This window comes from Balaenoptera borealis (genome assembly GCF_965194805.1).
Source record: "Balaenoptera borealis genome assembly, chromosome: 6".
NCBI lineage: Eukaryota > Metazoa > Chordata > Mammalia > Artiodactyla > Balaenopteridae > Balaenoptera > Balaenoptera borealis.
Window position 1 is genome coordinate 10540552 of NC_138863.1, and position 72089 is coordinate 10612640.

The following is a 72089-nucleotide window of genomic DNA, read 5'->3' on the forward strand; positions in this document are numbered from 1 at the left end:
TTATGTGTGCTATTTTATATGTCTACATTGTTAGCTTAATGACGTCGAAACCAAATTATCTGTAAATGGTAATTTCACCACCTTAAGGAGTGGCTGTGTTCTTTTATTATTTGAGAGTCTTAATTTTAAAAAATACTTTTGAATAATTCAGTGTTTAATTCTTATAGTACTATGTGGAAAAGTATAATTGGATAATAAATGATAAGCTTGCTTGCTTCCTACCTCCCTCTCTGACTTACAGATATTACCTTTAAAATTGACTAGAAAAAATTTCTATAAACGATTCATTTATGAAAACAAGGCAGAAATTTGAAAGTAAACAGTGGCATTCTTCATCCAATACACAAGACGAGTTAGCATGTAATAGGGGGTTTAGCCATTATGTTTGAAAAGTAACTGAAAGGTATGGCCAACATCCAGTAGCATTGTTTCATCAAAATAATAAAATAAATATACAATCAAATCTACATAAGTAATTATGCAAATATCACCCCACCTACACCAGTGAATTCTTTTTGATGCGGTCATGGTCAGTGAAAATAAAATGAGATGTAAACATTGCCTTACTTACTTCTGCATATTGTCATCCCTACATAGCAGGAAAAGTGACAAAATTCTTTCTCTTTATGTATTTTGTGGCATAGCTTAGCATGTCAATCACTTTTTCCTTCTTCTCAAATTAATTCTCTGCCCTTCCCCTGCTTTTATCTGTATCCTAAGGACCTATATTCCCAGGTTTTTTGCCCTCTGGTTTCTAGGTACGTTCAACCAATGAGAAGCATTTGAAGAAGATATGAAGGTGGCGAAAGGGGAGAAGGCAAGTTTTTTCTCCCTTCTTCTTTCTTTTTTTTAATTAATTTTTTATTGGAGTATAGTTGTTTTACAGTGTTGTCCTTCTTCTTTCTGCTGTCTTTGGCATCTCCTTTCCAGCTCTGGAAGTCATCAGATAGACTTTCAACAGGTGGTCCTGGTTCCTGGGCTCTGGCATCATCTTCTTTCTTTCTCCCTCTTTCCATACTTAAGATAATGAAACAAACTGTAAGAAAGGTACTAAAATATTCATTTAAAGATAGGCAAAGGGTTTTAACCAAAGCTAAAAATTGTCATTGGTGCCTGTTTCCACTCCATAATTATTTAAATTGTGTTGCCATGAGTAATAAAAAAGATGACACATCCTGTGGTTTAGAATGTTTTTGATGTCTAGTTTTAGATATTTAATGCCTGGCTTATGGGTTCTCAGTAAGATGGCATAAAAAGATATAAAAAGTTAGCACACAACTTTAGTCTATTACCATTTCAAATGTTCATACCTTGGCCCAATGCATACCACCGGAGCATAAGTCTTTTATCTGCTTCCCTATAAATAACTAGACTTTATTTAAAGTCACTTCTATTCACGCAGTCTGTTCAACACAGGAAAGAATCTATGCAGCTGTTGATGAGATTTTATTTCAGGGTATCCTACAGAAGAAAATAATTGCCAATTAAAAAAAATCAATGTGTTCATCTCTATTTGATCCCATGGTTTAGCAATATCTGTGATGGACTAACAAAAGGCATGTTGGAAGTCAGTAGAACATCAAACACCTTTCTTTTCAGTGTGCATTAATTTTTTTCCCAACAAAATGTAGTTTAAATTGTCTAGTCTGGAAATTGTTGTTTGGATACTTAGCAAATTTTTATGAAAATTCACATTTATTTAGGAAGAGCATGTAGTATAGAATATGGTATGGTTTGTTTAAAAATATTACCTATAGAGCTGTGTTTACAGTGAAATATTTTTATATCACTTCAGATGTACTGAGCCTCAAAGGATTTTTGAGCTCAAGAGTATTGGGAATAATGCAAATATAGTGTTCCAGTTTGGGAATGTGTGTACTCACCTTTTAAGATAAACTCCAAAAGTTTCATTGAGTTTATAAGTGACCCTGAAGTAAATACACACACACACAAACACATATTTATTACAAAAATGGATGTATTGTTTTCCTTTGGCTGCTATAGTAAGTCACCTAAACTTAGTGGCTTAAAGCAATACAAATTTATTATTTTAGAGTTCTGGAGGTCAGAAGTCTGAAATGAGTCTCACTTGGGCTAAAATAAATGTGTAGGCAGGACTGTGTATTTTTCTGGAGGCTCTAGGGGAGAATATATTTTCTTGCTCTTTCTAGCTTCTAGAGCCTGCCAGCATTCCTTGGCTTATGCTGTTTCATCTCAAAGCCAGCAATGGCCATTCATGTTTTTATCACATTGCATCACTCTGACACTTTCTCTTCTGCTTCTCTCTTTCATCTTTCAAGGACACTTACGATTTCTTTGGGCCCAAGGGATAATCTAGGATAATCTCTCCAGAGTTAACTGACTAGCAACTTTAATTTCACCTATAACATTAATTACCCTTTGCCATGTAACGTGACATATTCACGGGATCCAGGAATTAGAACGTGGACATATTTGGGGGCCGTCATTCTGCCTACCTCAATGGGCAACTATCAGTTATCCCCAAATTATCATAATATATACATATGTGTATGTATATATAATATATATTTCAAGATAAAGAAGACTATTTTAGACAAAAATATTTTTCAAATGGTTATAGACATACACTGTCACCTTACTAAATCCTGCCTAAAAACAATTACAAATGTTTACCATATGTATATGTATTGATCTCTAATCTGCTATTTGTTTCTTAAGTAAGGATCATCTTAGGTAAATTTAAATGAATGAGGTTAAATTGTATAACCTTGATATAGATTTCAGGCTTTAATATTCTTACTTACTGTTTAATTATATTGCAAGACCCAGTTATTATTTTAAAATAAACTCAATGTATGCTTTCTGCCTCAGTAAATTGAAGGATGCAAATACTATTTCGTGTTTACAATATTGTTCTATAATCGTTTTCTAAAACTAAATGTGAGAAGTAAAGGAGAATAATATAAATAATTAGAAAACAACACACAAAACAAATTATAACTGAGTAGTTTTGTACCAAAAATGTTTTTTAAAGCTATCAAAATGCAATATCATAAAAATATAGTAGAAACATCACCAAACATATCTATAATAGCAATCAATGGAAATACACTACACTCACTTATTAAAAGACTTTCAAATTAGAGCAAAAGTCAAAATTCAATTAAAAACTGAATGCAAGAGACAATACAAAACAATTCATGATGATGGAAAGCAAACGGAAGAGCAAAGTTATACAATGTGAAAGCCTGTGGCTATGATTGCAACATCTGACAAGGCATAATTCAAGGGAAAAAAATCATTAAGCAAGGCAGAAAAGGCTTATGTAACGCATGTAGTTTGAAATGAAGACCAAAAGCCATGAAAATCTAGATGTCAAATAATAAAGCACTGATAGCCAAACTATTGAAGAACAAGGGAAAAGAATGGAAAGTGCTTCTAATTTGAGCATTCTCTTCTGTGTCAGTGTTTGCTCTTTCACTCTCTCTGTTTTGCTCTCTGCGTTTGCTTTCCAAAACTTGGTTCTGCCAACTGGTGGTATAGGAGACATTTTAAGCTTCTTTTGGGCCAAGTTTCTGAAAATGGGTCTACCACTGTGACTAAATTTAATGTTTCTTCAATACTGCTGTTCTGCTGTTAAATACTTCATCCTCAGACTCTACTGTATCAGGTCATGGAATATATTCCTCATAAATGAGTAGACTACAGAATAAGCAGAAGGTGATAGAATATCATGGAAGACTTCAGTTATATGTTCAGTTTGCTTTGATTTGTATTAAGCTCTAAGTCAGCCTATTCACACTTTTAATACTGATTATGCATTTTGCTAAGGGAGAAGAAAGTAATTTTGTCCTAAAGAGAGGTTAAAAAAGAGAGAGAGAGAAAAAAAGGAAAGTATGGGACAAATCCTGAAGGTAAAAACAGAAGTTATATAGGGTTTGTAGAAAAGAAACCTTGAGAAAAGGGTTTTGTGCATGGTCAGAATTGGCTAAGATTAGAATAAATTTAATTGAGAAGTACATTTTAGTATAAAAAGTGAGCTGTTACAAAATTAGAATTTGGTTTTCTCTCCCTTTTAAGAAGATAATGTCTTCTTGGATTATTCATCTGCTTTTAATAGCAGATTGTAAAGTTTCTTTACTCTGTAAGTGATCTCTTGTAACTTTTTGTATTTGCCTTTGAAATATCTTATTTTTACTTTGGTTAAGTGAATAAGTATTGTTTCACAGTGACCTATCATCCTATTTGACCAAGTGTTTTAAAACCTTTTGATATCTTTGACAAACTTTCCCAAATCGGATTTTAAATGGAGGTCTTTTGACCTCTAGCTAACTTTGGGACATTTCAGAAGGCCCCTGAAAAACCCCAAAGAGAGTTATTAAACTAATTAGGCCTTTTGGTATATTAAATTACATGGGAAGCACTGTCAAATGAGTGATGATAAACCTTCCAAGGTTGTATTGTATGGATAAATTTTATTAATATAAATGTTCTAGAAATTATATAAAATTTCTGAAATTCAAATATGTCCTGATATAATGTTATCAGTCATAATTTTAGCTATTATTTGTAAATATCATATGACACAAAATTAACCAAATTTCTTTAACAATTACATTGTAATCAGGTCTTTAACCATGTTGTTTTAAGTCTTTGTCATTTATAGACAGTTATTATTTTACTCTGATGATTTTACAAAAATACTTCATCTTGAACAATATTCATAGAAAGGACTTTTTGACAAGTACGGGTTTCTGATAGCTTTCAGATGATACTACTGAACTGGGTCAGAAATTAAATAATTCTAGTGGAAACCCTGATGGCTTCATAAAACTGTAAACAGAAAATTAAGACCAAAAATTAGTACATAGAGCTGAACAATAATTTTTATAACTTTTTTTCTGAAATATTACTGGCTTTTAATCTTTGTTCTCCAGATCTAAGTAAACCTTTCCCCTTGGTATCTTTACGATATCTCAAGGAGGCACTTGCACCATAATTCAAACTGAAGGTTGTCTTTATACCAGATGAATCCTTTAATATAACACGTTTAATGACCAATATGAAAAAATCAGATTTCTGCCTTAAATGATCCACTCCCTAGTCTTGGAGATCTTTTAAAGAACTGGCATGGTGCTGGAAGTTTTTGGCTTAAATATGTACTTGTGATCTTATTAATGCTTCTAGCTATATTACTTGTATTGTGCCTATTTTACAGGATTGTTGTTTCTTGTATTGCCCAATGTGTGACTGAGCCACAACAAAAATAATGACGACTAAGTGACTTGAAATGGTTGATCAAATATATAGCTCTATATAAGATTAAAAATGATCATAATGGGCTTCCCTGGTGGCGCAGTGGTTGAGAATCTGCCTGCTAATGCAGAGGACACGGGTTCAGGCCCTGGTCTGGGAAGATCCCACATGCCGCGGAGCAACTGGGACCGTGAGCCACGACTACTGAGCCTGCGCGTCTGGAGCCTGTGCTCCGCAACAAGAGAGGCCGCGATAGTGAGAGGCCCGCGCACCGCGATGAAGAAGAGTGGCCCCCACTTGCCACAACTAGAGAAAGCCCTCGCACAGAAATGAAGACCCAACGTAGCCAAATAAATAAATTAATTAATTTTAAAAAAAATGGCAGAATCTACCTCAACACAGAGGTGTTAGGTGTCAAATTATAGGTATCGCACAATTTAAAAAAAAAAAAAAAAAAAGATGATCATAATAGTGTAACTCTAGATATGGGAAGAAGCAACAAGGGAGAATCATTTCCTGGACCCGAACAGACGAGAAAGACAGGTGGTCCAGAGACTTTTACGGCTACAATTAACAGGCTCTGGTCCAGTAATAGCGCATTGAATGGCCTATCAGCAAAATCCTCCCATGACCTAGGAAGGAACCTTCTTAGCAACATGGGACAAATTGATCATGACATGCTTCCCAAACCTTGGTCCAATTTATAAGCAAAAATGGGGACTTATAAAACAAAGAATGTTGTCCACCATCCAGTTCTACAAGTATCCAGCCATTAGCCACTGTAGTTGCCGACCTATAGCACACCGTGAGAGGAGTTCAGGATGAAGAACAGGATGAGACACTCTGTGCTCTGGGAAAGCCGTAAAAACAGGCCCCTTAGATAGCTATATATATTACAGAAAAAAAATTTTATGGACACAGATTCTTGCATCTTCTCTTACATAGAAAAACACTAAAATTATTGACTGAGATACCTGTTTCTCATTATCTATCTATCTATCTATCTATCTATCCACACTGGCCTCTCCCCCTACTTCTTTGGAGCAGTCCCTCAGAGCTGAGAGGCTGTTTCCCAGGATATAGTCCTCAGTAAGGTCCCCACATAAAACTGAAATTCACAGCTCTCAGGTTGTGTGTTTATTTCCGTTGACACACACTTTCTCAGTAGCCTCCCAGCTGCATTTTTGAGAACTCTCTTAACAATTCTGACTCCATTTTGATTTTCCTTTCACAGCTGGAACTTGGATTTCCTCAGTTAACTGCATCAAAGCCAGCAAACTATATACCATCCAAAGGGAAGAAGTTGATGTTTTTCTGAAGAAAGGTCTATACATATTATCCTTTCTGGCTGTATCATAACACTTTCATTCTTTCATAAAAACATCACCTTATTTTTAGGCAGAAAAGCAAATTTAAAATAGAGAATAGGTTCAAACACATAATTTTTTTTGAAACAAATAAGGCTTTGTTTGTAGAATACAAGTGGAGAAATGAGCACACCATTTAAATGTTAAATTCCTTACATTGGACACATTCTAGTTGACATGTTGGTAGGTTTCACAGGCTTCAGATTGCACAATATTTTAGAGCAGGTGAAGGCTACAAGGAGAAAGAACAAGTTTTTCTCACTGGATGACAATTTTAGTTACCAGATAGTATGTGCTATGCATACTGAATATTTTTGTTTTTGTTTAAGCTAATGAGTAGGAAAACAAGAGTCAGTATTCATTTTTAAATCTATCTTCTAATGAAGGTGAATAGTTTCCAATTAGTTTCATGGTAGAATGAGAAAGTGTATTTTAAAAATTATTTTAATTATAAAACACTGTTTATTCATGGTATGTATTAACTTAATATCTTTATTTAATTGCTAAATCACTATGTCCCTCAGCTTCAAATGCAGAGACCAGACCTTGTTGGATGTTTGTTAATTATTATTAGAGCTCTATTAAACTTTTAATATATTTTATCTGGTGGTGATTATGGAGCCAAGGTGAAGGAGGTCAAAATGCCTGTCATCAAAGTGGATTAGAAGGTGTTATGAGTTAGCAGCTCTGGATAGAACTTGATAATGGCCTTGGAATTTTGTCAGCCTGAAAGCATCTAAGCACCAATGCCACGGGACAGGACAGCATGGTGACACGAGACAGCACGGTGGCCCTCTGGCAGCTTCCAGAAAGTCTAATTGCACTGAGGTAGCTTCGCATGAAAATAATGGAGAAAAACATGGGGAAGTGGGTGTCTAGAAATACTACAAAGGAATTTGCACAGCACAGCAAAGTGAATCACACACATCTCTGCATGGTTTGCATTTGCTTAAGAAGATAAACAGGAATGCTTTAAAATCAAGCCTCAGTGATTAGTTAAGCAACATGTTCTGTGGCTTGCTATCTGATTAAAAAGTAATACCTGTCTCTTATTGGAAATTTGGAATATACCCCAAATGTGTATATTTATATATTTTTTTAATTAAAAAATCAAAACACCACTAAGGCCAGAAACACTGTTAAGGTTTGAGAATTTATGTCAATTTCTTTTTTTCTCAGTTCATCTCTCTTTACATCAAATCTCATATAAATGTTTCTATATGATGGGGATACAGAAAACACCAGGTTTCTTTATATTTTTATAGAAATTGCAAATACCTGAGGTCTCGTCCCCCAAATTGGGAAGAAGTCCTAAAGGAAAACCCCAAAGACATGGCTGTGAAGGGACTTTGTGCCCCTACATTCTCTCTGTGCCACATGGTCACTTCCAAACCATACCGTCTTCATCCTTAACGCTCTTCTTAACAGGCACCTTTCCTCCTTATAACAATCTCTACTGATCCTAGATCACGTTCCCTCCTTCTCTGCAGATTTTAGCTCCTGTTTGAGTGTCATGATTCTTGGTGATTCCTGTATTTACACAATATGCCCTCCTCTCGGTTCCTTTACCTCCTCTCCTCAAAGAAATATGGACCCTTTTGCTTCTCAGTCTCTCATTTCCACAATCATTCCCTGGAAACCTTGCCACTACCCATAACTGCATCTGCTCTATGATCTCACCCTCCTTCTTTCCCCATTCAATCTTTCTGGTACCTCAAAGTCAACAAGTCTTAGCTCCTCACAACACCACACACACACACACACAAACACACACACACACACACTACACCCCGTATTTGTGCCACGTGCCACATACAAACACACATACATACCATACACTGCACACAAACATCCAACGATCCTCCCACACCCACACCCCACACATATCACATGCCACACCACACAAACACACGTAAATATACCAACACACACACACACACACACAATGTCCTTAGTCCATTTACTCTCCCAAGCTCAGAGGCTATTCAATACCTTCTCTCTCCTTAAACCAAACATCTCCTCTCAAAAGTAAAAGAGAATGTTGGGTTCAAGTGCATGTGGGCAGGTAGATGTGGTGATTGGTGCCTGTGGAATTTTTCTTCTGGTTTCTTTCACTTTTTTCAATCAACTAAAAAACAAGATTGTCATCTGAGAATAAACATGGGGGAGGAGAAGAGGGACGGAGAGTGACCTACACCAGTAGCTGTGTTGCTATAATTTATAAATTCCTGAGAGGGGAAAAAAGAAGATTATCCTTCTCTTTTCTACAGGAAAAGAGGGTGATTGCTTACCAGAAAGCACCCAGCTGTTAGTAACAGAGTGCTCTTTAGCCCCTGGAGTAGTAGGGGAGGAAGTAAACACCTCCCACAAATTCCAGATGAGTCAACTCCCCAAGAAGAGGCAGCATGATGAGGGAGCATGTGTGGAGGTTTTGCACAGGGAAGAAGTACACAGACTTTGATTCAGTCCTGCCTGGGTTGTGTAATTTTGGCCCTCTCACTTCAAACTGAGATTTTGGGCAAATAATATAACCCCTCGGAGACTCAGGAGTCTCATATAAGAAATGGGAATAATCTTGTGCTGCTTTTTGTAAGGATTAAGTGAGATAACATATGCAAATATGCTATCATCGTACAGGGCACACAGGAAGACTTCGATAAATGGGGCTCAACAGGAACACGTTTCTCAAAGTACAGACTCCACGTGGCAATTAAAAAGATGTCAACTGAGTTTTCTACAACTCAACTTCTGTTTCAAGGCTCCATTTGCCTGATGACAGAAAATGTATCCATTTTGAGTTCAATGGACTTTTCCTCACTCTTCTCCCTGGAGTGATGGCTTCATTCTGTAGACATAGCATCACAGCATAGGGAAGATTCTGGCCTTTTCAAGCTGGCAATATCTGAAATGTCCCAGGTCTGTTCTAGCCCCTACATACAGCCATTTCTCTATACTCACATCCCTGGGCTCCCTGACAGTCTGTCTGTTCTCCGGTCAACTGGTCCACTCTCTCCCCAAAGGAATTCTCCAGCCAAAAATCTAGGTGTTTTCTTTTTTTCCCTATAAATCGATTAGCATGTCCAGTCAATGCACCTCCAAAATGATACTCCTAGTACATCTACTTTTACGTGATTCTCTTGCCACCACCCTAAGTCCAGTTCCTGGATTTCTGCAGCAGCCAACTGATTGGTGGTGCTTTTATTCTTCCCTTACCACTTTCCAATACACTACAGTGCAGCCACAGAAATCTTCAAAATACATAAATTACGCCTGTTATACCCCTATTTAAAACCTCCCGTTTTCTGCGTATCTCATCTAATATAAAATATCTTCTTTCCCTATTGTACCAAGCCCTACATGACCTGGATCCTGCTTATCTCTCTGACTTCATTATGTACCAGTCAACCTATCATGCACATTATGAGTCTTATTCTTTTTTATAAAACCACTTTATTGAGACATAATTGACATGTAAAAGGCAGTACGTAAAAAATTTATACAACTCAATGCGTTTGCAGATAAGTATACAATTGTGACACCATTGCTACCAACAAGACTGTAGATATATCCATCATTTCCCAGTTTCCTGTCACCCCCCTTATCATTATATTTCTGTACTGTGTATGTGTGTTAATAACACTTAGCATGAGACCAACCCTCTTGTCAAATTTTAACTATACAGTACAGTACTGTCAGTTATAGGCACTATCCTGTTATTTATCTTGTATAACTGAAACTTTGTACCTTTTGACTATCACTTATTCTCCTCTGCCTCCAGCCCCTGGTAACCACTATTCTACTCTCTGCTTCTGTGAGTTTCACTATTTAAAATCTACCCGTAAGTGAGATCATACATTATTTATCTTTTAGTGTCTGAATTATTTCACTAAGCATGATAACCTTCAGGTCCATCCATGTTGTCACAAATGTCAGGATTTTCTTCTTTTGTAAGGCTGAATAATATTCCATTGTATATATATACCACATTTTCTTTATCCATTCATCCATCCATGAGCATTTAGGCTGTTTTCATATCTTGGTTACTGTGAATAATGCTGCAGTGAACATAGGAGTGTAGATATCTTTTTGAGATCCTGATTTCAATTCTTTTGAATAAATACCAAGAAGTGGGATTGCTAGCTCATGTGGTAGTTCTATATTTAATTTTTTTGAGAAATCTCAATATTGTTTTCCATAAAGGCTGCACCAATTTACATTCCCACCAACAGTGTACAAGGGTTCATTTTTCTACACATTCTCAACAACACTTGTTATCTTTTTTTTTAATAATATTCATCCTAACAGGAGTGAGATGATATCTCATTGTGGTTTTGATTTGCATTTCCTTCTTGGTTTATAGTGTTGAGTACCTTTTCATATACCTGTTTGCCATGTGTATGTCCTCTTTGGAGAAATGTCTATTTATTGTTCTTACTACACTGAGCTTATCTGTAACTTAAGACCTCTGTATGAGCAGAGCCCTCTAAGAGGGAGACTCTCACTTCAATCTTTGCAAATTTGTGCTTTCAGCCAGATTTCTATGCAGGGATGTTCATGCAGCTTTCAGCCTAAGGGTCACTTCTTTATAAAGGTTTTTCCTTCCTATCCAGTCTAAGGTAGCCAGTCACATCACCTTCTATCACACTCCAAGATTTAATTCTCTGTATACATATTTTCTAGTTTATTTATGTCCATCTCTTCAGTGTTAGTCTTACTTAACTACAATGTATGCTACAGTTAAGTGCTGGGACATTTTCAATTCTCTTCATTATGAAGTTACCATTACATAAAAAGTGCCTCTCAGACATCTAGGTGTTTAATGAACATGTGGAAGTTGTACAAATAAATGGGCTGCCCCTCCAGATAGGCAGTGTGAAATTAACCAACCACAGATAATATATATGTGAAGCATTTGACTGCCTATAATTGATAAAATAATTTATTAGAGCTGTCAATTTGACAAAGAGTAGTATTTTCTTGTTTTAATATGCATTTCTTTTATTCATAGCTTAATTTTACCTGTGCTTTAATAGTTATTCATCTTTACTCTTTTGTGAATTACCTATTTTTCCCTTTGACAATTATTTCACCATGAAGTTAATCTTCATTTGAGTTGAGAACGAGGAGATAAGAATAAGCCAGCCTTGTGTGTTGGCTTTGCATTCCAGGAAGACAGAAAAGAAAATACAGGAGGAACAAGGTTGGCACATCTGAGGAATAAGTAGGCCAGTGTGTGTGGAGGAGAGAAGAGGTGAGTAGCGTTGGGGGTTTGGATAAGCAGGGATGGGATCATGCAGGACTTTGTAGGTTATGCTACAATTTTTATATGGTATCCTAGTTGTATTTGGAAGCCATTAGGGGTGTTTTTTTTATTTGGCTGCGCCTGATTTTAGTTACCGCATGCAGGAATTTTAGTTGTGGCATGCGGGTTCTTAGTTGCAGCATGTGGGATCTATTTCCCTGACCAGGGATGGAACCCAGGTTCCCTGCATTGGGAGCGGATTCTTAACCACTGGACCACCAGGGGAAGCCTCCATTAGGGGTGTTTTAAACAGAAGAGTAACATCTCTGGTTCAAAGGAAAAAATCCCTATTAAGGGGTTGTGAAAGCTCAAATGTATGATGAGTACGGTGGAAGATGGAAAACAAGTCAGAGATTATTGCAGAGACCCACGAAAGAGGCAATAACAACTTAGTCTAGAAAAGTAGCAGTGGAAATGGTGGAGAAAAGTCAGATCTGAGATATATTTTGAAGGTAGAACCAACAAGATACAAGATTTTGGGTGGAGTTGGAGGAAAGTGAGAAATATTACCAAATGGATGGCAACTAAAAAGAAGATTGGAAAATAAGTGGGTTTTGTGGGATGTGGAGGTGAAGCAGTGGTTTGGTGACATTATTTAGAGATTGCTCAGGCAGCCAACTGGATCTGATGAGTAGGCAGTGAATTTTGGACTGCAAGTCTCAGAGGAGAGATGCATTTGGGAGATACGCATTAGGGAATCACCAGGATATAAACGCTGGTGGAAGTGCCTGTACTCAGCATAGGAAACTGTAGATAAGGAAGAGGTGTCCCAGAGCTGAGTCCTAGGTCAAGTAGTGAAGGGCGGAGCATCAAAGATAGCACAGCAGTGACTGTCACTTACTGACTGCTTCCTTTGCTTGTGGTTTAGAAAGGCCCTGCCCATCCATCCTGAAATAAGATATTTACCTGTATTTCCTTCAATTCTTTGTGTGGCTATTCATGTAACTCTTTAAAATATTTTATTTAAGATAATTTTGAGAGATAGATTTCTAACTTCATGTATTTTTCCAACTATGTATCCAGTTGTTCAAGGGTTCTACTAAGTAATTCACCACTTTCTCACTCATTTAAATTGGCAACTTGATTATAAATTGAATTGCTATATGTACTTGAGTTCACTTTTGGCCTTTCTCTTCTGTTCCATTGTTTCTTCTGTTCAAATACCAATAATAAACTTTTATTTGTGGTAAAATTTTAATACTTTTTATTGTTTGATCATGCAAATCCTCAATTATTGATCTTTCACAAAATGTTCTTGGTTATTTGTCTCCATTTATTTTCAAGTTAAATATTCAAATCATCTTGTAGTTTGTCAAAAAAGTTCTCCATTGTATTTTTAAATAGTGTTAAATTATATGCACACATTAATTTTGAAAAGGTCACATATTTGCAATATATTTTTTCCCATAAGGAATCTGGTTTATCTCATTTATTCAAGTCTTGCTTAAATCCCTCCAAAATTTTTTTTTAGTTTGAGTCCCACATTTAATCTGTATTCATTATTTGATTCCTATTCCTAACTTTTTGAGGTTAGTACCATGGAATAAAAAACAGTTTTGCACAAAACAATTCTTGGGAATAGAGAAAGAGCAAAAGAGGTCTTATTATTATGACATTTTATAAAGTCTTGGGATACGAGGCAGCTCCAAGGCAAAGTAAGTTTGTATAATTATAAAACATTACCATTAAAAAGAAAGCCACCCTGTAGATCTGTGTACAGGTTTTACACAGATTCCTTAAGATGTTCTTCAGGAAATGTCACCAACAACTGTGTGACCAGGCCAATGTATTTACCCTGGTTCAAAGCTGGTTCCCTCCCAAGGAAAATGGGCATAATTATATGCCTATAGTGTTGCTGTGAATTAAGCCAGGTAACATGTGCTAAGCAAGTTTTATGGGGACTAGCACACAGTACGCTCCCAACAAATGTTAGTTCTTAATTTGAGAAAGTTTCTCTGGTACATAATTAAGACAAAGAAGAACTACAATGTTGGAAAACAAGATTTTTCTTGGATAGTAATCTTTTCCCCTTCTCTTCTACTTTATATCTCCAAATGCCTACATTTTAAACATGACTCTTTTTAAAATGGTATTTTATTATTGTGTTAGTTTCCCATGGCTGCCATAACAAATTACAATAAACTTGGTGGCTTAAAGCAGCAGAATTAAAATCAGCATCCCTGAGCTGAATTAAGGAGGCAGCAGGACCATGCTCCCTCCGGAGGCTGTAGGGAAGAATTTGTTCTTTGCCTCTTCCAGCTTCTGGTGGCTGCGGGCCTTCCTTAGCTTGCGGCCACATCACTCTAATCATCAGCGCCAGCATCTTCAAATCTCTCTCTGCTCCATCTTCATGTTTTCTTCTCTGTGTGTGATCAAATCTCCCTCTGGCTTCTTCTTACAAGGATACATGTGATTGCACTTAGGGTCCACCTGGATAATCCAGGATAATCTCCTAATGTCAAGATCCGTAACATCACATCTGCAAAATCTCTGTCTTATAACATTCCAGGAATTAAGACTTTATATTTGGTTGGGAGGGCGTTGGCATTCCTCAACTTATTACAATCATGTTCTGCTAAAAGTGATCTGAAATAATATAGAAATACCTGTGATTAATTGAAATAGAAATTGGAATAGTTCTACCTAAAAACAGAAAGAATTCATTTCATAGGTTATATGTTTTCACCATTTCAAACAAACCTTTCTAAAGTTTAAAAACTTTGCTGTACAACTTTATTGTTCTTGTTATTTCTTGAGGGGGTGGGGATGGGCTGGGAACCTTGAAGGTACTGGGGCCGAAGTTTGCTGTGCTCAAAAAAAAAATCAAAATCTGATACCACAGGAGTTAATGTTTTTTAAAAATTCTTTTCAACTCCAGAGCCTCTGGAACAATCTATTCAGAACCTTTGAAATACAACATAATGTCGTCAGCAGAAGGGAGACACAGTGTGAAGGGTGGCTGATGTCCAAGGTTCAGTAGCAGATTTATGATTATTCTGCCACTTGAGGCAGCAAATTTAATAGGAGGTATAGAAAAAAAGGTTTCTTACTGACTTCCCTTGTGATGATGGAAATAACAGAACAGCCTAAGCTTAAGTGCTATTAAATCTCTTCTGGAGACTTGGGCACAGGAGGGGAAGAGTGTGCTGTGGGGAAGGCGAATGTCCCAACAACTTTTGTATTTCACGCACCAAGGGACACTGGAGTGGATTATCCAAGAAAGGTGAGAGCTCCAAGGGCTGTAGGAGGTGAAGTGACCAGACCCTCAAAAGAGAAATGTAGAGAGGAAAGTAAACACAGATTTTTATATTTTTCCCAAGAGAGTGGTAAAAAATAGAAGACCATGACCTTCTTGTACACAACACTCTTGATTATGAGGTTGGGTGAATCGGATGGGGGCCGTGGCTCTGAAGGTAGTGACAGAGGACTGGCCCAACTCATTCTCACAGGTGAAGAGGAATTTCTGAGGGGATGCTGAGTGCCGAGGGACCAAGGGACATAGGACATCCAGTGTTGCTGACAGCTACGCATGCAGCGTGATGACCACCACCATGGACACAGGGTGAAGCCTCCTGCCACTTTTCCCATCTTGAGATTCTCATACAACAATGCTACGGAAAGGAAGGGACCTCCCCATGCCAAACGTGATTGGGATTGAACAATTTCCTAAGTGTGGGAATTTAGAAGAGGTTTTAAATTTATTAGGAAAACAAAAGAAACAAAACAAAGTGATGTGACCTTTTTAGTGTTGTGTCTCATGTTCATACAGACATGTGACCAAAGTTACAAAACCGGGACAAAGAATAATTGCATTTAAGAAACTTAGTCTCCATATAAAGACAGAGCTTACAAGTTAACAAATAAGTTACAGGAAAATTAAAACTCTCTTAAACTATGACCTTGAAAAAAACAAGAATGAGAACAGTGTATACAAAATTTTTCTGTGTGTGTAAAATAAGTAGAAATATAGGTATATATGACTTTGCTTAAATATGCATAAAATATCTTTTGAAGGACTCACATGGCATTTCCAAGGCTGGTTTCTTGCAGGGAGGGAAACTTGGTAGCTGGGGGACAAGGATGGGAGGGAGATGTTTCATGGCATGTGGGTATGGGAGCGGCAGTCAGACTGGCTCAGTTGCTAAAGAAGACTCACTGGACTCCAAATGGCAATGCTCGTTAATTTACAGTTTATTTCAGGAAAAATACTCAATTTAGTTACAAATTAAAGACAGGACATCACGGCCAAAGGATGCCACCCAGCAAGAAGTCTGAAGAGGCAGGTCCAAGGTCCAGTTTTCTCCCTCTATAGGGTCATATCAGACATGCTTTTCTCTCCTGAGTTAGGAACCACTGGGTATATGCAGAGAACAACTCTTGAACTGGGGCTATTACACCGTGCTTGTCAGGTAGGCATACTTCTTACTATGTAACCAAACCCAACAACAAGAGCCCATTGGAAGTGTACTGAGACTAGGTACAAGTGCCCCTGTTATCAAAAATGACGCTGACAAGCTGGTACAAACTGCCCCCAAACTCCTCAGACCCATGGTTACAACATAACCCTGTGAATCAGTACCTTTCACTTCTTGACCAGGAATCGGTGTCATGCAAGTATATGAGCCAAACAGTTCAGGCCAATTCCAGGACTGAGTGAATTAACCCTCATATTACAATGCACTTTGGTGACTTTTGAAATTTTAAGTAAGAGACTAAGAGATGTATGAGACTGTGAGATGCCAGGGTTCAATCGGGGAAGCAAAGCACCATTATTATTATGGAATAAGAGAATAAGAACTTACACAATTGTGCAAGTATTTGGAAAAATAAGGACCTGAACAGAGGAATTGGTAGGTCAGAGAAAAGCACATGCGGGTGGGCAAGATGAAGTAAGGAAGGGAATCTGGGAAACCAGCACATCTAGCTGCTGTGGGACCTTGAAGGAGACTGGTGGAGAAGTCAGTAGAAGGTCAATTGCCTCGGGACTTTGCCTGTGCTATTCCTCTGCCTGGAACAGCCTTCTCTAATCCACCTGCCTTGTTCCATCACATCTTTCCTGTTTACTTAGATGTAACCTTCTCAGGCCACCAATTTAAAATTGCAACCCAACCTTCCCACACTCTTTTTTGTACTTGATTTTTCTTCATGCTACTTATATTTTAAAACACTCTATATTTTACTCATTTAGTTTGTTTATTTTTCATCAGGATAGCAGGAATTTTTGTCTGCTTTGATTCCAGTTTTATCAGCTATGCCTGAGACATAGTAGGTACTCAGTAAATGCATGCTGGCTTTAGGAACAATGAAGTCATGCCGATTATTCTTGGCTAGCTTTATTCTCTTAGAGAAAAAAAGTATTTCCATATGCTCTTAAGAAAAATATAGCATGAATACTTATGATAAATTCTCTAGTCTGCATCTAAAGATATATAATTTGCCCCAGGTAGAAGTAATAATCACTTTAATCAGCCTGGCCACTTGGTTACATTTCTTTTAATCCCTAGATATGAAGTTCCAGAGGCAATCTGATTCTGAGTTATAATTAGTACATTTTAGGATAACCAGTAGTCATAAAATAGTGATACGTAGTGCAAGTCTCTTTTTGTTTGTTGGTTTTGACCCTCAGCTTTAAGGTTCCAAGCAAATAGGAGACAAATTGCTAAGTGAAAGAGAAGATTGAATAATTAAGGTTCGTTCTGAATAACTTGTCACATTGTCTCTGGGAAGCCGGGGATAATTTATAGACGTGTCTCTTCTACAAATTAGGACATAGGCACATGGGGGTCTGTCAGTAATTCAGCAACAGGCTACAGAAGGGCTCAAATATTGCTGACCCATGACTTTATTTTTTTATACAACATTTGTATCATGGGATACATTTAACCTAGAGTTTAGATCAACGGCTTTTGGTGGGACAAGTTTTCATAGTGAAAAACTTGGGTATGCAGAAGTCAACTTAAACAACTCAACCTTTGACTTCTTCGCTGTGAGCTCAGGTGAAATCCACCCAGCACCCTCTTCGGATCTCTGTGTGTCCACCTGCAGTCCCCGCCACAAAGAGCTGGTGCTCCTCACCGCGGCAGGCCAGATGGACACAGTGGTTTGCTCTTTTGGAGACAATCTGTTCCCTTTGGTAACCTTGCAGGTCCCTCTTAGGGCCTGGGGAGCAAGCCGTGGAGGCAAGACCCTCTGTGCTTCACTCTCAGGCTCCCAAGACATGTCAGCCATCCCTGTGTCCCTCCCTGGCGGTGTGGCCTGGGGAGATTTGTTGAACTTCTGTCTTCAAGAGCCGGGTTAGTAAAGGAATTATGGGGCTTAAATTCTCTGGTTTCTTTTAGTCTCATAGTTAAAATCATCAGAGTAAATGATATTGCACTTCCCTTCTCATCCCTTCCCGTTTCTCATGTTTATACCAGGTTGATGAGAACACAATGAATAGCCTCTATACCTCCTCTAAAGCTTTTTATATTCCAAACTATCCCTTCCTCTTCCCTGACTCAGAGAAACTTCTAAATAGGGATACGGGGTGGGATCAAGGAGGAATGGATTCTGCCTCAGTATTTCCTTGCTTGTATATTCTGTTGTATACCAGGACAGTGGATGTCCTAGAAATTATACCATTGTATAATTTCTAGTTTCAAAAACTAGAAATTATGAAATTGGCATTTTCATTGTTGTTGTTGATGATTGCTCTGTGAACCAATTACTTCCTGATGGCCCAGTGTCTCACAATTTAACTGAAGGACATTGTGAAACAGTTGGTTTACTTCTCAAACAATCATTCCACCACAGTTTTTATTTAGAGTCTTTGTTTTTAATTCTGAAGTCAATTTGTCCACAGTTATGCTAGTCAGTTGTGAGCGTATTTAGAATCTTCTTAGGCATTTCTGTAGTGCTGTGCTCTACACGAAATACTGCAAAAATCTTTTGGTTGTTGTTGATTCAGAAGGGGATGTGGTGGTGAGTAGGGAGGAATCAACCCACAGAAATGGGACAATGGATCATGGAGATAAAATGAGTTTCTTCCTGAAATCTCATTTTGGTAGCCCGACTTAGAATTTTTCAGGTTGCTTCCCATAGAAGAAATAATGGAATCTTTTGTATTGACATTTAAAATTGTGAGGAAAGCTGGCTCTTAAATGAAAAGATAGATCTGTACTTAACTGACTCTGTGACTGATTTTGTGCCTGATAGGTGGTGTGGTTAGACAGTCTTGGGGTCCAACCTTAGTTCTCTTTGTCCCTGGCATCGTGAACTTACCCAGAAATACTTGCATCTGAATGATGGAGGTAATATTTCCATTTCAAATTTTTTCAAGCTATTTACATGAGATATTACATGTATCTAGAATGGAATGATTTAGTAGAGAAATATTCTCTTAGCTCGGGATATATGTTGTTTAAAAAATATTGAAACATTCACTTGAAGATTTCTAAAATCAGTTGTCTATGAAAACATGAGAAATGAAAAAGGGAAGTTAAAGACAACAACACCAGAACTGAGTGAGGCAAGGAAAGGGAGGACAACAGATTATTTTCCAGGTGTGAACCTGTTACCAAATCGGGTCCAGCTCCTCACCGCTCAAAAATCAATACTCAAGAGAGAGATATTGGTAGAAAGGAAAGTTGCTTTTAATCAGAAGGCTGGCAATCTGGGGAGATGGTGGACTCAGTGTCCCCAAAAAACCACCTCCGAAGATTCTGCTCGACCATGAAAGTTTTAAAGGGAAAAAGGGAAGTCATCTCAGTTAATCGTTGAAATAGGGGATCAGACCCCTCGCCAGCCCCCATTGCATGCATCGACTTCTTGTGATCTTCCTCTAGATGTTACCTTGTTCACGGTTTGTTCACACAGTTTGTTCTCGAGATTACTGAAGGGGAAGTTAGGAAAGAGATCTGGTCATCTGTTAATTACTTATTCTTCATGTATATTTCTTTGATCTACAAAAAGAACTAACAAGTTAGACAAGGTATTGTGTGATTAAAAGATTTGAAAGATGTGCTTGGGCCAGAGATGAGTAGAGCATGGAGGGGCCTGGTTTAAAAGTTAGTTACAATGTAGCTCTGCTAAAGTGACAAGAAAAGAGACTTCCTGCTGAGGGCATTTTCCTGCAAAGAACTGCTTACAAAGCCAAAGAGTGAACTAGATTTGTTCATGCAAAATTGACAGTTATTCTTCTTATTCTACAAAGCTCCTGCTAATGTGCAGAATTTTTAAAAACATTATTTTATGTTTTAGGTAACTGTTCCCGTTTCAAAAAATAATATTTCATGCCCTGCTACACTTCAATTTTATAAAGCAGACCTCATAAATACATTATTATATCCCTCTTGGCTACTATGAGGAGAATTTTAAAGATCAGCTTTCTTACTAAAGATTGATACCTAAAATATAAAAACTAGAGTTGTTCAGATTTATTAAGACGGAGAAAGAACCAAGCTAGAAGACCTAAATGAGAGTGAAACATTTGTTTACTGAGTTATCCCATTAGTTCAGCAAACATTTAAGTAAGAAATATAATGGCAAGTATCCAATTTAACCGGCAGGCATATTAAAATTATAAGAGGCTTTCATAAAGTTTTTGCATACTAAGAGATCCACAATTTCCCTTGAATGGAATTGGAGACTAAAGACATACCAATACTCCCTCCTGCCCTCATTCTGAAGGTAATGCAAATTTTTTGGAGCAGGCTCTTTATCTAATTTATATTCAATCATTTGGAGTCAATAGTTTTTCAGTGAACATTTTCTTTTGTAGCATATGTCACTTCCAGTTCATGCTTTTTGGTTTGCATTAAAATTATTCTCTCTGTGATAAGAGGATTATTCTATCACCCACTGCAGAGCTCAGAAATGATCAAAAGATAGAGATTCTCTCTGTAGTGACTTCCATATGCCTGTTCACTATACAGTATCTACCACTCTACATCAGGGGGTTAGTGAGAGTTCATATAGCTCCTCCCATTTGTTTCTCAGCATGAAACCTCTTTCTAAGGGTGATCACAAACTTGCCTACACTGTATCTTTTCCAAATGCGGTGACATTTCAGGCAGGTAGATGTATCTTCCCCTGGTTTCTGTAGAGGTATGAATTTTTCCCAATGTAATCATTTAGTAATTTCAATGGATATTTTAAAGAGGGATAAAAGTTTAAAACATGGGCTCAGATCACCAGATTAGACCCCAAATCAGAAGTTAACCCTAAAAAAACCTCTTTTTTTTTTTTTAAGAGTGTTGACTCAGGTCAGACTTACCCATGGAAGTTTATCTGGGTTTCTTGGAATGAATCTTTTGTTCTCTTTTTGATATCACTTTTTATATACTTGAAAAACATAGAAACTTTGTTTAATTAGAGACAGATAATATAATATCAGCAAAGAGTTAATACTTGCAATTATAGAACAAAATACTGTTGATATATTAAAATGCTTATGTTCAAAATAAACCGCTTTGTCTCTATTGCTTCTCTGGCCAATCAAAGCATAATATTTCTAATTAATTACTTAGCTGCAAACATCAGGTCTATTTGCTTTTCCTTTTTTCATTCCTCATATATTGATCACTGTGGTAGACTGCTGCAATAATGGCCCCCAATGAATCATACTTTCCAGGACCTGTGTATAAGTATAGTCTGTCCTCATGAACTTAGGGCTTGGCCATGTGTCTTACTTTGGTTAGAGAGACATCAGCAAGTGTGACACAAGCAGAGGTTTGAGGAATGCTTGCTCCTTGGAACTTGACTGCTTGAAGGGCCTTGTGAAGAAGCAGGTCTAGCATGAGAGACATAACCAGGCATAAGAGTGAGGCACCTTAGACCAGTGAACTTCACTTGAGCCATCAGATAACTGCAGCCATATGATTGACTCCAGGTAAAACCAACAGAAAGCCACCCAGCTGAGCCCAGCCCCAAATCCTAAGCCACAGAATCATGAATAAATAAAATGGTTGTCATTTTAAACTAATAAATTTTGGAGTAATTTGTTACATGAGTTTAGATAACTGATACAGTCTTAGGGTAAATACTTGTCAAGAAAATTTTTTTCCTTTTTGAGTGGGTATATGTCTTTAACACATTATAAATTAACACCCCATTGTAAGGTATAAATTCTCCAATTCATATGTATGGCAGTGATGAGAGAGTGCTGCTCGGTTCTCTTTTAAGAGAGAAATTGCTTCAAGGAAGGTGAGAGCTGCCAACTTCCAGCTGCTCCAAGTTCAAGATCGACAATCATTTTCTTGAAGCTTTCTCTGGGCTACTCCCAGTCAATGACTGAGCATAATCAAGATACTAGAGGCAGGCCATTTCTGTCCATTGTGGGGCTCCTCCAATGGGTATTCATTGCTCTGGAGCTCGCCATTGGCCTGGCCAACAACTTGAGCTGCACTAGAGCTGCTCCAATTGTCTTTCCTTCCCTCTCTTCTTCTATAGGCGTTAAGACCCGCATAGGATTTGAAACGTCTTCCTGTTTGGGTCTTTTATATTTTATTCTTTACACACCTTTATTAATTAATTAATTTCTTTTTGGCTGTGTTGGGTCTTCGTTTCTGTGCGAGGGCTTTCTCTAGTTGTGGCAAGCGGGGGCCACTCTTCATCACGGTGTGCAGGCCTCTCACTATCGCGGCCTCTCTTGTTGTGGAGCACAGGCTCCAGACGCGCAGGCTCAGTAGTTGTGGCTCACGGACCTAGTTGCTCCGCGGCATGTGGGATCTTCCCGGACCAGGGCTCGAACCCGTGTCCCCTGCATTGGCAGGCAGATTCTCAACCACTGCGCCACCAGGGAAGCCCCTACACACCTTTAAAATGATGTCATACTGTCTTCTATTTTTCTTGTGTTCTGAAGAAAATTCTATTGTCATTTTTTTTTTTCAAACTCAGTTCTTTGGTAGCAGACTTTAGGACATCCTAGATTTAAAGAGTAATTTGTTAAAGCATGCACAGAAGTGTAACAGTGAATAAAATATATTGGTTAGCATTTCAAACTTGTATAACCAATGAACACAGCCTAGGTATTTTGTTTTTTCATATTAATTTCAGTAACCTGACTCCACAGATATAGGCAGTATGTAACCAGAAAGTTGTAAGTAAACACAGATTATACATGATAATTTTTGCTCACAAATGTCACGTGTGAAGGTGCATGAATGAAAAGCAGGCATAGATTATGACCGAACTGTTTTTTAAACGCAAAAATGTAAAATGACCTCTTGTAATTATAAAGAGATCGTCTCTATACTTCAAAAATTAAATGTTGCTTATACCAGGTGTATGAGAGCTACAGGATTCAAGTGACAAGCAATAAGATCTCAAGAAATTAATACTGGTCAAAGAGAACAGGAACATTTGTACATTTCTCTGAAAATACATCCACTACTAGAATATGAAATATAGCAGGAACTCAGGGAAAAAGTTGGAAAATCTAAAGCCAATTACTTAATATTTCTTATTACCTAAACAACAGCATGACATTAAAAAAAACCGCACCTGTATTTAAATTGCCAGTCTCACGTGATTGTCATTTGAATTGTTGAGTTACTCCTCTATATGAAATGTCTTGTCTTTCTCTGGCTATTTTCTATATGTTATCTTTAATATTCTGCCGTTTGCTTACTATGTCTCTGGTTATATTTTCCTTTGAATTTATCTTGTTTGAGTCTCAGTGAACTCCTGGGACCTTTAAATTTATGTCTTTCACAAAAGTTGGGGAGTTTTGGGCCATTATCTTTTCAAATATATATATTTTTCTGGCCATTCTCTCTGACTGGTAGCCATAGATGATGTATCTTGAGTAAAAGGAACTGCTGTAGATAGGCCTTTAATAATGTTGTGGTGAGGTGTGTGTGGGGGGTGTGGTATAACTAAAACAAATCAGGATGAAATGAAAACCCAAGAAACAAGAAAAGAGAGGAAGAGAAAAAAAGAAAGGTATGACAAAAAATAAAAACATCATGGCTGAGGAAAGAAAATGTAACAGAACGCCAAATGCAGTTTTTAGTTTTCTAAGAGGATTGATAAAATAGGAAATATGTTGGATAATATATTAGTTGTATTGGAGTTGGAAGACTGCTGTTTACACATATCAAGATTTTTTTTTTCCCAAAACAGTCATTTTGCTTTCTTGAATTTGATTTTTACTTAGAATTTCCCTCTCAAGTCAATATTTGTCAAAAGCCAACTAACCCATCAATACCTCATTAAACTAGACCTCCTCCAGGAGGTCTCCATGAAGCCAAGCTCCTCTATCAGAATAAGTCCTTTTATTTGCCCATTTTTCTGGTTTTTGCACTTATTTACGTGTTGCCTTTTTTGTCAGTTTATAGTGAAGGCCTTTTGTCTTTATCATCATCCTTTGTTTGAATTCCCAGTGACAATCATAATACTTCAGACAATTTTGTTTTCATTGAAGTCTCTCCCTTAAATATTAAACCCTAACTGAATTCAAAGGCAATGGATATATGACTTATTTACGTTTCTGTATAAGAAGAAATTTAGAAATAAGTCAAGTAGTTTACAAAAATATTTCACTGAAATTTCATACTCCCAAGATGAGATGCTATTTCTATGAAGAATCAACCCCCACTGATCTGTAGACTCCTCTGTGGTTGCACGGTGGGGTGCAAGCGGGGAATAAGGAGCATCTTCTTCAGTAGCACCTAAACATAGACATATTTTATGAAGGTCTAGCAGGAAATAATCCAAGAAAATGATGCAAGCAATTTTTTAAAAAGATCACAAAGGAGAAGGAATAGTATTATGAGGTTTCAGATAAATAATGCTAAAAAGAATGAGACATGTACGTGGGTAATTTATTTTCTGAATGCTATGAATGAAATTCCCATGTTCAAAGCCCAAACTCTAAAGTCTGGTTAGGTCATAATAAATCATTTTAAATCCAGAAAACCACATGACCTTTCTGCACTCAAGACAACAGCTTAGGTTTACCTCCTCACCACCAGGCTCTTTACTACCATTTGATGTCTAACAGGAGCTATTTTTGTTTTCTATTGCTATCCTGCTCTTCCTTCTTTCTGTTTTATTCTTGGAAGTAGATCTTGGCTTAAGACTATGTAGAAGCATCTCTTCTATGACTGTTGAGGTCTTGAGCTCCCACCTAATCACTATCATCATTGTCATCAGTCATGTATTAAGTCTCTATGTTGTGTAAGGTCCTGGGGATTCGAGATACATCATCTATATATTGATATTCATGTACTATACCGGTGATAATTAATGACGTAGGTAGTAATTTACTCAGAAGTTTAGGAAAAGTAAGTCTTAGCTAAGTAAAAGGAAGGGAAATCACTCTGGAAGAGAAAAATGGGAAAAAATGCCAATAAACATGCAGAGACCAATTTCATGGAAGTAAATTGTTCACACAGAGGAGTAAGGGAAGATACCCTTGAAATATATTTTAAGGCAATATTTTATGGAAGTTTGAATGTCAAGAAAAGAAGTGTGGATTTTATCCTGCAATGGGGAAATAATTAAATGTTTATTGGGAGGCCACAAATTTACTTATTTACTGTGTATTGAATACAACATAGAACTAAATGCCTGGAATAGAAAAGGAATAGATACATTACCTTCCAAAGGAACCGTGCATGGCAGAGGGTGAGAAATTGCCACACAGAAATAACAATATGTGTATAGAGAAATGGAAGTGAAATGGAAGAGAAATGGAAGTGGTTTTTTTTCTACTTAAGAGGAAACATATCAGACAAGGGAATTATAAATAGGATTTCTTTAACCTAACCAAGAAGGAAATAAAGGCAATTTCAACTGGAAAGAACAGTGAGCTAAATGACAGAATCCTGGAAGGTCAGTAAATGCTGAGGACAAAATGATTGGCGCTGCATAAAAAGAGCTGACTTTCTGCACTAAACATTACTTCTACAATATTTTGAAAGAGTTAATGGACTTGAAACATTGGAGAGAAAATAATTTATTACAAAGATCACAAGCAAATATTTGGCTCAACGCTCTACAAACATAGAGTAGAATTAACTTAAATAAATATACAGCTACTGTTGAACTTAATATAATATGAAATAAGTTATTGTTAATTGTACATTCTATGTGTCTGGCTCCCTGCTGAGCACTTCATATTGATTTACATTCTGAGCTAGCTGGTAGACTGAAAGCTATTTCATTCTTTCAATAAATATTTATTGAGAACTTACTATGTGCTGGGCTCTCTAAGGGGAACATCAGTGAACAAAACAGGAAAAACTCCCATTCATGGTGATGCTTATGTACTTGATGGCACCATCTTCCTCACTGTTGTACCCTAAAGGCTACACACAATGCTTAGTGCAAGAAAGTTTCACATGCGCATCTAGCCAAGATTATCTGGGGCATACCTGGGGTCAAAAAGTTGGGTTTATCATTAGTTGCAGTGAGGAAGCCTGCACATCATGGGAAACATTGAGACATCTTGGTAAAAGAGTGAGTTATTCTAAAAACAATCGCCTATGGGATTGGAGTTTGTGCTGGGTGATTTGGGAGAAAGTTCAAGGAAGCAAGTATTTTCTCTATATTAGATACTGTCAGAAAAAGGACAATTCTATGACTGGGAATAATAAGTCTTATCTAGGAGGGAAGACTAGAGCCAGGTTAAAGCTGTAATTGAAAAAAAATGGAAAAGAGATACCCGTTACTCATATTAGGCAGGAGAGAGGGATATTTGTCAGTTGGATATTTATTGTAGCTTCCACAATGACCTGGTTTTTGTTTATGCTGGGACAAAATGATGAGTGGTCTTGTTCTTTGTTTCACTTCATCATGGTTGCAGAATGACCTTGTCTGATGTTGGTGTCCTGTGAAATTATTTATTTCCAAAAGGAGAACAACATGGCAGAGCCGTGAGGACCAGACCAGCTCCTAACAACACCAAGACTTAGCAGTCAGGATATCAAGGGTGTTCTTCTCTTAGAATTAACTGTTCAACCACAGTGCTATGAGACAAGAAATTAACTACAAGAAGAAAACTGCAAAAAAACAAACACATGGATGCTAAATAATAGGCTGCTAAACACTAATAATTCACTGAAGAAATCAAAGAAGAAATAAGAAAACTACCTGAAGACAAATGAAAATGAAAACACAATGATCCAAAACCTACAGAATGCAGCAAAAGAAGTTTTAAGAGGGAAGTTTATAGTGATACAAGCTTACCTAAGGAAACAAGAAAAATGTCAAATAAACAACCTAACCTTACACCTAAAGTAACTAGAAAAAGAACAGAACAAACAAAACCCATGGTGAGTAGAAGGAAAGAAATCATGAAGATCAGAGAGGAAATGAACTAAATAGAGACAAAAGATTAGAAAAGATCAATGAAACTTAGATCTGGTTCTTTGAAAAGATAAAAAAAAATGGATAAACCTTTAGCCAGACTCATCAAAAAAAAAAACAACAAACAAAAAATCAACAGAGAGAGAGAAAGAGAGCCCAAATCAATACAATCAGAAAGGAAAAAGAGAAGTTACAAGTGACACCACAGAAAAATCATAAGAGATTACTGGGTACAATTATATGCCAATATACTGGACAATGGAGAAGAAACGGACAAATTCCTAGAAATGTACAATCTCCCAAGACTGAACCGGGAACAAACAGAAAATAAAAATAGACCAATTATCAGTAATGAAATTGAATCACTAATTAAAAAAAAAAAAAAAACTCCCAGTAAACAAAAGTTCAGAACCAGATGGTGTCACAGATGAATTCTACCAAACATTTAGAAAAGGTCAACACCTATCCTTCTCAAACACTTCTAAACTCATTCTACAAGGCCAGCATCACTCTGATACCAAAACCAAAGATATCACAAAATAGAAAATTACAGGCCCATAACACTGATGAACATAAATGCAGATATCCTCAACGAAATGCAAGTGAATTCAACAGTACATTAAAAGGATCATACACCTGGATGTAATGGTATTTATCCCAGGGATGCCAAGATGTTTCAGTATTCACAAACCAATCAATGTGATACACCACATTAACATAGTGAAGAATAAAAAGCATATGATTACCTCAGTAGATGCAGAAAAGAATTTGAAAAAATTCAGCATTTAGTTGAGATGAAAACTTTTAACAATGTAAGGGAACACACCTCAACATAATAAAGACCATATATGACAGTTAACTCAAGAGTGAAAAGCTGAAAGGATTTTCTGTAAGATCAGAAACAAGACAGGGATGCCCACTCTTGCCACTTTAATTCAACATAGTATTATAAGTCTCAGAGAAAGCAATCAGACAGAGAAAATAAATAAATTTAATCCAAATTGATAAGGAAGTAGTAGAACAGTCACTCTTTGCAGATGACATGATACTATACATAGAAAATCCTAAAAGTACCACCAAAAAACTACTATAACTCATCAATGAATTAGGTAAAAATGCAGGATACAGAATTAATACACAGAAATTTGTTGCATTTCTATAAACTAACAATGAAATATCAGAAAAAGAAAATTAAGAAAAAATCACATTTATAATTGCATCAAAAGAATAAAATACCTAGGAATAAAACCTGTACTCAGGAAATTCTAACACACTGATGAAAAAAATTAAGGACGGCACAAACAGATGGAAATATATATGGTGTTCTTGGATTGGAAGAATTAAATTATTAAAATGAGCATACTAACCAAGGCAATCTACAGATTTGGTGTAATCCTTATCAAAATACCAATAACATTTTTCAGAGAACTAAAACAAGAAATTCTGAAATTTGTATGGAACAACAAAAGACACTGAATATCTAAAACAATCTTGAGAAAGGAGAACAAAGCTGGAGGTATCACAATCCCTGATTTCAAACTATACTACAAAGCTATAGTCATCAAAACAGTATGGTACTAGCACAGAAAAACAGACACATAGATCAATGAAACAGAAGAGGGAGCCCAGAAATGAACCCACACACATATGGACAATTAATCTATAACAAAAGAGACAAGAATATACAATGGGGAATAAGCCTCTTCAATAAATGGTTTTGGGAAAACTGGAAAGCTATGTGCTAAGTAATCATACTGTATTCTTTTCTCACACTATATACAAAGATAAACTCAAAATGCATTAAACACTTAAATGTAAGTCCTGAAATCATAAAGCACCTAGAAGAAAATATAGGCAGTACTCTCTTTGACACTGGTCTTAGAAATATTTTTTTGGATATGTCTCTTTAGGCAAGGGAAACAAAAGCAAGAATAAACAAATGGGACTATATCAAACTAAAAAGCTTTTGCACAGTGAAGGAAACTATTCATAAAATGAAAAGGCGACCCACTGAATGGGAGAAGATATTTGAATGATATATATCAAATAAGGGGCTAATATTCAAAAGATACCAAGAACTCATACAACTCAATACCAAAAAAGTAAACAATCCCATTAAAAAATGGACAGAGGACCTGAAAAGACTTTTCTCCAGAGAAGACATACTGATGGGCAACAGGCACATGAAAAGATGCTCAACTTCACTAATCATCAGGGAAACACAAATTAAAACCACAGTGAGACTTCACATCATATCTGCCAGAAAGACATCTGATAGATGTCTTTTTATGTGACGTTACATCTATCTTTTTATTATAAAAAAGACAATAAATGACAAGTGTTGGCAAGGATGAGGAGAAAAGGGAACCCTCGTTCACTGTTGGTGGGAATGTAAATTGGTGCAGCCACTATGGAAAACAGTATGGAGATTTCTCAAAAAATTAAAAATAGAACTAGCGTATGATCCAGCAATCCCACTCTGGGATATTTATCTGAAGAAAATGAAAACAGTAATTAGAAATGACATATGCACCCTTGTGTTCATTACAGCATTATTTACAATAGCCAAGATATGGAAGGAACCTAAGTGCCCACCAATAAATGAATGGATAAAGAAGATATGGTACATACATATAATGAATATTAGCCATAAAAAAAGAAGGAAATCTTGCCATTTGTGACAACTTGGATGGACCTAGATGGTATTATGCTAAATGAAATAATTCAGACCGAGAAAGACTAATATTGTATGATTTCACTTATATGTGGAATCTAAAAAACAAAACAGAGAAACAAACATAACAAAACAGTAACAGAGCCATAGATACAGAGAACAAACAGGTGGTTGCCAGAAGGGAGGGAGGTGGAGGAATGAGAGAAATGGGTGAGGGAGATTAAGAGGTACAAACTTCCAGTTGCAAAATAAATGAGTCACGGGTATAAAATGCACAGTATGGGGAATATTGTCAATAACTATGTGATATCTTCTTTGGTGGCATATGGAAACTAGACTTATTGTGGTGATCAGTTCGAAATGCATAGAAATATTGAAGCACTATGTTGTGTAACAAAAACTAACGTAGTGCTGTAGGTCAATTATACTTCAAAACCAAACAAGCTCATAGTAAAAGAGATCAGATTTGTGGTTACCAAATGTGGGTGTTGGGGGCAGGGGGGAATTGGATGAAGGCAGTCAAAAGATACAATCTTCCATTTATAAGATAAATAAGTACTAGGGATGGAATGTACAGCATGATGAATGGAATTGGCACTGCCATGTGTTATATATGACAGTGTTTAGGAGAGTAAATCCTAAGAGTTCTCATCACAAGAAGAAACCTTTTTCTGTTTACTTAATCTTGTATCTGTATGAGATGATGGATGTTCATGCAACCTATTGCGATAATCATTTCATGATTATATAAGTCAAATCATTACACTGTACATCTTAAACTTATGAAGTGCTGTATGTCATTTATATCTCAATGAAACTGGAAGAAAAATATAAAGAGGAAATACGGAATTAACTGTTTAATTAGTTAAGATCTGATGTAACCATTCCCAAATTCCTATCCCCTCACGACATAGGAAATGGTACCCTTTTCTAGCCCAGTTTAGTTTCATGCCAGATGTTGCTATTTTCTGGTTTCACATTGTCTCTGGACTCCTTGCTGGTTCTAGATGGACTGGTTACCTTCCAGATGTATTGCTGCAAAAATAGTAATAGTAAAAGGGGTGCTGGTAATAAGTCTCATCTTACAGACTAAAAGATTTTTCTGGAGTGATTTTTCTTTTTGGTAGTTTCAGTTCTTCTCCATCTAATGTTGAGACCATTGCTATCACTATTTTATTTTCAGGTTTTGTTTTGGCATTTTCTCATTTGTGTTCTGTACTCCTGAGAAGATGTTTGCTTTGTCCTCCTCAAGGCAAAAAGCTTTTTATATTCTTGTTTTCTTTGTGCATTCGCCCACTCTGGCACATGCTGAGATCCCACAAACCTAAGATGTTCCAAGTCTACCCTCCCACTGGGGCTGCTGGCCCAGGTGAGGTATAGGACCTCCTGCCTGGGGAAATCCCCACACTACGTTGATTAGGTCATCACAGGATTGGTGACCTCATCACTGGCCCTTCTCACTCAGTCACCCCTCATGGCTCTATTAGCAAGAACTGAGAGCACACGTGTCAACTAGTGAGGCTTCCGGCTAAGTGACTTCACATCCCGCTGGTTTTTTCTCACTTAACTTCCCAAAGATACTTGTAGTCCTTTACACACACTGAGAAATGCCATGGATCCTGACATTTTCCTTCTGAAAAGAGCAAGCCATATTCTGGGCATGCGTGGAACGTTGCCTTGAGGAAATAAGTGACCCTTTGTCATCATTTATATGTCTAACCCTTCAAAAATTATCTAGTTTGCACACACTTATGGGTACTGTATTGACTTGGCATGCTGCTGCTTTCCTAGCATATGATCCCTTCTAACAATCTGTGGATTCTTGAACACTTTCTCGCCCCCAGTACATGTCAGTTTATATATGAATTTGCTGCCCTACCTGAGTGATAGCAGCTGAATTGGTATATATTACATTCCAATTAAATGAAAAGAGTATTTAGATATTTTGTGGAACAATAAAGCAAACACACACACACACACAGAAGCCCCACCAGCTACATGGCAATAATTCACTATTATGTGTGATTTCTAATTAAGTGTGCGATTTCTAATTATGTGTGTGATTTCTAATATTGTGTGTGATTTCTAACGCGCTAGCCTGGTGTGTCTTGCTGAAGCCGGGCAGACGTTGTGCTTGATCTAAGTGATTCTCAAAAGTCCTCAATTCTTTGAGGCAAATATAAATGATTAGAGATTATGTGACAACATTTCTAAAGATCCCCGTTTATAGTTTCCACAGATTCTCACGTGGCTTGTACTGTGACTAGCTGTTTCAGTACACACTGGTCTCTTTAATTTTTTCTTTCCTGCCTGGTGTGTTATGTAGTAATGTATATTTTTGTTATTTCAAGTGAAATTGATTTGCAGTTGGGAAAATAACCACCCTAGAGATCAGTTGATGCTGTATTTGCAGAAAGAAAAGTATACAAGAAAGTCATATGTGCTAAAAATATGAAAAAGCCCCAGTTTACACCTAATTTAATTTCTTCTATCCACTTTTCTTTGCTTATATTTCCTACAGCTGTCCATTAGCACCACTCTCCTAGAACAAGCAGGCTATTTTCTTGCAGAAGAACACCCTGAGGATAGCTTAATCATAAAACAAACTGAAAATAAAAAAAACGCCATCTAGATAAGAAACTGCTAAATTGGCTATAAAAACTATTCAAAACCAATCCAACACCAGAGGCATAGAAAACACAAACAGGAGGCTCATGTTTCTGACTTTCCCATCTCAATTTCACATTGAAAATTGCCTCATAAAAGACATAGGTAGCAGGTCAGGCACACAGGAAACAATTTTTTCTATCTTCTGATACCAAAGAAGATACAAGAGATGCAAATTTTTTTATTAAAAGAGATGCAAATTTCCTGATTTGGGTTTTTGTTTTCTTGACTCTATCTTATAAAAGATGCTGAATACTAAGGGAGAAGAAGAAATTATTCATCCTGGCATGTGATGTTTATAATGTTCCCACTGAGCTGCACATCTGTTACTGGAATACATTATTATAAATTGGTAAAGGGCGTGCAATACATTTTTCAGCCAAAGTGTAACATAAACCATTGGACAGAGATGGGAAAGGACTTAATAAACAAAGGAAAAGAAAAGGCTTTCACTGTCACAAGCCAATGTCAAAGCAAACAGCAATTACATGGAAAAAGAATTAACATTCAAATTTTAAAGTACCATTGATGCCTCGTGGACATAACGCCCTGTCTGTGAACACCAATGGGAAACAGAGTTTTGTTTGTAGCACTGGACAATCCTAAAGGTGAGCAGACCAAGAATAGTATTTTTAAAGAGTGAACAATTATTTATTATTTAATATTGTATAAAATTTCAAATACGCAAGACATGGAATTCAAAGATTGAATGCATTTTAAGACAAAACTGAAAGGTGTTTTAAAAAATATTAAAACAGGTACAATTTAGATCAGAAAAAAATTTTTAATGTTAAAACTATTAAAAAGCAGACTTTTCATATAAATAAACTATGAAATAAAATTTTAAGTTAAGAAGGAAAAAGTGGAGGTTAAAAAAGAGAAATACATTCAAAGCAACTACTGGCATTAGTTTAACTGTTCATTGGGTATTCTTACCTAAATGCTAATTATATATTGGAAAAAAACTGATTTAGGTAACATTAAAGTATCACTTATGTAACTATATATAGTAGATAAGTAGATAGATAGCTGATAGGTAGTAGTAGTGGATAGATTATATTAAATGACGGTTTATGTTTTCAATAACGTCCTTATCTCCCCTTGTAAGTGCTGTAAGATACGGAACATTTTTGATCTACATTTTTTGACCTATATCAATCCCTGGGAAGCTGACCCCTTCCCTTAGAAATGAGGAAATGCAAGGATAAAGATAGTAGGAGACTGTCACAAAGCAGCCCATGGAGAACCAGAAAGAAAATCTAGCTCTTCAGATTCATTCTCTAGGATTTATGAGCTGCCTCGTTTTATTGTTTGCCAAGTGATCATTTTTATGTTCTGAGAGGTAGGATACCAGCATAAACACTCCAGTTTCTGGCCATAACACTCAGCTTGGAATTGAAAGCAGATCCACATTAATTAACTATAAGATCTTTGAAAAGTTACTTAAAACTCTGTGCCTCATTTCCTCATTTGCAAAATAAGGCTATTAAGAGTACCTACTTCATTTAGTAATTGTATTAACTGAGTTAATATAGCATAGGTATTATATGCCTGGCACAAAATAATTGTTCTATTAGTTGAGGTAATGCTATTAATACAAGATTTGAAAGTGACAAATGCTGAAACCAGGTTAAAACTGCCTTAAGCCATTTGTAAACATGTATCACAGTTCAGGCTTCCCTGGTGGCACAGTGGTTGGGGATCCGCCTGCCAATGCAAGGGACATGGGTTCGGGCCCTGGTCCAGGAAGATTCCACATGCTCTGGAGCAACTAAGCCCGCGCGCCACAACTACTGAGCCTGCGCTCTAGAGCCCGCCAGCCACAACCTCTGAGCCCACGTGCCACAACTACTGAAGCCCGTGCACCTAGAGCCCTGCTCCACAACAAGAAAAGCCACAACAATGAAAAGCCCGCGCACCGCAAGGAAGAGTAGCCCCTGCTCGCTGGAACTAGAGAAAGCCCATGCACAGCAACGAAGACCCAACACAGTCAAATATAAAAACAAATAAATTTATAAAAAAAAAAAAAAATGTATCACAGTTCATAGTACTTCCCCATTGTAGCTCTCATCGTATTGTAATCGAATCACTAATTTTAAAATTATTTACTCTCAGTTGCCTCAGATAACATATAAGCTTTGTGAGGGTAATGGTTGTGTTTTTAGTGTTCATAACAATATAGCAACAATGACCAGTGTAGTCACTGAACAAAATAGACACTTAATATATGTTTGCTTGACCTTTGTATTTTACAGTTGAGGAATTAAAGGTAGATAAGCTAAGTGACTTGCCGTAGGTCACAGGGTTAATGATACATAAAGCCACATTTAGAAGCCAGAGTAACGTTAGAACAGTCATTACCGTCACTAGGGCTGGCTTCATGGGTGTTTGACTTGCACGGTTGCACAGGGCTCTGACTCAGAAGGGCCTTGCACTTTGTTTAGTACTCAACTGTTCTGTCATGAAATTCTTAATAATTTTTTTTTATTAAAATAATTTTTTTTTGAAATTCTTAGTTTTTTAACAAGGAACCCCACATTTTCATTTTGCACTGGTCCCTGAAAATTACATAGCCTATCTTGACCATCATGCAGTCTCATAATTCAACCTTCAAAACAGATTCGAGGGTCCAGGACTGAAGAAAGCCTTCCACAGATTAATGCAGGACTCTGGACTCCTGCTCCCCCAGAGCAGCAGGAAGAAAGTCTTCCTTCCCTTCAGTTCTTCCCAGGGCCATGAACATTCCTTGTTTCAGAGCCGGCAGGGCCAAGTGACGGTGACGGTGCACTTGAGAGAATGATGTTAGCAGTCCCAATCACCACAATGAGAAAGTACAATTGGTCTCATCAGATCCTTGAGGCCATACCTGAAATCGTAACGCTTATATCAATAAATAACATCATCCTGCACATGAAATTCAAAGCAACATTTAGCGATTTCTGCATCCTCCTGTCTTGGAGCTTCTCTCTCCTCTAGGATGTAAATGCTCCCTGGTTTCCTAGTGTGTCCTTCTGCAAAACTTCATCAGGGTCTGTCTGTCTTGAAGAGTGCCCCATGCTCTCAGACTCCTACAGAGTTACTGACAAGGTAATAGCGGTAATAGTTGTTGACAAACCCGGATCTGCAGCAGCAGAACAGACGACTAGCTGCACCAGCCTCCTACTCTGCCTGTGCACGGTGATGTTCCTGAGCCATAGACCCTTCAGCCAACACTCCCGATCCCAAGTATCTCCCAGACGCTGACCAGTTCTGAGATTTTCACAATCTGGAGGTCATCAGTGAGCTTCTGATATGAATCCCTAGTAAAATACAAATTATCCGGGCAAAAGAGTAAGCCAAGTCATGTATCATACTTCTCTTGTACTCCAGTGTAAATACTGGGTGCTTTCTGGAGTCTAGATTTTACAGCGATTGATTGCAATGCCAGAAAGAGAGGAGTGGGGGATGGTCAGGAGGAAGAATTGGGCCCTCAACGCTTCCCCAGCAACGCAGTTACTGTTCTTTAGTCAGATCACTCTTCTAGGAATATATATTGCAAATCCCTTATAATTTCCTTGCTTGACACCCCCCCCCCAACATGGCTTCCTCTTCTTCCCTTATTTTCAGCAGAAGACTGTGGCTCTTTTTTTCCCAGGGAAAAGATACACTAATGGGTGGACCTTCCTGTCATCAAACATAACACACCTACCTGTAGCTACACCCTCCCATTCTGATGGAGACAATGTCTCTTGTGTATTGTCAGCTGTTCCATCTTTGGCGCTTTCCTATCAGCACTTAAACATTTTGAGCTTTTCCAGTCTTGAAAAGAAAACCTAAAACTCATGGGTGGTAACCATACCTCCAGCTCATAATTTATGGCTGTAGCTCTCTTTCATGGTCAAATGCTCAGAAGATTTCTCTAACCCTCTTTTTCCACTTCCTCCTTCACTGACCATTTGCACCAGTTGCACCACACGCCATCTGGCTCTGTCCCCATCCTCCATGGGCACCTCCACTCAAGGTGGCCTCCATGTGATTCAATACAATGGAGGCTTTTCAGCTTTCATTTAACCTAATTTCTTGGGCAAAACTTGACACTGATGAGTGTTCCTTGAAACACTCTGGTTTTTTTGTTGTTGTTTTTTGGCTTTTCCTTACATTTCTCTTGTCAATATGTCAATCTTCTTGTTCTACCTTTTCTACACTAATTTAAACTATTAGGAATTTTTCAGGACTCAGTCCCAAGCACCTTTTCTTCTCCTTTTATTTTTTCTAGGTTATCTTTGTACAGTGCATACACTCCTATGACTTCATTTACTATCTTTATGCTAATAGCATATATTTCTACCACATATATTAATATTTCTGTCAAATATTTTTTTCATGACAAACTCCTCTTCTATATTCTAGGCCTGGATATAACCCTGACTATTGATGTGCCCACTGCAAAGTCTCCAGACACCTGAAACTCAATGTGTCTAAACTGAACTCATGGTTTTCCCCTAAATATCTTTGCTTCTTTTCCTTCCAGAACTCCTTATGTCAGTAAATGATGCCACCATAAACTCCATTTTTCATGCCAGAAACATGGAAGTCATTCTTGATTCTGTACTCCTTCAGCCTTTGCTTCTAATCAGTTACTTAATCATGATGATTCTGACTTCAAAATCTCTCTCAAAGAGCTCTATTCTTATCCATATTCACCATTACTACCTTGGTCTGTATCACCACCATTTTCACTTCATCTACTGCAATAGCCTCCAACTGGCATCTCTCACACACATTTTCCCCCTTCAATCTAATCTTTGCTTAGAAGCCAGGTAGATGCTTTTCAAAGGAGTGCTAACCTCTGATACATCTCAGTTTAGAACTCAACTCAGTTTGGTAGTATCCTGTTACTTTTGATAGTGGCCTGAGACCCTAATCCAGGCTGTAACTCCTTGTGTGATACAGACCAGTGCCTGCCTCATCTTGTGTCACATTTCAACTCTCTACATACCAACCACAATGGAACCGTGAACATGACCTGCTTATCCTTTCCTTAGGGCCTTTGCCATGTGGTTCCATGTGCTTGTAAATCTCTTGTCTTCACCTGGTCACATCCCACTCATCTTTGAGAATGCCACTTAAATAACACATTCTCAGACAATCCCACCCAATCTGCTACCAGGCCCTTTCTTTATATTTTTAGAGTATCTAGTATTTCTTCTTGAGTACTTGCCAGAATTTTAGTTGTTTGTATAGTATCTACCACACCCCCACCACAGTTCTTAGCCAAAGTGCTCCAAGAGGCAGAGATCGTTATTTGTCTCCTCCATTACTGTGAACCCTGCACTTAGCCTTACATCCTGCACAAAGTGGGAGTTTCCTAAATATTTACTAACTGAATGAATGGACAACCGGAAACTATAGGCACTAAAATCCTATTTTGGAATTTTATAAGGCAAAACCGGGATTGCCTTCAGGCTGGGCCTTGAGCTCCTAGAAATAGCAGAGGGAGGATTATATATACCAAGGAAAAGTAAAATATCTGGCTTCATAAAACTGTGTCAGCTTATAAACAGCCCTAGGTCCACATTTTATGGGTACGCAGCTGTGCTGAGGGACCTCTCCAAAGGTGTGATGGTCATAAGTGCACACTTCTCAGACAGCCTCTGCAGCTTGTTTCTAGGATGAATTGGTTTGTATTACCTCTATACATGTCACAGGGGTAAATCCCTGGGCCTCATCAGCTCCGAGTGTACCACACGAAATCACACAGAGACACTGGGAGACTGAGTATTCTCCTCCACAATGCTTTCAGTCATGATGTGTATTTCAGTGAGCTACAGGGATTTTCAATTAATTTGCTGTTATATTTCTTTTCTTTTCTGTTTTTTTTTTTTTTTTTTGCTCTTTTTGAGATTAGAAACAACAACAGCAATGTCACTTCCAAAATGTACTGGAGATTGTTTTTTTGTTTAAAAAGTAGAAATACTTCACGGCATGAGAACAGATGTTTAAATCACTTGTTCCTCCTTTACGGTTCAGCATATTACTTTTCTGACTGGGCTAATTATATATGCTGTGGGACATTTACAGATTTAACTGTACCAACTGGTTTTCTGTGAAGCAATGTTGGTGAAAAAGTAATGGGGAAATATGTTATTTTATGGTATTGCTTCACTTCCAGAAACAGGAGGAGTATGTGCAATATATTTTCTGACCCTGATTGTGCCTCCAAATTAGTAAACATGAAAATATAGGTCTAACTGTGTGCCCATTAGTTTTTATAGCAATGTTTTTTTTTTCTCCAAGAATCTGCTAATAGATATGCGTGACAGACACAAACCCTCAGATTCTTATCATTAACGGACAGAACACAGCACCATAGTATTATTAACTTGATTTTTCCATTTCTCCCATATCCATGTTTGTTTCTCCTTCTATTTAATGGGATGTTGCTTGTTTCTGGTCATTTCTTTTCCGGCTATACTAATAAGAGTTCAGGCCAGGATATATTTCTCTCTACTTGTTTGCATCAGTGCTGTTTACATTCCTAAAAGTACTTTTTAAAAAAGTGTTACTGTTGACAATGACCCATGAGAGTAATAGCACTCTGACTTTTTCTCATTTCTAGGAAGAACTTAGAAGCTACACATGGTCTCAACTAAGGTTAGAGCTTCGTCTGCTTCTTCCAAGGAAGACTGAGAAATCTTAAGATAATTTCCTACATCACTGAGACCACTTAGGGTTTAATTATATATTCTATTGCATTTTTCTTTGGCTTCATAGACAGAAGAAAAAATAGACTATAGGAAGGGCAAGGTCATTTATAGAACGAACACAGGATAAAATTATATGTGTTGAACTGATGATTACTCCAGTATCGAAAAATTTGCTAGCAGGAATTAGATATCATTTTCATCCATTCTACTGACAAATTTTAGTGCAAATGGTAAGGAAAGAACTTAGATAAAATACAGGGATTCTGGAAATATCCTGAGAACTCATTATTCTTTCTTTTCACAAGAATACTTCTGGCTCACTTGTCCAAATGGCTGTAGGAGATAGTAGATTGCTGGGTATAAGAGAGTCTTTAGCTCTGGGGATTGAGGAATCCTGAGGAAGAGACCTGTGAAGGGCTTTCCTTCCATGGGCCTGGTGAGACCATGGTAAGAGATCTTTTAAGAAAAGATTATGGAGGATCTTGGAAAGAACCTGGCTTACAGAAATCTGTGGAACCCTGGGAATTTAGAGGGGGCAATGCTGAACCCGTGTGTACGTGTGTGTGTGTGCACGCGTGTGCGCCCATGCATCCTCGAGTGTTCGGATGGGCTGGTCTCCTTCGCCTTCAAAAGAGAAGGCAGAGCTGAAAATGTGAACTGATACCTCTGAGGTTAGGAGAGTATGAGACTATTAGGTCACTGGTGGGATTTTTCCTGCTGTCTGCCTATTGGCATACCTTTAGCCGACAAAAGTAGACGGTGATTCAACTTCCTTCTGAGAGTTCCTCCACTTAGGGTGCTTCAACAACCAAAGCTGATTCCTAAAGAGATGACAAGGAAAACTAATCCCACTCTGAGGGACCCAAACATCCAGCAAAGTAAACTGAAATAGGGGAGAACCTCTGGAGGGGACAGCTGAGGACTCAGACAACACCAGTATATAATAATAACATGGTAAGGAACAGCTATGACTATTCCAGTTAGGTACAAAGCAAGACTTTCTAAAATAAAAACTAAATGTTTGAAGTACAAAATTCAGCAGATGAGGTGAAGTATGGGATGATTGTTGTTAAGACCGGGATTAGCAGCCTGGAAGAGTGAGTGCAAGAATATTATCTCAAAGTACAGACCACAAATATGAAAAGAGAGAAAATTTGAAGAGATGTGAGATCTGGAGAATAGATTTCAGAAATTTAGTGCCCAAATAACAACAATTTCAGAAGGAGAAAAGGAAACTGATGGGAAGTATACAATAACTATACCAGTGACTAAAGAATGTTTCTCTGAGATAAAAGACTGCTTTCTACAGAATGGAAAATTACATTACGTTTCTGGAAATAGTAATGAGAAAGACATATGCTAGATTCTTGAACTCAAGGATAAAAGGAAAGAGAAGATGGTTTCTATTAATTTTGCATATTTTCTGCAAAGTGACTTGGTAAGGGATAAGATGGTAAAATATTTTTATGAATGGTGACATTTAAATATTCATTTTTACAACTTTTTGAAGTATTCCTCTTTATACATTATTATTCTAATGAATTAAACAGCTTAATGAAAGGAAATTAAATGTCTCCAAAAAGTTAATCTTTTTCATATATACAATTTCCATTCTCATGTACAAATTAAATCACCATCCTAAAGGAACATTGTGCATAGTGCTTCATATAGATTATTTCAGCCACTTATGACTTCAAAGAGAAAAGAGAACCTGAAATTATAAAAGAGATGATTTTAAAAGAATAGTAATGATGAAAACGATAAGGTCACTGGTGCTGTAAATGCATCTGTAGTTTTTTCTTTCATGGGGCTATTTTCATAATAGCAGGACATCAAGTACTTTTTATTATAATTCAAACGATTTGAGAAATAAATGTTTGGTACAAAATGATAACATTTTAAAACATATTATACATTATAGTCAGCAAAAATATAAGTGTAAAATTAATGCTGTGGAAAAATAAGCCATAATGCTTAAAGAAAGCAGCTGCCTCTAAACCTGCTTCTGTTTTCCATGAAGTGTAACATTGGTCATCACAATAGAAATGCAGGTTCCCATTTTTTCCCTCTTCATCTGCAGGGATCTGAGAAACCAATCTTATTTCCCCGGACATCTTCTCATTTTATAAAACAAGAACAATGATAGTTTCTATGTGAGGTTTGTTAGAGACAGTGCCTATACAGCACTTATTATAAAACCTGATACATTGTTAGTGACGAAAAAATATTAATGGTGATCATGACTAATGACATTATTTGTTTACCCACATGGAGAAGGGACAAGACCAGAGAATTTAGAAATAGACACAACTAGGTTGAAATTCTTCTCTGCCTCTTATTATCTTTGTGGTCTTGTGAAAATTAGTTAATTTTCCTGAGTCTATTTTTCTTATCAGTACATGCCAGGCTAATGAGTCCCTCTCATTACTGGATGAGGATTAAGTGAGATGAAAAGTGGAGGGGGCGGAGTCAAGATGGCAGACTAGGAGGACGTGGAATTCGCATCTCCTCACAACTAGGGCACCTACCAGGCACCCGTGGGGGACCACAGGCACCTAAGGGGACGGGAGGAACCCCCAGCGACCGGGTAGGACGTGGGGCATGGGGGGAGTGAAGGGGGAGGACAAGTGGAGGCGGGACGGGACTGGTGCCCCTGAGGGTGGCTGAGGGAGGGGAACGGATTCCACACCCAAAGGGGGAAATTGGGGAACCATTGGGAGGGCAGAACATCAAAAGGGAGCATGGCCAGGTTTACCCTGCCCACTGGGGCCCCCAGGAACCTGCTGAGATCCCAGGCCTGATCCCCTGCCTACCGAGGCCCCCTCCAGCCGCGCACGTCCTGAGGGAGTGGGAGGGATGGAAAAGGGAGCAAAAGTAAATGCCAAACCTCCAGGACCAGCATCCCTGAGGGGTGGCTGGGGGAGGGGAGGAGTTCCTACACCCAGCGGGACCCACGCATGGTTAGGGGTCCAGTGGCCATGGGAGAGACCCTAGGGGAGACGGTGCGGGATGGGCGCAAAGGAATGGAAGGGAACATGGCCAGTGCTTTCCCTGTGCACTTAGGCAGTGGGGAGCCTTTTAGGCTCCTGGGGCTAATCTTCTGCCCTTGGAGCCTCCCTCCTGGGGTGCAGAACGCAAGCCCCGCCCCTACACCCCCACCCAGGGCCCAACCTCTACATTCGGAGACCCCCTCTGAGACCCCTTCCAACACGTTGGGCCTAAACCCCACCCACACACCCACACTCAGGGCCCAACCTCCAAACTCCAGAACTCCACACTCTGGAGGCCCTCCTTTCCACATGGTGCCTCTCCCCTTCCACGCAGGTCCTAAGCAGAGGCCCCGCCCCATGCTTGAACGTTGCCCTGCCTAGGCCCCACCCCCAGGGCCTTTTCCGGCTATGTGGGTCCTGAGTCTAGGCCCTGCCCCACGCACAAACGTCAACCCCCAACCTGCCTAGATCCGGCCCCATCCTAAGCCCCGCCCCTGCCTAAGTTCCACCCCCGCCTAAACTCTGCCCCCATAACCAAGGCTTTTTTTTTTCCTCTTTTAGATTGGGGTGCTGTTTTACCTTGTTGATTCATTGTTGTTGATTCTTTTATATTTTTATTTTTCCTAATAGATCTTTTAGTTTTCTAATTTAATTTTATTCTTTGTACTTTGTTATTGTTCTCTCCTTTTGGCTTGTCCCCCCCCACCACCTTTTTTTTTCTTTTTTCTGTTGTAGTTTTACTTTACCTTGTTGCAGTTGTTTCAATTATAGTTTCATTTTTCCTAATATATTTTTTATCTTTCTAATTTTATTTTGTTTTTTATTCTTTGAGATTGTACTGCTACTTTTTTCTTTCTTTCTTTCTTCCTTCCTTTCTTTTTTCTTTTCTTTCTTTCTTTCCTTCTTTCCTTCTTTCTTTCTTTCTTTCTTTCCTTCTTTCCTTCTTTCTTTCTTTCTCTTTCTTTCTTTCTTTTCTTTCCTTCTTTCTTTTTTTTAACCATGCAATGAAGCTTGTGGGATCTTGGTGCGCAGGCCAGAGGTTGGGCCCGAGCTCCTGTGGTGGGAGCTCCGAGTCCAAACCACTGCACAAACAGAGAACTTCCGACCCCAGGGAATATTAATCGGAGTGAGGCCTCCCAGAGTTCCTCATCTCAGTACCAAGACCCGGCTTTATCCAGCTGCCTGCAAACTCTAGTGCTGGGTGTCTCAGGCCAAACAACAAGTAAGACAGGAATACAGCACCACCCATCAAAAAAAAAAAAAATGATAAAAAAGTATGCTACAGATGAAGGAGCAAGGTAAAAACCTACAATATCAAATAAATGAAGGTGAAATAGGCAACCTACCTGAAAAAGAATTCAGAGTAATGATAGTAAAGATGATCCAAAATCTCGGAAACAGAATGGAGAAAATACAAGAAACATTTAACAAGGATCTAGAAGAACTAAAGAGCAAACAAACTGTGATGAGCAACACAATTACTGAAATTAAAAATACTCTAGAAGGAATCAATAGCAGAATAACTGAGGCAGAAGAACAGATAAGTCAGCTGGAAGATAAAATGGTGGAAATAACAGCCAGGGAGCAGAATAAAGAAAAAAGAATGACAAGAATTGAGGACAGTCTCAGAGACCTCTGGGACAACGTTAAATGCACCAACATTTGAATTTAGGGGTCCCAGAAGAAGAACAGAAAAAGAAAGGGTCTGAGAAAGTATTTGATGAGATTATAGTTAAAAACTTCCCTACCATGGGAAAGGAAATAGTCAAGTCCAGGAAGCACAGAGAGTACCATACTGGATAAACCCAAAAAGAATCACACTGAGACACATGTTAATCAAACTATCAAAAACTAAATACAAGGAAAAAATATTAAAAGCAGCAAGGGAAAAGCAACAAATAACATACAAGGGAATCCCCATAACGTTAACAGCTGACATTTCAGCAGAAACTCTGCAAGCCAGAAGGGAGTGGCAGAACATATTTAAAGTGATGAAAGGGAAAAACCTACAACCAAGATTACTCTACCCAGCAAGGATCTCATTCAGATTTGATGGAGAAATTAAAACCTTTACAGATAGACAAAAGTTAAAAGAATTCAGCATCACTAAACCAGCTTTACAACAAATGGTAAAGGAAATTTTCTAGTCAGTAAACACAAGAGAAGACCTACAAGACCTACAAAAACAAACCCAAAACAATTAAGAAACTAGTAATACGGACATACATATTGATAACTAACTTAACTGTAAATGGATTAAATGCTACAACCAAAAGAAATAGGCTGGCTGAATGGATACAAAACAAGACCCATATATATACTGTCTATAAGAGACCCACTTCAGACCTAAGGACACATACAGAATGAAAGTGAGGGGATGGAAAAAGATATTCCGTGCAAATGGAAATCAAAAGAAAGTTAAAGTAGCAATTGTCATATGAGACAAAATAGACTTTAAAATAAAGACTATTACAAGAGACAAAGAAGGACACTACATAATAATCAAGGGATCAATCCAAGAAGAGGATATAACAATGGTAAATATTTATGCACCCAACATAGGAGCACCTCAATACATAAGGCAAATGCTAACAGCCATAAAAGGGGAAATTGACAGTAACACAATGATAGTAGGGGACTTTAACACCCCACTTTCACCAATGGACAAATCAACCAAAATGAAAATAAATAAGGAAGCACAAGCTTTGAATGACACATTGGACGAGATAGACTTAATTGATATTTATAGGACATTCCATCCCAAAACAATAAAATACACGTTCTTCTGAAGTGCTCATGAAACATTTGGATAGACCATATCTTGGGTCACAATTCAAACCTTGGTAAATTTAATAAAATTGAAATCATGTCAAGTATCTTTTCCGACCACAATGCTATGAGACTAGATATCAATTAGAGGAAAATACTGTAAAAAATACAAACACATGGAGGCTAAACAATATACTACTAAATATCCAAGAGATCAGTGAAGAAATCAAAGAGGAAATCAAAAATTACCTAGAAACAAATGACAATGAAAACACAATGACCCAAAACCTGTGGGATTCAGCAAAAGCAGTTCTAAGAGGGGATTTTATAGTAATAAAATTGTACCCCAAGAAACAAGAAAAGTTTCAAAAAACAACCTAACCTTACACATAAAGCAATTAGATAAAGAAGAACAATAAAACCCTAAAGTTAGCAGAAGGAAACAACTCATAAAGATCAGATCAGAAATAAATGAAAAAGAAATGAAGAAAACAATAGCAAAGATCAATAAAACTAAAAGCTGGTTCTTTGAAAAGATAAACAAAATTGATAAACCATTAGCCAGACTCATCAAGAAAAAAAGGGGAAGATTCAAATCAACAGAATTAGAAATGACAACAGAGAAGTAACAACTGACACTACAGAAATACAAAGGATCATGAGAGATTACTACAAGCAACTATATGCCAATAAAATGGACAACCTGGAAGAAATAGACAAATTCTTCGAAGAACAACCTTCTGAGACTAAACTATCAAGAAATAGAAAATATAAACAGATGAATCACAAGCACTGAAATTGAGACTGTGATTAAAAATCTTACAACAAACAAAAGCCCAGGGCCAGATGGCTTCACAGGAGATTTCTGCCAAACATGTAGAGAAGAGCTAACACCTATCCTTCTCAAACTCTTCCAAAATATAGCAGAGCGAGGAACACTCCCATACTCATTCTATGAGGCCACCATCACCCTGATACCAAAACCAGACAAAGGTGTCACAAAGAAAGAAAACTACAGGGCAATATCACTGATGAACATAGATGCAAAAATCCTCAACAAAATATTAGCAAACAGAATCCAACAGCACATAAAAAGGATCATACACCATGATCAAGTGGGGTTTATCCAGGAATGCAAGGATTCTTCAATATACGCAGATGAATCAATGTGATACACCATATTAACAAACTGAAGGATAAAAACCATATGATAATCTCAATAGATGCAGAAAGAGCTTTTGACAAAATTCAACACCCATTTATGATAAAAACTCTCCAGAATGTAGGCATAGAGAGAACCTACCTCAACCTAATAAAGGCCATATATGACAAATGCACAGTCAATATCGTTCTCAATGGTGAAAAATTGAAACTATTTCCTCTAAGATCAGGAACAAGACAAGGTTGCCCACTCTCACCACTGTTATTCAACAAAATTTTGGAAGTTTTAGCAACAGCAATCAGAGACGAAAAAGAAATAAAAGGAATCCATATCGGAAAAGAAGAAGCAAAACTGTCATTGTTTGCATATGACATGATACTATGCATAGAGAATCCTAGAGACGTTACCAGAAAACTACTAGAGGTAATCAATGAATTTGGTATAGTAGCAGGATACAAAATTAATGCACAAAAATCTCTTACATTCCTATACACTAATGATGAAAAATCTGAAAGAGAAATTAAGGAAACACTGCCAGTTACCATTGCAACAAAAAGAATAAAATACCTAGGAATAAACCTACCTAAGGAGACAAAAGACCTGTATGCAAAAAACTGTAAGACACTGATGAAAGAAATTAAAGATGATACAAACAGATGGAGAGATATACCATGTTCTTGGATTGGAAGAATCAACATTGTGAAAATGCCTATACTACCCAAAGCAATCTACAGATTCAATGCAATCTCTATCAAACTACCAATGGCATTTTTCACAGAAGTAGAACAAAAAAATGAACAATTTGTATGGAAAAACAAAAGACCCCAAATAGCCAAAGCAATCTTGAGAAAGAAAAACAGAGCTGGAGAAATCAGTCTCCATGACTTCAGACTATACTACAAAGCTACATTAATCAAGACAGTATGGTACTGGCACAAAAACAGAAATATAGATCAATGGAACCGGATAGAAAGCCCAGAGATAAACCCACACACATATGGTCAACCTATCTTTGATAAAGGAGGCAAGAATGTACAATGGAGAAAAGACAGCCTCTTCAATAAGTGGTGCTGCAAAAACTGGACAGCTACTTGTAACAGAATGAAACTAGAACACTCCTTAACACCACACACAAAAATAAACTCTAAAAGGATTAAAGACCTAAATGTAAGTCCAGACAGTATAAAACTCTTAGAGGAAAACATAGGCAGAACACTCTATGACATAAATCACAGCAAGATCCTTTTGACCCACCTCTTAGAGCAATGGAAATAAAAACAAAATCAAATGGGACCTAATGAAACTTAAAAGCATTTGCACAGCAAAGAAACCATAAACAAGATGAAAAGACAGTCCTCACAATGGGAGAAAATATTTGCAAATGAAGCAGCTGACAAAGGATTAATCTCCAAAATTTACAAGCAGCTCATGCAGCTCAATACCAAAACAACAAACAACCCTATCCAAAAATGGGCAGAAGACCTAAACAGACATCTCTCCAAAGAAGATATACAGATTGCCAACAAACACATGAAAAGATGTGCAACATCACTAATCATTAGAGAAAGCAAATCAAAACTACAATGAGGCATCACTTCACACCAATCAGAATGGCCATCATCAAAAAATCTAGAAACAGTAAATGCTGGAGAGGGTGTGGAGAAAAGGGTACCCTCTTGCACTGTTAGTGGGAATGTAAATTGATACAGTCACTATGGAGAACAGCATGGAGGTTCCTTAAAAACTAAAAATAAAATTACTATATTACCCAGTAATCCCACTATTGGCATATACCCTGAGAAAACCATAATTCAAAAATAGTCATGTACCACAATGTTCATTGCAGCTCTATTTACAATAGCTGGGACATGGAAGCAACCTAAGTGTCCATCGACAGATGAATGGATAAGGAAGATGTGGTACACATATACAATGGAATATTACTCAGCCATAAAAAGAAACAAAATTGAGTTATTTGTGGTGAGGTGGATGGACCTAGAGTGTGTTATACAGAGTGAAGTAAGTCAGAAAGAGAAAAACAAATACCGTATGCTAACACATATATATGGAATAAAAAAAAAAAAATGTTCTGAAGAACCTAGCAGCAAGACAGCAATAAATATGCAGACATAGAGTATGGACTTGAGGACATGGGGAATGGGAAGGGTAAGCTGGGAAGAAGTGAGAGAGTGGCGTGGACATATATAAACTACCAAATGTAAAAAAGATTGCTAGTGGGAAGCAGCTGCATAGCACAGGGAGATCAGCTCGGTGCTTTGTGACCACCTAGAGGGGTGGGATAGGGAGGGTGGGAGGGAGATGCAAGAGGGAGAGGATATGGGGATATATGTATACATATAGCTGATTCACTTTGTTATACAGCAGAAACTAACACAACATTGTAAAGCAATTTTACTCCAATAAAGACATTAAAAAAAAAAAAAAGCCCATAGAGAGCGCTTTTCATTAAAATCACATCAGAATTGAAAAGGCTCCTCAAGGCATTCTACACTTATTGTTTCTACTGGGAGGAGTAAAACAAAAATGGTTTGTGGTGAGGCAGGATGACATAGTGGTTGTGTGTATGGTCTGTGGACTAGGACCTTCTGTGTTCAAATCCCCGCACAGCCACTTCTTTCTATAGGACTTTGAAAAATTTCGCAAATGTTCTCCACCTGTTTCCTCGTCTGTTAAGTTCAGATAAGAGAAGTAGATTCTTTGCAGAGTTGTTGTGAAGACCAGGTGATGAATATATCTGATGTACTTAGAACCATACCCAGAACATATTGTTCTATAACCATTGATTATTTGGACACTGGTACTATTTTTCCTACTATCTGCCAAAAATGCGTATTGAATTTTCATGTGTATATCACTCCGACATGCAGAAACAGCAAGTTAAAAAAATACTAATTTATCATCAGAAACCTGTATTTCATTCTGGATCTGTCACTTACTGGGTATGTAATCTTGGATATGTTACTGTGTCCCTCCTTGAGTGATGATGTTTAACTCCCTGACTAAAAAATGGGACTAATCCACCTGATTGTCTTGAAAATCAGATGCAATTTTACAAAAACATAAATATTGAGCTTGAAATGTGATGTGCACGTAAAAATAATAGTGATGATATGCATAGAATAGGTAAGCAACAAGGATTTGTTGCATAATACAGGGAACTATGTTCAATATCTTGTAATAACCTATAATGGAAAATAATCTGACATATATGTGTGCATATATATATATATGTGTATAAATGAATCACTTTGATGTACAACTGAAAATAACACAATACTGTAAATCAACTATACTTCAATTAAATAAAATAGAAAGTGAAAAAGATAGTGATGATAGGAGAAAGTATAACAGTAGCAATAAGAGTAAGAAGAGTAATTTAGTTAATTATAGAGAAAAAATGAAATCACAGAAAGTTAAAGAAAGAAAAAAGAATATTTCATGTCTTAATGTTAGCATTTAGTCTAATTTTTTCAAAAAATTTAAAAATTTTCAAATTCTTTTTTTAATCTGTTTTAAACATTTGCATAAAGGGTATCACACTATATATAACCTTTTGCAAACTTCTTTTTTACACTTAGCATGACTTTTCTTTGATATTTATTTAGCTTGATGCACATAGGACTAGTTCATTTTTTAAAATTTAAAAATAGAATTTTGCTGTATTATCAACCACTTTATTTATTCCTGACCTTGCTGAGAGACAGATTTTAATTTTGCTATGACAAATTGTACTGCAATGAATATGCTCATACAAATATCTTCTGTACATAGGTAAGAATTTTATCATAAGTAAATTCCTAGTAATGGAATTGCTGGATTGCAGGGCACATGTATATATGATTTTATTAGATTTTACCAAATTGCTTTCTGAAGTGGTCATCTGTCTTACTGAGAATAAAAAGCATAAATTTTTAAAGCTCTATAATTATTTTCCTGTATGTTTATCCTTAAATAAAAGGTCATCATCAAGGGCACTGAGGGACACTTTATGCTCATCCCTCTTCACCGTCCATTTGAATGCTGAATGTTGTGGAATTTATAATATTGTTGCTCTGCTTATTAGAATTATGTTGAATGCAGAACAAGTATAACATTTTGTGATTATTTTGTATACATGTATTCCTTTATATAAAGTGAGTCATTAATTCCTTGGGATATAACTTCCTATGGAAACACTTTTATGAGAAAACCAGATTTAACTTGCATCATTTCACTTTATGGTGCCTTTTGTTAAAGAATCTTAATCATCTGCAAGTATAATAAATTTCTGTAGCTAGAAAATATCTAGTGAATGTAAAAAATGCAGAATAGTTAAAGAGAGTCCATGAAGAAAACAAAATCATTAGGAAGGAAGGATGGATAAATGAATGGATGAATGGGTACCTGCATAGAAAGATGATAGACTTGTAATGAAACAAGTATAGTAAAATATTAATAGAATTTAAGTGGTGGCTTTAGAGGTATTCAGCACAAATTCTTTAAATTTTTCTATATATTTGCATGTTTTCTTATTAAACTGTTGAGGGAAAATAAAAAGATAATGGAGAAAACAATCCATGGAAAATATATGTGTCATTAAAGCAGATGAAACTTGAACTAAAGTAACTTTAATAGCTAAACCAAATATAATAATAATCAAAAGAAAAAATGTTATTTTTCCTAGGTATAGACATTTCTGCTAACGCAGTTTCTATTCCAAGATAGCCCGTTGGTTCTTGATTGAAATTGAAGCAATCAAAATCAACCACTATCCATTAGTTTCAAAACATACTTTCTATTCCATGTAAATGGATTCTGCATTCTTGGCAGATATACTGACTAATTCTGTATACACAGTAATCAGTGTATTGGGAAGTTCTACCGGGAAGCATCAAACTTATTCATTTACCTGTTTTTGGAGCCTCTGCAGGAGAACCTCCTACTAGGTGAATCTACTTTACATGAATTTCTTTCTTTTCTTTCTTTTTTTTTTTTGTAGGATAGAAAAATAACTTATTGAATTGGTTTCAAAACATCATTTTACAGCAAAAACTGATTTTTATTTCAAGTTTTTGCACTATAAGTAAATAAGAAAAACGACGTCTATTGAACAGAAAACCGTGATAGAGTACATCAGTCAGGATCCCAGAAGGAGGTGAATGGCACATTTACCAGGGTAATTGAGGAGAGCTTAATAAAGAAACTGTTTACAAAAATGAATGTAAGCTTAAGAAAACCAAAAAGCAATGGTATAGCAAGGAATGACAAATCAGATGTGAACAATTATCACACCTAGACCTGAAAGGGCAGGAGGAGGAAGCAGGTACCAGTTATAGTGACGGAGAGGGCCCCCTGATGGAAGCTGTGCCCTTTTGTGGAGTAACACAGCCAACCCGCAACAGGGGGAGGACAGCCTGGGAAAGGGTACCCCAGTCTTTCTCTTCTCCCATTCTACAAACACCTGCCACTGTCTATGAACAGCTGAACCTATTAAGAAGTTAGAGAGTCTGTTGATATCGATACAAGACTGTAAAAGTCAGCAGACGGACACAATTTGAGTATTTAGCTAGAAGATCAAAGCTACCCAGCGCATAAATCTCTTACAGATTACAAGCATTTTTATACTTTTAAAAAGTCTCACAATATCCTTCTTTGTTAGTGAATTTGTAAGGATAAGTAGGTAAACAATGAGGGCTTGTTATGTCTCTAGAAATGTTATTTACCATAATGTTATACATATTTACGAAATGGTCCTATCTAGAAAAAAATTAAGCTTTTCAATTAAATAAACACTCAACATCAGTCACTTAAAAAAAAAAAATCTTAGTTACTGAGTAAAGGGTGCACAAAAGGACAGAAGAAAGTAACGCTTCGGATGATGGGAAGCAAGATCCAACTGGCCCCTCTCCCTCAGGTCATTATAAGTAAAACTAAAACTTTTTATTTTCTTTAGCTTATTTAACACTTATCAAATTTTGGTAAGCAAGGACTAATTATTGGTTTTACTGATTTATTTGGTCTTGAGTGACATATTCAAAATACTAAACTTAGTTGTAGCCAGATCTTGCTAAGACTACAAGATTATATCTAATTCATCTAAAATCTAATTCAAAGCATATTCAACATCTAAACTGAAGCATATTCAGCATGACTCTCGTCTTATTTTTACAGAATTTGACATGAAGTTAAAAATATTCTGAATAATACTATATAAAATAATTGTATACAATTATTTTAATGTGAGGTTGAACTAAGGAAAATGAGTGGTTTGATTTTTAAAGTTTTTGTATGTCCTGTAAAACACATCCTTAAAATACCATCTGTGTTTGAAGACCCATTGACTACCTAAATATCCTCATACTTATTATTAAGTTGGAAATATGAACTGGTACAGCCATTCAAGAGAAAAGTGTGGTAATATTTATGAAATGCTATAAAATAGGCATAAATTTTAACCCATTAGTTTTACTTCTGAGAATTTATCCTAAGAAAATAGCTAGACATTTAGACCAAGATTTATGTATGCAATTTTGTTCACCCATAGAGAAAATGAATGGTAAGAAATTATCAAAGAAATAATGCAAGAAAAATTTTCAGGGCTGAAAGAAAACTCAAATGGTCTAACTGAAAGGAATGCTAAGTAAGCTGAATAACAGATACCCACACCTAGACATGAGATAAATATTCACAGCTTCATGGATAAAAATAAAATTTTTTAAAGTTTCCCAAGGAAAAAAAGTGCTATCACCTTTAAAAGAATGAGAGTCAGACTAGGTTCATACTTCCCATTAGAAAACACTGATTGCTCGAAAACAACGGAAGGGTAGTTTGAAAATTCAGAGGAAATGTAACTCTTAACTCATTATTATATACAAAAATAAATTTTGAATCAAATGTGAGTATAATTGAATGAGAGCATAGACAAATGCCTTGTCTCTACATCTTAACACACACAACCTCCACTTCAGGGAGAAAAAAAAGAGTAGAAAATCATATGTTGACTTTAAACTGGAAATGAATAAGAAAACTCAGAAATGTCTGAGTTTATCTGGAAATGACCAGACCAATCTTTCTGTCATCCTGTACAATAGGAATTCAAGAGAAAAGTTAAATTCAAGTATAAAAAAGTTATTTTTTTTTTCTTTTTTCACGTCTCAGTTTGTGGCTTGTGAAATGCATAGCTATTAATATTACCATTGCTAATAGTAATTATTTCTGAATACTTACTATCTGTCAGATAATTTGCTAAATGCCCTTATATATAAGCACATTGAATCCTCATAAATTTTATGGGATTTAGGTATTACTGATATTATCTCCAGTTTATGGATGACAAATTAAGGTTCAGGAAAATTAAGTAACTTTCTCAAAGTCACATATTTAGCAAGTGGTAAAGCCTGAATTAGAACCAGATCTTTGTGACTCTCAAGACTATTGTCTTGAACATCGCCGCAAATTTTGACTAAGGTCCAACTGACTGTCCTCTAGAAACAGTACATGTACCTTCTTTGACCTCCCAATAATTCACTGCTTTCTTTAATATTCCCATTTTTGTGTGTGTGGAGAGAAATAATTAGAATCTTTTCAATCCTGTAACTCCAGAACCTTCCTGGTATTCTCCTTCTCAATTCTCTCCCCGCAGCTACATGACTCATCTCTTCAAAATCTACCCTACGCTGAAAATGTCCTAGCATTCCCTGTTCTCTGCTGATAAGCTTGCATTGAATAAGTACCTATGTAGGGGCATGCAGAGTTGGCTGAATTCATACCCAAGGGCAACTTACTCTGCCAAAACCTTTCCAAAAATCCTGGGAAAATGCTTGGAGGGCTATTGTAAGTATTAATGGAAAAATGGTGAAAGGATATTTCGGCAAAAGAGAAATGCATTGTTTTTTTCTACTAATAAAAGCGAACACTGAACTTTATGGAGCTCAGCATGTCTAAAATTGATTATAGCACACTCTTGGATAATAGGCCATTTATCTTCCATGAACATTTAAATAATGATTAGACCACCTGTTCTTCCCTCTTTCACCCTCCTCTCTGAACTCAGACTCTATCCCCAACTTGGTAGAGAGGACATGGAAAGTTCTGTAAGGATTTCCTTTACACTGCACAAGCCTAGTGCCAGATGTATTTTGAAGCTCAAGTATGTTGCTAATCTTAATGCAGTTTGAATGTCTCAGTACTGAGTTAAGTCTACAGCTGAAGGTTGCTTGTTCAATGTCCATCTTATTGTGTATTTTTAATCTCAGATATTTAATTTTGGTTTTGCCTGTAAGTAATATTATAAACAAATGTGTGTATGGCATGTAACAAAGAAAACATGAATGATCTGTTTTCCTAGTTTACTAATTCCATATTAATTAAACTTTAAAGCGTATACCAAATACAATCATCCTGACATTTTCGTGGCCCTTATTTTCTGTTTCACAACTCCCTGCTGAGGAAAAACTTACCCTTCTTTCTACTGCTTCTGGTTTTGCTTACTTTTATATTTTCCATAACATTAGAGTCACTGATAGGGAAGCCGATTGAACTTGCTTTCACTTGGGTAGGAATCATTTGATCTAAAGGCACTTTCCTATCTAACTTTGTCAGAAATAATATCAACTTTGTAACTGACATTCTGCAGGCTCTTGCAGCTACCTGCTAATGCATCTTCAGAGACCTTCCAAAGCAATGTCAGAGCTATCCCAGAAGTCTCTCATATGTTCTCTGAAAGAAGATCACTACGCTCTCTGCTCCACTACCACTTCACATACCTTGTTCCCCTAACCCTCATCCATGTTTGCAGCTTTATTCTCATCTGTGGAGTACTACTGTGGCCTCCAGGGGCTTCCCAGCCATCCAGCAACCTGCCTCTGCTTAAATTATCACCATTTTTGTCGATCAGCTGTTTCACGAGTATTTACAGAGCACCTACAAAATGCCCAGCACCGATGTATATATCAAAGATGATAGCAAGTGTCTTTCTCCTGTGAGTCTTACATTTCAGTGTAAGGTGCTGGGGAAAGTATAATGAAAGACAACCTCTCCTTATCACCCCAGAAAAATCTCTTCACAAAAGTGGAAAACATTTTTGTTATTGAATAATCATTAAACCAAAATGTGATGCGTGGCACAGTCAATCCACAAAAAAGAGATTGCAAAGACAGAAAGAAATCTCATCCTCCTATGCAGTTAAGCAGATACAACCTATTGCGTGCATGTTTTCAAGAGAAACTAGTCCTTAATTAAAAGGATGTGACAGCATCATTCATCATAGCTAGTCTATCCTAAATTTATTGGTAATTAAAGTAGCCACCTGTTTTGCAAAAGTCTTTTAAAAAATAATTTTCTCACATCACTATGACCTGAAGCAGTTTGCAACCTGGAGCCAGCACCCACTGAAGTTAGGGTTTTAGCACCCAGGAAACTATGGATTGGGGCATTATATTCCTTAATGATTACATTTCAAAGACATCATTCCCAGGTCCTTAAGGAAACATTCCTGACTTGTAAAATTAACAGAAGACCAATTTAGCTTTATAAAAAGATTTACATACATTTCAAAGAAACAGGGAAAGAGCTTACAACCACAAGTTTTCTAAAGTAAATGCATTAAGAAGCAGGAAGGAGTCTCTTCCCTTATTTTCAGCAGGGTAAATTAAGTCCCTTATTTTTCACTTGTATTTGCTCTTTAAAGGGACATAGGCCATCAATAAGTAGATGAAAAGATGAAAGAATGAACATATTTAAAAGTAAAATGTGTTATAAAAATTAAATAAGCCAATGTATTTGGGAGGTACGTTAGGTAGAATATCAAGGGTGTACTGTCTGAGGACGTGACATTTGACTTGAGACCTGAGAAGACAAATGCGAAAGTTCCAAGCAGAATAAGTAAATATCAAGGCCCTGAAAGAGGAACAAGAGTGAGTCGTTCAATGGACATCAAAAAGCCAGTACCACTGGGATGTAGTGAAATTGGAGAGAGTAAAGAAGACAAAGGTGGAGAAGAAGGTTGAAGCAAGATCAAGACTTTGTAGACCACAGAATGTGGTAGATGTTCTTCTGGTTGCAGGGAATTATTTCAAGCAGGGGAATGACAGGATCTAATTTATGCTTTAGAAAGATGTCTGGCCGCTATGCAGCAGGTGAACTGTTTGGAACTGCTGGTGGTGGTTGTATTGGGGAAAGAATGCAGTCAGAGAAACTGGAGAAGAAGCTGTTGTGAAACTCCAAATAAGGGATGAGTTTGCTGGCACTCTGGTTGCTGCAATAGAGGTGCTGAATTCTGTGATAGATTTGCAATGTAATAGAAGCAAAAGAACACATTGATGGATTGGATGCACCCTACATCAAGTAGATTATGAGGCAAAGAATGAACCTAAGCATGATTTCAAGGTTTCTGGTCTGAGAAACATGGTAGGTAGTGGTGCCATTTATCAAAATGGTGTATACTTCAATTGAGCTAGATTTTGGAGGAGAGAAAAATTATGGTATACTTATTAGGCATTCAAATGGCAGTATTAAGCGATAAAGGAGTCTGGAGCTATAAGAGGAGTGTGTATTTACATTTCTTGTTCCAAGTTTGCTGTGGCTTAATATTTCCCCTGGGGATTGCTAACTCTACTGGGCACCTACACCTCTGCTGGGCACCTACGTATCAAGGCGGCAGGATATTCTACTGCCTATGGGTGTTGAACAAATCTCTATTTTTGCTCTTACTTTCCCTTTATCAGGTTCAAAAGCACTGTTTTTAAGTGCCACGTTGTATTAACAAACCTGAATTACAACCAGTATGCCAAATTTAATATCACCCCTCCTGATCATTCACGATTCTGCCTAGATCAAGCTTGTTTTGCCATCTCTGTTTTTTCTTTTCTTTTTTTTTTCTTGGTGAATTCTTTCAGATTAGGTCCCTGTACCCAGCATGACCTGGTTCAGCTGGATCTCTGCTCTGGACATCTCAAATCTGAAATCATTTTGGCAGAGTTGAGGTTCTCTCTGGAGGTTCTGGGCATGAATCTTTTTCCAAGGATTCTGACCATTAAGTTTGTTAGCAGAATTCAGTTTATGGGGTGTAGGACTGAGGTCTGTTTCCTTGCAGGCTCTCAGCTTGGAGTCATTCTCACCTTCTAGAGGCAGCTCTCATGGCCCAGCTTTGGCCCCCTTCTTCCAAATTCCAAGCCAGCAGTGAGTTCTTCCTATTCTTCAAATCTCTCTTCATCTCCTTTGGCCTCATCTCTCTTCTTTTTACCTCCTCTGATGTTCTCTTCTGTAACCAGCTGGAGAATATTCCCTGCTTTTGAGGGCTCTTGTGGTTAGATTGGGTATACCTGGATAATCCCAGCTATTCTCCTTATTTTAAGAACTCTTATGTGGTAACCCTAATTCCAACAGGAAAATTCCTTCAACAGGGCTAGATTCATGTTTAACTGAACAACCAGAGGATAGAAATCTCAGGAGGAAATTTTTAGAAACGTGCCTACCCAATTCCTCAGTCCTAAAAGGGTTTTTTTTTGAGCTGACCCACCAATTCTTTAGTCCTACACAGATGTTTCTTAATCTCAGCAGCTGACAGCTTAGCGCCCAAATTAGGACAGCAGCTACAATCACATATTATTCATTCATTTATTCATGTATTTAATAAGTATATTTTGAGCTCTTTTCATGTTTTGAGCACTGGAGATAAGGCAGCAAACAAGATGAACGGAACTTTTGTTTAGCATGTAGTTTACATGCTAAGGATAGATGCTAACAGATGTCATTTTTGATATCTTAATAAGACTGGTAGTCAGAAAATAGAGAAACTTTGACTAAGCAACAGATGTTCCAGCTTGCTTTTAAAACATTAGTCTGAAAATGATCAGATCAATGTGTTGGTCACTTGCCTGGTGCCTCTCTTTGCCATTATCTCAACAGGAATAGCAGAAATAACCTCACTCTCCACATCCTTTTTGTTTTTCTTAAGCTTAAGGTCTGTAGCGTAGAGTTCATCCATCTGCAGAATAATTTGAGGTAGAAAACGCTATGTACTGCAAGGGAATTTGACCCTTCGGATAATGAACAGGCACCTAGGAGACTTATTTTGCAAACAGCAACAACCTCTAAGATTCTCAAAGACACAGATAAGTGGATTCAGAATGGAATTAGTGGTCTTTGGGGTTATATGGAGCATACAGAGAAATCTAAACGAGTCAACCTTTTTAAAGAGCTAATGACGGCTTGAGGAGGAGTAGGTGATGAAAGAAATTTTGTTCTGACCTGCTTTGTTGTCAGGTCCCTGGTTTGAGCCTGGAATTGGAGCACACTTCCTGAAGTGGCTATTCTTAATTCATCTCAGACCCCATCTGAGCCCTCAGCTGTTATTCTTTTGCGTCCATGTGATACCATATGCACCTCACAAGTTGACATTTCAATGACAAAGTACAAGTAAATTTATCATCCTATCTCAAAGGACAAACTGGTTAAAAACAGAGAGCAATCCTACCACACTGCCCACAAACTATGTAAGTTAATTTGCCTACATCAATGATTTCATGTTAAGGTTTGCATTCTGTTGGGTTCCTTGATATCACTCATCGTACAAATAGGAGGTATAAAGAAAGGAGCTTAATAAACCTTGAGAACAGATTGATTAATTGGATTTAGATGGGTTGAATAGTTTTGCTTTGTTTTAATGCCACAAATAGTAGGCATATTTAATTTATAGTAAAGAGGAAGGAAACATGGAGGGGAGGCACATGAAAGGCAAAATGTCCTCAGGTTTCTGGAGGCGTTTTGCTTTAACAACGAATGGCAGTGATGGTTGTGCTGACTGAGAGGTAAAGGGCTTGGCAGGGTTCCACAGTTCCAACTCTGTAATTGTCTTTTGAAATGATGAGGGCTTGAAAACATGGCATTTAGAAATCCCAGCGAACTTTCCTACTCCCCTTCACCCCAGTCTTTCAAAATCTTTTTGAAATGAAGGCAAGAACCAAAGTCTGATAAAGGCAACTCATTTGAGCAAACTTTTATTCAGTCTTTACGAAGTCCCAAGCTCTATCTTGAAATTATCTTGAAGTTCCAGATCATTCCAGGGAGTTAGTATGAAAATCTGCACTAAAAGGCAGAAATAATACCTGGTGAAGACTGGACCACATCTGGATGACCTGTCTCTCCTTCCATGTTTCTTTAGAAGCTAGACAATCACTCCAGAAGTGCCAGAAATTGTTCAAGTTTCATAAGAAGATTCCAAGAGTAAATAGTTAAATAAGTGTAACACTTGCTGATGTTAACCATACAATAAGCATGTTGCTTTTTGTACTTTCATTTTTAAAAGACATTTGTTTATTTAAAAATGGGTGGGAGAGATACGCTATTCTTTATCATAAGCATTCAATGGATTGTATAATTATTAGTTATTATAATTAGTATAATTATTAGAGTCCTTCCCTTCCCTCCACCTCATGATAAAAGTTTGAGAGTCATTCATACACTATTGATTTGTAATCCAAGCTTAGAGAGAGGCTTTCATTCCCACATGAAGATAAATTTCAGTCAGAAAAAACAAAATCCAGAATGCCTTGTGTACTTCTGTTCCTCACTGTTTTCTTTCTCTTTTGCCTCACTAAACTTTTGTACTCAATAATTTTTACAGGTTAATAAAAAGAAGCAGGTCCAGAGTGGTAAATACGTGTGATTCTGTAATATATGCAAACATAATGAAGGTTATGCCCTGGGGATTTTCCTGAGACAAAAATTATAAGAGCTTATTATTTATTTGAGAAGAGAGAAGAAGCAAACAAAACATGAGCAACAAAGGAAGATTGGGTTGTTTGGTAAGTTTTATTTTGTTTTATTTTCTCCCAATACTCTCCTCAGCCCTGGAGACAATTACATGACTGTTCCTGAGAAAGACAGAGGTAAGACCTATGAATACTCCTCACTTTGATGTCTGCACTTGTGGTAAAATATCTGGACATACATCACCCACAGAGAGTGGCGGGCAGTCACCAGCTCACATGCAGAGGAGGTTGACATGTTCTAATATCCATTTCCCTCTCCTCACCACCAGCATAAAGCCTTCAGAAACTGAATCCACCAGGCTCTGAGTAATCTCAGAGTTGAGGTTTATCAGTTCAGTAGAAAGGGTTTCACTCCAGTATCCAGGCAAGGAGCATTACACAACCTTACAATCTTTGCATACAGTTCCACGTGATAAGAAATAACTTTTCTCAATAATCAAATTCATATTGGACTTGTGCCTCTACCTTGCATTTATTGACTTCTGACTCTATACAACTGTTACACTTGTTCACTAATATAAACAGAACAAAATGCCCTCCTCTCCAGCAGGATAAACCCTACTGGGGGGACCTCACGTATTAATATATCAGTGATTAGAATCCACGACGTGGACTGAGAATTGCTAAAGATCAAGTATAAACAAAATACTATGGGAGCATGGAAGCATATTTGATGACCCAGGAGTGGGAAGACCAGAAAAGGTTTCATGAAGGACGTGCCAGCAGGATTAAACCTTTTCAATCACATAACCATAGACTTATGTGATTCAAAAGATTAGAAAAAAGGCATTCCCAACTTGAGATTAGTGATAGGAGAAATTCAGCTGTGTGAAAGCACTTTTAGTGTTAGGAAATTACATGTGTATCAATGGTATGATGGTTAATTTATGTGTCAACTTGACTAAGCCACAGTATCCCAATATTTGGTGCCAATATCGGGTGGATCAGAGTCATTTAACGGTAGAACATCAGTGGAATCTTAGGGATTTTAGATTACACAGAATGCACATACTGGGAAGTTATTACTAACTTCCAATCCCACTATTGGAGTCCAGATGTTTACAGCCTGGATCACTCCAGTTCATCTAGTAGCAGGAATTCAACATCCTGAAAGTGTCATTTAGGTATTTCTCACATGAACCTAAAAACCAGTTAGAACCAGCTGCAGCTTCTACTCCCTCCCTTTTTTCTACTTCTCTTTTTTTAAATTAATTAATTAATTAATTTTTTAAACATCTTTATTGGAGTATAATTGCTTCACAATGGTGTGTTAGTTTCTGCTTTATAACAAAGTGAATCAGCTATGCATATACATATATCCCCATATCCCCTCCCTCTTGCGTCTCCTTCCCACCCTCCCTATCCCACCCCTCTAGGTGGTCACAAAGCACCTAGCTGATCTCCCTGTGCTATGCAGCTGCTTCTCACTAGCTATCTATTTTACACTTGGTAGTATATATAAGTCCATGCCATGTCCACTTCTCTTCTATTCAAATTCTTCAATTCCAAATTCCTGCTCAAAAGCCAACTGGGTGAAACCAAATTTACTACTGCCTAACTTGAAAAAAAAATAATACATGTAACAAGGATGTTACCTCTGGATACTCCCAATTTAGAGTCCTTGGGATGCCAAACTGACATGAGAGCCCTAGTGGGGTTGGGAGGGCCCCTTCTTCAACTCATTACCACCCACTGTCCTTTGGGGATACAGCAACAGAATTTTGCAAAGTCCTTCTTGAAAATATTTGTCAGCCTCTTCCTCTTACTCCTATCTTTAAGATGTTCAACACCATTATGTATGGTCCCTTGTGATGAAGTTTTCTTCATTAAATTTAGTCCCATTAAGGTTTGAAAGATAAATGTCCTATTTCTATTCATTTAGTAGTTGATTTTTAAAATTTTTAAGTGACATATTGAACCAAGCATTTTTATCATCATGTAGCTAAAAATCTCCTTTTATCTTAAGATAATAAACAAATAGTCACTCAAGCATTTTTAAACAAAGGTTTTCACTGAAGGCATTTTAACATAATCTAGAAAAAAATGGAAAGAACCTAGATTTGTAACAGTATCAGAGTTTTCTAAAACAATTATATGCTCCAATTAAATTGAAAAGGTTAAATAAATGTTCATATACTTTTATGATGGATATAATATAACCCAAACATCATAATAATTTCCTAAAAAACTTAAGTGGTAAATCATTTCCAAGAAATATTTAATGGGAGATGCAGGACACAAATGGTATATATTATTTAATTGCAAATATGCATATATGTGTCTTTATATATTTCATGCCAAATTAAATATAATACTTCCTTATATTATGAGTAAAAAGATTGAACCAAATATACTAAAGGAAATGATGGTGATCTCTGTTTGGTGAAATATTTTTTGTATATATAATTTTCAACTTTTCACATGGCTCATATATAGCATTCATAATGAGATAAAAATAATGAACGTGATTTGGGGAAGGGGCAAGTTAAGAGAAAGCAGTGGAAGGGATAGTTACTATGAGGGATTGCCCTCGTTACATCAATATAGGAACTATTTTGCCAAAAAGTGGATGGTACCTGCTTATAATTCACACTTTTAGTTGTAAATCTCCTGTTTTATGGTATCTCTATTAAGGATTCAAGATGTATCAAGTTCAACCACCAGAATGCAGTGAGAGAGGCAGTGACCATGGTGAAGTCAGACAAGTATAAATTAAAATTAAGCTTAGCAATGTCACTGAAATTATCAATGAACCTGGCAAAACTCAACCTCTGTGAGTCTCAGTTTCCTCATCTGTGAAATGAGGGAGTAATATCTACCTCGTCAACTTTTTAGAAAAATTAAAATATAAAAAATAATATTGGTAAAGAGAATAGCTCACTGCCTGGCACAGTTTCACTTAACGGTAATGTTAAAAGTAGTTGATGCTATTATTCCTTCTACTTTAGAATTAACTTGTCACCATGAAGCCACTCTGCAAGAATGGGGAGGTACCCTTTCAAGTAAAAAGCATAATGGTCATAGAAAGAACAATAGTGATAGCAATGTTAACTTCAGGCAGGGGTTTGGCTGGATGTTTCTCCATATTGTGAGTCAGCATTGAGTTTGTAAAGTTGCTTGGCAAAAATAAATAAATAAATAAATAAATAAATAAATAAATAAATAAATAAATAAATAATAAATGGAACCATATGGTTATAACAAAAAAAAAGTTCTGATATTGGCACTTTATTTGAATAAATACGTCCGTTATCTCTGCTTGAGAAAAAGAATGAAAGCTTTTAAAATATTAGTAACTCAAATCTCATGCAATGAAGTGGAAATAAAACACAAGTGTAACCACTAATTGGAAGCTATTTCAGCAAAAGTGTTTAGAGGTCTTTGGTAGCAGCATCATACTGTACATTACTCACTCTGCATGAGACAACAAGGAAACACTAGATGACCATTGACTACGCATGAGGTGCCACTGGGAGCTGAGGGCACAAGATAGAGCTTATTGGTTGCTCAACCTTTGTGATTTGATCTACATTCATATTCATGTCTTATCAAATGGTAGCAGACTATTTATTACTTTTGTTATCTCTTATTTTCTACATAAGCGTATTAACTAATTATTTTTGGAGATAAAGTCTAAGACCCAAAATATAACCAATAAAAAAAAAAGATTTTCAAAGCAGTGAAATAAGGTACACATAAAGGAGAGTGAAGTAACATTTATAAAAAACTATGTACAACATGAAGAGCTAGACCCTAATCTCCATTTACAAATAGGAAACTGAGTGACAGAGAGAGGGTAACTTAATTTGTTCAAAGTTCTGAAGCTACTTAGTGGCAGAGACAGACATCTAACTACAAAAGTTCTGCTTTATTACAAAGGTCTTGATCCCCTCCCCCAAACTAAAGTATAAAATGCCAAATCCTTCCTATCTGCATTGCTGAACAGTTGTGGACAATTCTACATTTACACACATGTGAGACAATAGATAATAAGATACAATCAACAGTTTTCTAGTCGGCTTAACCTGTCAATTATTTTGCAAGATGTTAACATGCCCCTAAGTATCTTTGATGTTTGTGTTATTAAGTATCTAAGAAACTAAACTGCAAAAAACCTCAAGTATCTCCAAACCCAATATGACAATAGCTCTTATTTCATTTCACGTACAGTCTTCATAAACTGTTCCACACATAAAGCAAATCATACAGAATATTACAAGTAAAATAATTTTCAGCCTTCTGGGGTTTCCTTAAAATCCAGTGTATCATCTGTGGTGACGCACAAGGGCAATCTGTGCTTGGCCTGAACACATCAGCATTGCAGGAATGGGACCAGGAGGACTGATGATGATACATCTACATTATTTTTATTGGATATTGGAAATTATCTCATGAGGAAAAGGGGAATACATGACAGCTTTAAAATCCAAACTGCGTATTTATTTTGTTTAACTACTAGTCATATACTTGAGCACAGTCAAAAAATATGATCCTTCTCAGATTCCCTTTTATTGGAGCTTCCTTATTCATATATCACCCCATCCCTCTTCCTCCTTGCTTTGACTTCCTGAAAACACAAATGTGATGATTTGAAGAGATTTCATAGATCTTTACTTTAAAGAGAAAATAATAATATACTCCACTATTACTGAGTTTTATCTTAATTAAAGTATGGCATAGTGGTAAAAAGTATGGCTTATGGAGTCAAACTGTCTCTGAATTCTGTTCTGCAATGTAATAGCCATGTGAGCTGTGCAAATTGATTGCCAAAATATGTAAGGCACGCTGTCCCTCAGCTCCATTCAAGGCTCTGATTCCAGATGGGTGGAAAATCTTAGACAAAGACTAAGAATAATCTCTTATTGGATTTCCCAGATTTCCTTGCCAGTTAGGTTCTGGTTTGATTTTCCATTGAGAGGTACTGGCAGGACATTGGAAGAAGAAAAAAAGGGATGACTATGGCAGTACTTCTAGGAGTTGAGCACAAGAAGGTGTGTGGGCTCCTGAGCTTCTATTCAGTTGCACTGGTGCAGTTTCAAAGCAGCAGCAATAGCAGTGACATTGCCTCTCGTGGAGCAGGGACAAGTGAGAGCTGGACACCAGCCCAGGGATAGCTACAGATTCCACCTCTCTGGATAAGCCCTTCCTTGTTTGGGCTCCTCTAGTGGCCTCTCTGCCCCATTCACTCCACCAGCCCTTCTGACACGTGTATAAGCAATTCCCTGCATTACAACCCTCCCTGCCTGAAAGACCTGGAATGGTTTCCTATTCCCCTGTCTGGATGCTGACTGTTACAGCTGGTAAATTATTAAACTATTTCAAGCTATTTTTTCTCAGCAATCTGCCTTATACCTTTAAGAAAAACCAGGAAAACATAAAGGATATATAAGGAAAAGATGTGTTACTTCCCTTCATTTTTAGATAAAAATGTCATGCAGTCATCATTTTGTAGCTTATAAATTATTTCCAGAGATTGTCTCATTTAATCCTCACATTAATACTGGGGTTTCGATTTTTTTTTAATCACCATTTGCTTCATAGTTAATGGAGAATGTAAGTTATTTGCCCAAGGTTATGTACAAAATGGCAGAAGTACAACTTGAACTCTGATCTTTGAACTCTGTTCTCTCCAAGAACAAAGCCCTTTCTCTTAAAATTTCTTCACTAATTTAAGAAAATCACATTTAAAAAATAAATCCTTAGGTTTTATGAATTTTTCTGATCCATAAGAAGAAAATCTATACATCAGCCCAAATGCACATACTTTCTCTACCCATACGGTTACAGTATTTTCTTGTTTGGGCATACGTGAGAGCAAATTCTTTCCCTGGATCTTAGCATCTTAAGATAGATGGATGTAACTATGATAGAATGAAATAGTAAAAGTTCCTTTCTAACCATCAGATTCTTAACGCTTCTGTGACCCTAGTCAGTGATTCTTAATTGTTCATCTCAGTGGCATGTTGTTGAGGAAAATGCAAAATTTTAATTATTTGGGATAATGAGAGACAGCATGCAGCCTCCACAGATAGTGTCCCAAGCTTGCAGAATTTTTTCGCACAAGATCACACTTATACATTGTGACAGGTTACACCATTTCCCACGATGATGCACCATCTGGCCCAGGGAAGAAAACAAGTATGGGCTCTGTTGTTGTTTAAATATGATGCTGTTTTCAAAGCTGAGATTCAATAAATATTCACCAAGCCATAGAGGATATTCATAGGTCCTTTTAAATCACAATCTTTATTTAGATTCATGGTCAGGCCATGGAAAGGGGTAAATATCAGCAATTGCATTGTCCTGAAGTTATTGAACAATCACTTTATTTTTAAGTGATAGTAATGATAATTTACAAACTGAGGAAATAAAAAGTTAAAGGGACGTTTTCTTGGTTTTGGTTTTGGTCAATATAACTTTATGAGATTGCTTGTATATTAAGACATGTAAAAAGGCATATTAAAATGTCCCCTTATTGACACAGATTTATTGCCACAGATAAGTATCTCTTGTAAATGCTTTAACAAGATATCAATTGCTTTTGACTAGAACCCTGACTTGTGATGATTTTTATAGATACCCTGTCAGGAACACAGTATGATACATTTTAGGCAACTTTCTAGTAAGACCACTAGAATAAAGCAAATGACATTCCAGTTAATTATTTTTGTGAAAGTGATCTTATTTTTTATTCCTTAATTTTTCATTTTCTCTTCCCATTTTCCAAAGTTGAAACCACATGAAAGTTTGAAAGTTTATTGAGGGAAGAGAAACATAGGGGGATTTTAAAATACTTTCCCAACTAGAGTTAGACTGTAAAATAAATAGTTTTGCAAATTAGGTATGCTTTAAGCATGAAGTCATATGGAAAAACAGGAAGAAATGTATGTACCAGGTAAATGAAATCATCAGGCTGAGATATTTATTCATTTTTTTCTTTAGTATTCCGAAGGGATCCCAGCAGTCTTAGGTTTCTTGAGGGCTTGAAGTCAGTGCCTATTGATATATATTTTTTTTAGTCCCTGTTGACTTTCAGGAGGCTCACAGAACCTTGCACTTGGCAGTGCCCTCCTGACTTTTGATAGTCCAAGGAAAGTGGTACAGGTCATTAAGAAAGTGGGTTGAGGAGTCAGGTCACCTGATTAACTGTAGTTGCTTCTCTCCCTGTCTCATTCTTTGAAGTTGTGCAAATTACTTACCTACTCTACACCTCAAATTTCCTGTTGGTTGGGGCAGTACTTTATGATGTTTACAAAGACCTGGGAAAGCACTCAAAGCAGGACTCTGTCATATAACTGCCCAAGCCAATTTACAAACGCTACCATACCAGGAGACTGAGCTCAACAGTCTTTCATTTCTGTTATTTCCTCAATATGGCAGTGATCATGCATTTAGACCACAAAAGATAATACAGAAACTTAAAGTATTTAAATTTTCTCATGAACCAAATCAATGGGAGATATCCCAGGTCTATGATGTTCACAAACTTGAAAACTGAGTTGTTATTTGCAAGCATTCTGTTCTTATCCTCAAACTATCCACAACTTTGCCCTTAGACACTACTTCATGATGGAGCTAGCTAGAGCATAAGTTTTCCTACTCTAGCTAAGTGCTGGTTTTATTTGCATGTACCTTTTTATGTTATATTATTAACATTAACTAAGGGCTCAAGTAAGGGTACATGCGCAGTTTAATATTTATGGCTAACTTTGTCCCACTTTACTAAATTCCAAATGTGCCCTTGACTTCATTGCAAATATTATCAATCTTTATCTTTATTTAATTCCTGAAAACAATTCGTATGAGCTATTTCTCCTTTTCTTGAATTTGAGAAAATTTAAGCAAAGTACTGATAACAAATATTTAAGTCTACATGTTAACCTTGTTACATTACAATATATATTACATAATACTATTTTTAATATAATATCCTACTATGTTATAACATATCTTATGATTTCCCATATGTATTATGGAGACCATACACACCATCTCTCTTCAAAGGTCATTGTGAATATTTAATGAGATGGTCCAGATAATGCCCTAAGCAAACTGGCCACACATAATAAATATTCAATACATTAAAATTAATCAATATGTAATTCAAAAGGGTAAGGTGAAATTTAAATGAAAAAGTTATGTAAAGGAATAGATTTCATGGTAACACTACACATCTTAGTTTCCTCTATTTCTATTTGGGCAGCTGCTGGGCTCAATTCAGGGAACTCAGGCAGACCACTGATTTAAGAATGAAAAAAGCAGAGTAATTGGCTCTTTGGGTCATTCAACAATCTCACTCGATGTTATACAGAGAAAAGAGAGTAATGAGCAATGTGGAGAGACTAAAACTTGACCAAACTTCTAACCTGAAGTTTTCAATAAAGCAAAGTTCAATTCAGATCAATCAGTAATATTGAGTAACTAGTATGTCCCTTTCCTTGTGCAACAGCAAAAGAAAGTGTCACGTCTAAGATTTCTTAAATTTAAGTTTGCTTAATAATAATATTTTATTGTTTTCTTAATATAATTGAGTCCAGAAAATTATGTCTGAAAAACATAGTATTCACCTTAAGAAAAAAGCAAAGGAAGAGCAAGTTAAGCACAACTGAAGCAGAAGAAAGAATAATAAAGATCAAAGGGGAAATCAATAAAATAGAAAACAAAAAACCCATAAGGAAAATCAATAAAACCAAATCTGGTACTTTGAAAATATTATAATTGATAAACCTCTAACCTCACTAAAAATCAGGAATAAAAGAGAAAAGACACAATTACCAATATCAAGAATGAGAGAGGTGATATCACTGCAGGTTCTACAAATATTGAATGGTTAATAAGGAATAGAATGAATAAATTCAACCATTTGGATGAAATGGACAAATTCTTTGAATGATACAAGCAGCTAAAACTCACTCACAAAGAAACAGATAATCTAAATAGCCCTATAAATATTTAAAAAAATTTTTTTTAGTTAAAAACCTTCCCAAATAGAATACTCCAGGGCCTGGTGGAATTTTATCAAATTTTAAAGAAGCAATAACACCAGTCTTACAAATGTTTTTTAGAAAACAAAGGAGAAGTGAACATTGGCAACCTCATTATAAGATATCAGCAGACCCTGACTAATAAAACCTGACAGACATGACAAAAATTAAAGGAGAGAAAGAAAGAGAGAGAGAGATTGCATACTATTTCTCTTATGAATAAAGAAAAAAATGTTTTTAGAAAATATTATCAAGTACTGGTGTTGCGGGCTGAATTGCGTTCACACTGAAATTCATACGTTTAAGTCCTAATCCCTGTTACATCAGAATGTGACTGAAATTAGAGATAACATCTTCAAACAGGTAATTAAGTCAAAAAGAGGTCAATAAAGTGGGCTCTAAACCAGTATGACTGCTGTCCTTATAAGAAGAGGAAATTTGGACACAGACATGCATATAGGAAAGATAATGAGAAAAAAAGGAAAAAGACAGTCATCTAAAAGCCAAAAAGAGGGACTTCCATGGTGGCGCAGTTGGTAAGAATCTGTCTGCCAATGCGGGGGACATGGGTTCAAGCCCTGGTCCGGGAAGATACCACATGCTGCAGAGCAACTAAGCCTGTGCATCACAACTACTGAGCCTGTGCTCTAGAGCCTGTGAGCCACAACTACTGAAGCCCGTGCGCCTAAAGCCTGTGCTCCACAACAGGAGAAGCCACTGCAATGAGAAGCCCGCGCACCACAACGAAGAGTAGCCCCCGCTCGCCGCAACTAGAGAAAGCCCGCGCGCAGCAACAAAGACCCAATGCAGCCAAAAATAAATAAATAAATAAATGTATTAAAAAAAAAAAAAAAAAAGCCATAAAGAGAGGCCTGGAACAGATCCTTTCCTCACAACCCTCAGAAAAAAATCAACCTTGCTGATGCCTTGCTCTTGAACTTCTAGCCTCCAGAATCGGCAGAAAATAAATTTCTGTTGTTTAAGCCACCTGTCCTGTGGTACTTAGTTACAGCAGCCTGCTACTGCTACTACAATTGATAAATTATCCAGCAATATATAAATAGAACAATACATCATAATGTAGTAGTTTTTATCCCACAAATGAAAGGTTGGTTGGCTGAATATTTGATAAGCAATCAATGTAATTCACCATATTAAAGAAAGAGTAAATGACTAACTATGGGGTCGTTTAAATAGACGAAGAAATAGCATTTGAAAAAATTTAACACCAATTCATGATGAAAATAAAAACCTCTTAGCAAACTAGGAAAGTACCTAAATCTTATAAAGGGTATCTAGCAACAATCTACCGCTAAAATCATTCTTAATGGTATTGACTGAATTGAGTACCTCAAGATAAGGACAAGGGCAAAGGTTTCTGCTCTTACCAATGCTGTTAAACATTTACTCTGAGGCCCAAGCCACTGCCATAAGTTAAGAGGGAAAAAAAAATCATAAAAAGATGAAACACTGCTCAATTGTTTTTAGGAAGCCAGCATACCTCTAACATCAAAGCTGAACAAGCACATTATGAAAAAATAAAATTATGGATAAATTCCCCTCATAAGTATAGGCTCAAAAATTCTCAACAATGTATTAGCAAATTGGATCCAACAGATTAAACTCCTTGAAGTTGTATTACTATACACACACATACACATACACACACACACAGTTGATTCCAGGAATACAAGTTTAACATATAAAAATCAGTCAAAATAATTACTCGTTCAGGGAAAAAAATGAGAAAAATAAATAACCATTCAAAAAATAGAGGAAAATTATTTGGCAAAGTTAACACACGTTCACACACAAACACAAAATATATCAGCAAACTAGGAATTAAAAAAACTCCCACCTTATAAAGGCATTTAAGAAAAACCAACAGTTACCGTCACAGTTAACAAGGAAATGTTGAATACTTTCTTTCCACCTAAGGTCAGAAACAAGTCAAGAATGTTTCCTCTTTCAATTACATTCAATATTATAGTAGGAATCCTTGAAAATATGCTAATGCTATAAAAATAAGGCATAACTATTGAGAAAAGAACAGTCTATTCTCAATTAACATGTATGTAGAAAATATGCAAAAGGAATATAAAAATGTAGTTTAATAAATTAATTCAGCAACTCTCTTGATATAAGTTCAATATACAAAAATCAACTGTATGTCTATATATCAAAAATAAGAAACAAAATTACACAAACAGTACTATTGGTAATATCACCCAAGAACATTTAAAAACTGGAAATAAATATAATGAAAAATGGGGGGCTTCCCTGGTGGCGCAGTGGTTGAGAATCTGCCTGTCAATGCAGGGGACACGGGTTCAAGCCCTGGTCTGGGAAGATCCCACATGCCGCGGAGCAACTAAGCCCGTGCGCCACAGCTACTGAGCCTGCGTGTCTGGAGCCTGTGCTCCACAACAAGAGAGGCCGCGATAATGAGAGGCCCGCGCACCGCGATGAAGAGTGGTCCCCACTTGCCGCAACTAGAGAAAGCCCTCGCACAGAAACGAAGACCCAACACAGCCATAAATAAATAAATAAATATTTTTTTAAAAATGTAAAAGATCACTATAATAAAAACTACAAAACATTGCTGAAAAATTAAAGAAATGAATAAATGGACAGATATGCCATGCCTCTGGGTTGGAAGACTAGATAATGTGAAGATGTCAATTTCCTCAAAATTCTAAATTATATTCAAAAGTTTAGCATTTTTACTAGCAACTGACAGCCTGATAATTAAATTTATAACCGGAAAACACTGAAAATACAAAAAGCTTTCTAACAATAGAACAAATCTTGAAGACTTAAACTATCTCAGTTTTAAAATATAAATCTAGTCATTAAGAGAGAGAGATATTGACATAAACATAGTTAGATTGACCAATGGAGCAAAATAGAGCCCAGAAATAGATCCTCACATATACAGAAAATTGATTTTCATCACTGAGAGAAAGAATGTCTTTATAACAAATGATGGTAAATCAGTGGATATATGTTGGGGGGAAAAAATACCATAAACCTTGACCCTTTCCTCACACCATAAAGAAAATTTACTTTAATTGGGACCCTAGGGAGGATCCTAACAGCAAACTTAGGAAAATGTCTTTGTGACCTTGGAATAGATGAAAATTTCTTAAATAGATCACAGAAACCACTGCCATAAAAGAAATGTATT